The 68,174-nt window shown below is 48.3% G+C and overlaps 2 protein-coding genes across 3 annotated transcripts; one reads left to right on the forward strand and one right to left on the reverse strand.

Moving 5' to 3' along the window:
• The first annotated feature begins 9,384 nt into the window (after positions 1-9,384).
• On the forward strand, positions 9,385-59,566 carry LOC147118582 (uncharacterized). Its single transcript, XM_085983939.1, has 4 exons — positions 9,385-9,443; positions 11,749-12,037; positions 46,538-46,717; positions 54,741-59,566. The coding sequence occupies exons 1-4, from the start codon at positions 9,385-9,387 to the stop codon at positions 56,535-56,537; spliced, it is 2,325 nt and encodes a 774-aa protein (XP_085840065.1). The 3' UTR covers positions 56,538-59,566.
• On the reverse strand, positions 30,214-36,210 carry LOC147118583 (uncharacterized). Of its 2 annotated transcripts, none has more exons than XM_085984487.1 (2): positions 34,391-36,210; positions 30,214-31,433 (listed from the first exon to the last, which is right to left on the reverse strand). In XM_085984487.1, the coding sequence occupies exon 2, from the start codon at positions 31,069-31,071 to the stop codon at positions 30,481-30,483; it is 591 nt and encodes a 196-aa protein (XP_085840613.1). In that variant the 5' UTR covers positions 31,072-31,433; positions 34,391-36,210; the 3' UTR covers positions 30,214-30,480. The 2 variants fall into 2 exon arrangements, with proteins under 2 accessions (XP_085840613.1, XP_085840612.1); XM_085984486.1 differs by having other exon boundaries at positions 33,028-36,210.
• Positions 59,567-68,174: the final 8,608 nt, after the last annotated feature.

The raw sequence follows: 68,174 nt of genomic DNA on the forward strand, positions 1-68,174 counted from the left end.
CAGTGGCTCGTGGCTGCTGCAATGGCAGAGTGGCAGTGTCGGCTGCAGGAATGGTGCCAACCTGACAGATCGCAGGTGCTCCCTGGTCGCCTGATACATTGGCACTCGCACGGGCAAGCACTGCAGCATGCGCAGCAAACAGCTGAAGAACAGACTGCTGGGCTGCTGCTGCGTGGCGCATGCCCTGGCGATGCCTGGCTGATCCAGCGAGTGTGGCAGCAGTTAGTGCCCATGTGGCCCTGGTCTGTGTCCGCATGACAACAGCCAGTGAATGGATGGCACGACTGAGCACTTGGCTCGAAGCCGCCTGTGCTGCCGCGAAGTCCTGCAGACTCCTGGCCTGTGCTGCACTGAATTGTTGCAGACTCCTGGCCTGTGCTGCCCCGAATTCCTGCACACTCCTTGACAGAGACTCAATGGAGTCAGGCATCCTTGCCACTGCAGCCATGAGCTCATTGTGCCTGCGCTCAGCCTGGATGGCCATTTCCTCCAGGAGCCGCACCTCCTCTGCGCTGACCGTCGCAGGACTGGAGGCCGCACTCTCCCTCTGGGGAGAAGTCCGCCGAGATTCCCCACCCCTCCTGCATTGCTGCCGTCCGCTGGGCCCCGGAGCTTCACTCTCCTCCGACCCTTCCCCCCGGCTCCCCTCCAGGGAAGATGTGTCCCCTTCATCGCCATAGGCTGGCGCGGCTGAGGGTGGCACTGATGGGCCGGCTTCCTCTTCCTCCTCCTCGAATTCGGAATCGCTGACAGTGGCAGCTTGAGGGCCCGCCTCCTCACCTGGCGATTCACCATCTGAAAGCAGGAAGGCACAAGAGTAGCTTCAGAGTGAGGACAGGGCAGCAGCGAGGGAGGCATGAGTGCTGCCATGCACTGCATTGGTCGGACAGTGGCAAAGGAAGCTGATCTGAGGCGCAAGTGGAAAGAGAGAGGTCAAAAAGGTGATGCCCTTACCATTGGTGCCCAGAACAGGGTCGGCATCTCCACTGGCGACGGGGCCAATCAGCTGGCCTGCCATAATGCGCTCCACACACTGGTCGAGGTCGGAGAGCTCTTTGACGTCAGGAAGGCCTCCCCCGGTCTCACTTAGTTTCCGCCGGTTGTGCGCCACCTTGGCCTGCAAGAGAAAGGACGGCCTCTAAGTACAGTGTGAAGCCCTGATCTTGTCTGCACTGCCTCCCATGGTCGAATAGCTTGCACAGTGTGAAGCCCTGATCTTGTCTGCAATGCCTCCAATGGTCGAATAGCTTGTACAGTGTGAAGCCCTGATCTTGTCTGCAATGCCTCCCATGGTCGAATAGCTTGTACAGTGTGAAGCCCTGATCTTGTCTGCAATGCCTCCCATGGTCGAATAGCTTGTACAGTGTGAAGCCCTGATCTTGTCTGCAATGCCTCCCATGGTCGAATAGCTTGCACAGTGTGAAGCCCTGATCTTGTCTGCAATGCCTCCCATGGTCGAATAGCTTGCACAGTGTGAAGCCCTGATCTTGTCTGCAATGCCTCCCATGGTCGAATAGGTCCCTTTGCCCATAAACTGAGGTGCACATGCAGGGATGAGGAGGACACTGGAAAGGGTACTCACCCTGACAACCCGAGTGAGGTCGTTGAACTTTTTCCGGCATTGCACAGGAGTCCTGGCAACCACGCTGTTGGAAGACACCCTGTTTGAGACCTCCCTCCAGGCTTTCCGGTAGGTGCTGGGCAGCGGCCTCCTGCCACCTTCTGGGAACAGAACATGGCGCCTGCGCTCCACTCCGCCAACCAGCACCCTCAGGTCACTGTCGCTGAAGCGCTGCGCTCTCTCCCTGGCCTTCTCCATAGCCCTGGGTGTTGTGCAGATGAAGCAGAAGTGGTCAGGCCTAGGTTGAGGGCTGCAGTGTGCAGGGCGTGGCAGGCAAACAAATCTACCCTCCCCCTTTAATAGCTGACCGGCGCCAGAGTGTCTGTCGTCAATCAACAACTCGCCGCACCTGCGCTGCGCCCGGCCTCGGGGGTATCGCTCAGCTCCGCCGGCTTAGCGCCTAAAGATAGTCATGCATCGCCTGTTTTAGCGCAGCAGCAACCTCTTGGGGCGATGCGACTGAATATCGGCGAAGGTGGCGCGAACTTGCGCCGGGCGCAAACTTTAGCGGCCGCCCGACTTTAGCGCCCCGAACGTGGCTATACTGAATTTCTAGGCCAATGTTTCTAATCGCTGTGGACACCCATTCGAAATGGCCAGAGGTCATTAAAATGTCCTCCACCACCACGGAGAAAACTATTGCTGTCCTAAGGACCATCTTCACCAGGAATGGGTTGCCAGAACAGAGTTGCTCCGACAATGGGCCACAGTTTGTGTCTGAGGATTTCCGGAGGTTCCTGAAGAATAATGGGGTGAAACATTACACATCTGCCCCATATCATCCAGCCAGAAATGGATTGGCTGAGAGGTTTGTTCAGACCTTTAAAAACGCCATAAAGGCAACGTATAATGATGACATACCACTACAACACAAGGTGGATAATTTCTTGTTTGCTTACCGGAATGCGACACATGCAGTAACCAACCAAGCTCCAGCCGTACTGTTCTTCAACCGAAGGCTAAGATGTCGCCTGGATTTGCTCAAACCAAACATAAGACGAGATGTTGAGGATAAGCAATTCCAGCACATAAATGAGAAGCCAACCTGGAGCTTCAAGGTTGGGCAACCAGTCTTGGCCCGCGACTACCGAACAGTAAAATGGCAGCCAGGAACGATATGCACACAGCAGGGACCACTAATGTACACAGTGGACGTTGGAGAGAGTATTGTGAGGCGCCATGCTGACCAGATTCTGGAGTCACAGGAACAAGCCAAACCCATGCCACGAGAAGGTAATCAGCCTGAAGTACAGATTGCGTCTACCTCAGAAGCAGTGGTATTGGAAGCTGACGAACCAACCAGTGACCATGAACCAGAATCAGCTTCGCCGCAAGAACAGGATACTCGAGAAAGGCGCTATCCAGTCAGGATCAGGAAGCCTCCTCAAAGACTGAACTTATAAATGATTATTTCAGTTGATGTATATAATATCCAGAAAGTTGTAATTAGTATTATTTAGTTGTTAAATGAATGTTATGTACTGTTTATCTAAAAGGGGAGTAATTGTTGTGTACGTACCTTTAAGGGAAGAACTGGTTTTAGACTGCAGTACCAACAGTGACCACCCCTGTATAAAAGGCCATAGCAGGCTTCTGTATTTCAGTCTGACGTTGCACTCCTGTTCAGTACAGTACCTGTTAAACTGTTCTCCCGAAGTCCGTGTATTATTGAGGCGCGGACTCTACAGGGAGAACCAGTGGATGTGGTGTATTTGGACTTTCAGAAGGCTTTTGATAAGGTCCCACATAAGAGATTAGCGTGCAAAATTAAGGCACATGGGATTGGGGGCAAGGTATTGACTTGGATAGAGAACTGGTTGGCAGACAGAAAGCAAAGAGTTGGAATAAACGGGTCGTTTTCCGAGTGGCAGGTAGTGACTAGTGGGGTACCGCAAGGATCGGTCCTAGGACCCCAGCTGTTCACAATATATTAATGATCTGGACGAGGGAATTGGATGTAATATCTCCAAATTTGCAGATGACACAAAACTGGGTGGGAGGGTAAGCTGTGGGGAGGATGTCGTGAAACTCCAGTACGATTTGGACAGATTGGGTGATTGGGCAGAAACATGGCAAATGCACTATAATGTGGATAAATGTGAGGTTATCCACTTTGGTGGCAAAATCAGGAAGGCAGATTATTATTTGAATGGCAATATATCGGGAGAAGGGGAAGTGCAACGAGACCTGGGTGTTCTTGTGCACCAGTCGCTGAAGGTAAGCATGCAGGTGCAGCAGGCGGTTAAGAAGGCAAATGGTATGTTGGCCTTCATAGCAAGAGGGTTCGAGTACAGGAACAAGGATGTCTTGCTACAGTTGTACAGGGCCTTGGTAAGACCACACCTTGAGTATTGTGTGCAGTTTTGGTCGCCTTACCTGAGGAAGGACGTTCTTGCCATGGAAGGAGTGCAGCGAAGATTCACCAGGCTGATACCTGGGATGGCAGGAATGACGTATGAGGAGAGATTGTATCGATTGGGCTTATACTCATTGGAGTTTAGAAGATTGAGAGGGGATCTCATCGAAACCTATAAAATTCTGTCAGGCCTGGACAGACTAGATGCAGGAAGGATGTTTCTGATGGCCGGGGAGTCCAGAACCAGGGGTCATAGTCTAAGGATAAGGGGTAAGCCATTTAGGACTGAAATGAGGAGGAATTTCTTCACCCAGAGAGTGGTGAACCTGTGGAATTCTCTGCCACAGAGGGTGTTGGAGGCCAGTTCATTAAATATATTGAAGAAAGAGTTGGATATATTTCTTAATGCTAAAGGGATCAAGGGATATGGGGAGAAGACAGGGACAGGGCACAGAATTTGGATGATCAGCCATGATCTCTTTGAATGGCGAAGCAGGCTCGAAGGGCCGAATGGCCTACTCCTGCTCCTATCTTCTATGTTTCTAAAGCCTCCACTGGCACTGTGCATGCTCAGAGCACAGCCCAGTCTTGCGCCTGCACACTGAGCTCCTGTAGTCATTGATGGGGCACATTCTGCCGCGCGGGGGATTCTGGGTAAACTCCCCACTGTGGAAAGCCCCAATTGTAAATATTTGTTTACCATAAACTGGACTCAGCAATTGGAGGTATATTGTCGCAATTTCAAGATGACGTCAAATTGGGCGATAAAAAGCTAATAATTTTGACTGCACAGAAATACAGGAATACATAAACAGGCTTGCAGACTGTGCAGATAAATGGGAAATAAAATTCAATGTAGTGAAATGTGAGGTGGTTCATTTTGGTGGGAGGAATAAGGAGGCCACCTATTCGTAAGAAGGTAAGAATCTAAATGGAGTAAAGTAGCAAAGAAATCTGGAAACACACACACATAAATTGCTAAAAGTAGTAACACAAGTTGATAAGGCCATAAAGCGTGGAAAGAAAACACTGGGGTTCATTTCTAGAGGAATATAATAACAATGCAGGGAGGTAATGTTAGATTTACATAGAACCTTGGTTAGACCACACTTGAAGTATTGTGGGCAGTTCTGGTCTCCATATAACTGGATATTGAAGCACTGAGGAAAGTGCAGAATAGATTTACAAAGGTGTTACCAGAGAGGATGTAACTAGTAAACAAGATTGAGCAAGCTGGGGCTCTTTACTCTGGTAAAGAGAAGACTAAGAGGAGACCTGTTAGAGGTCTTTAACATTATGTCAGGGTTCGAAACCGTGAAGAAGGAGAAACTCTCCATTTATCGGTGAGTCTGATAGTAGCTGCATTGTGGTCGTTTTCAGTATTTGAAGAAAACCCTGTAAAACGTGAAGTGTTTGGAAAAAGTAAAAATAAACTCCATTGAAGGCAAACACAATCAGCAGAATTTTTACCTGACCTTTCACCCTTTGATTAATTTGATATATACCCAGAATATTAAACTCCAGCCCAGTTATAGGGGTTATTAATATCAGCAGAAACATACCTCAACTGCCAGAATGAACACGGTTCAGTCCGAGATTTGATTAAGAGCAACAATAACAGCAGCTTCCAACCCCTGCCGTCACATGTGAACTCGCTGGTGTTTCAGCAGGTTGGATGAACAAGTAATTTATTTCCCACACATGGAGCAGGTGAACAGCCTCTCCCCTGTGTGAGTGTGTTGGTGTGTCTGCAGATTGTTTTTGCTTTTGAAGCTCTTCTCACAGTCCAGACATTTAAAAGATCCATCACCAGTGTGAACCAGCTGGTCTATCAATGTGCAAACATTGGGGCATGACTGAGTGAATCACTTCCCACACTCTGTCTCTTTAAAAAATTACCTCATTCCCACAGGCAAGCAGAGGCACTCTACCTTTACCCAAAAAAAACACACAACATAGAGAAGGGTTAATTCTCCGCCCCACTATAACGGTGAACTCTCCGTCCTCTGCCTCCTACACTGTTCCAATGAAGCTCAACATAAGCTCGAGGAACACCTCATCTTTCTATTAGGAACTCTACAGCCTTCCAGGCTCAACATTGAGTTCAACAATTTCAGATCATAACCTCTGCCCCCATTTTTTCGGATGGCAGTTGTTGCTGATGATTCTGATATTCCCATTTACACTTCCTCTAGACCCATCTTTTGTTTCTTCACTTGTCCCATTACCATCTCCTTTTGCCTTGCACCAACATCCCTTTTGTCATGTAATCTCTCCTGTCTTCTTTCCTATCTCAGACCTTCCGCTTTGTTCTTTCCTCCCCTTTCCCTGCCTCCCTAATTTCATAAAACCTGTTACATCTCTAACTTTTTCCAGTTCTGACGAAAGTTAATCGACCTGAAACGTTAATAGAATCATAGGAATCATAGAAATTTACGGCACAGAAGGAGGCCATTCGGCCCAATGTGTCTGTGTCAGCCGAAAATGAGCTACCCAGCCTAATCCCCCTGTCCAGCTCCTGGTCCGTAGCCTTGTAGGTTACAGCACTGCAAGTGCATATCGGAATACTTTTTAAATGTGATGAGGGTTTCTGCCTTGACCACCCTTTCAGGCAGTGAGTTCCAGACCCCATCACCCTCTGGGTGAAAAAAATTCTCCTCAACTCCCCTCCCCTCTAATCCTTCTACCAATTACTTTAAATCTATGCCCCCTGTTTATTGACATCTCTGCTAAGAGGAATACGTCCTTCCTGTCCACTGTATCTAGGACACTCATAATTTGTACACCTCAGTTAAATCTCCTCTCAGCCTCCTCTGTTCTAAAGGAAACAATCCCAGCTTATCCAATCTTTCCTCAAAGCTAAAATTCTCCAGTCCTGGCAACATCCTCGTAAATCTCCTCTGTACCCTCTCGAGTGCAATCACATCTTTCCCGTAATCTGGTGATCAGAACTGCACGCAGTATTCTAGTTGTGTCCTAACTGGTGTTGTATACAGTTTTAGCATAACCTTGCTGCTCTTTTGGGACATACAATGATAGGAAGGGAACTCCTCCACAAAGCAATGCAAATAATTTAATAATTGATGCTGCACCATATTTTGTGGATAAAGTCACACTTGCTTATTTAATGGGAACAGGTGCATAAAGCAGTTCAATGATCATGTTAACACCAAAAGTGAAAAACACTAAATACAGCCCTTCATGTTCCCTGACACAACATAAATTTTCGTCATCTTCCAGAACTCGATAGACTCTGGAACAGCACCCATGGATTGGAGGGTAACTAATGTTAACCCACTATTCAAAAAGGTGGTAGAGAGAAAACAGGGAATTACAAACCAGTAAGCCTGACATTGGTAGTGGGGAAAATGCTAGAGTCCATTATAAAAGATGTAATAGCAGAGTACTTGGAAAACAGTGACCGGATTGGACAAAGTCAACATGGATTTACAAAGGCTTGACTAATCTACTGGAATTTTTTTGAGGATGTAACTGGTGGAATAGATAAGGGAGAACCAGTGGATGTGGTGTATTTGGACTTTCAGAAGGCATTCGATAAGGTCCCGCATAAGAGATTAGCGTGTAAATTTAAGGCACATGGGATTGGGGGCAAGGTACTGACTTGGATAGAGAACTGGTTGGCCGACAGAAAGCAGAGTTGGAATAAATGGGTCTTTTTCCGAGTGGCAGGCAGTGACTAGCAGGGTACCGCAGGGATCGGTCCTTGGATCCCAGCTTCATAATATATATTCATGATCTAGACGAGGGAACTAGATGTTATATCTCCAAGTTTGCAGACGACACAAAGCTGGGTGGGCGTGTGTGCTGTGAGGAGGAAGCTGAGAAACTCCAGTATGATTTGGACAGGTTGGGTGATTGGGCAGAAGCATGGCAGATGCAATATAACGTGGATAAATGCGAGGTTATCCACTTTGGTGTCAAAAACAGGAAGGCAGATTATTATCTGAATGGCAATAGATTGAGAGAAGGGGAAGTGCAACGAGACCTGGGTGTTCTTGTGCACCAATCGCTGGAGGTAAGCATGCAGGTGCAGCAGGCGGTTAAGAAGGCAAATGGTATGTTGGCCTTCGTAGCGAGAGGGTTTGAGTACAGGAACAAGGATGTCTTGCTGCAGTTGTACAGGGCCTTGGTGAGACCACACCTTGAGTATTGTGTGCAGTTTTCATCGCCTTATCTGAGGAAGGATGTTCTTGCCATGGAGGGAGTGCAGCGAAGATTCACCAGGCTGATACCTGGGATGGCAGGAATGATGTATGAGGAGAGATTGGGTTGATTGGGCTTATACTCGCTGGAGTTTAGAAGAATGAGAGGGGATCTCATTGAAACTTATACAATTCTAAAAGGACTAGACAGACTAGATGGGGGAAGGATGTTCCCGATGGTCGGGGAGTCCAGAACCAGGGGTCACAGTCTAAGGATAAGGGGTAAGCCATTTAGGACAGAGATGAGGAGGAATTTCTTCACCCAGAGAGTGGCGAACCTGTGGAATTCTCTTCCACAGAAGGCCGTAGATGCCAATTCATTAAATATATTCAAGAAGGAGTTAGATATATTTCTTAAGGCTAAAGGGATCAAGCGATATGGGGAGAATGCAGGGACAGGGTACTGAATTTGTATGATCAGCCATGATCTCATTGAATGGCAGAGCAGGCTCGAGGGGCCGAATGGCCTACTCCTGCTCCTATCTTCTATGTTTCTATAAGCAGCCTTGTAAAGTGGTTGCAAACTAAATCCGAGGTTATGAGGATTTCAAACAGCAAGCTGTGAGAGTGACTGGCAATGATGTGACGACATGGGAATTTTGGCTACAGATATAGTGGCCCTGTGGGAGATTAATAACCAAATGTAATGTTGCTAGAAGGAGGAGTGAACACCCACGGGACCACTGGCTACTGGCGACCGAACAAGGCAAATTCTATTTTACTACATGGGATTCTGCGAATGTTACCAGAGTTTTGGAGGCTGAATTCTGCAATTCATCCATTTTTTTCTGTGAAATCCATAAAATCGTTTGCTATAATGTTCTTCTATTTAGACAGATGGTTCACATTGGCTATTAGTTGCTTTAAAAAGATGCCTGACTTATTGGCATCTAAAACAAACAGTAGTTTATCTTTTACAATTCATGGTGGAATATTCTAAAATTTGGTTGTACAAGATCACAGGATAGGTTTGGATGAAGATGGCCCTTCAGCCCATTTAATCTTCTAGAATACCAATCTTACCATCTTTCCATTACAGCATCTGTTTCTTAATTACTCCAGTGTCCTGGCATAAACCACCCTGCTGGCAACCCATTTCAGCTGTTGATCACCCTCTGAGTAAAGAAAGATTTCCTGCCATCTATCCTAAATTTGCTCTTCACACCCATGAACCCTGTGCCCTCATGTCCTGCTGCCCAGACGTATCTGAAAGTATTGTTCCAGATTTACTTTCTTTATCCAGGTAAGTATTTATATTCCTCTATTAATGTTGCTTCGAAGACCTGTCTTCTTGAGGTCGAAGAAGAGGACTTGCTGATCAAGTTGTACATCATAACTCTTCCCTCTAACACCATGGATCAGGGCTTGTTGCATTCTTCTGGATTGCCAGTAAGGCCTGGATGGCTCCCATAATATCATGGTGACCAGGACTATATGCAGCATACCAAGTGCAATGTGACCAGGGCGGCTTCAGCATTAGCTCTAGGTATTTGAACTGAACTGATTGGACAATATGATCCAGCATGCTATTTCCTTTGTTTATTGATGAGCCACACCTTTTAGGAATGATGAGGTTTGTCTCAACGTCCCACTTGACAAGTTCTATCCCACCCATTTCTATTTTTCCCATATAAACAGTATCCTGCCTTTTTCTAAATTGAGTTTAATTTGCCAATAGTCATTCTTTGAAAGCTCCCTTTGTAAGATCCCAGTTGCCTCATCTGAATTCGCATTCTTTCCTAGCTTGGTGTCATCTCCAAATGTAACTGTTTTATATTCTGATTATGATTCCAGGTCACCTTTGTAGACCAAGACCAGGAGGGATTTCCAGCACGGACCCCTGGGGTAACCCACTCAGTATCCTCCCTTTGCAACCTAGCTTCACCTCGACAGTAATCAATCAATATGCATGTTTCACCTTGAAACCTACTGACCTTGGTTTGTAAAGAAGTCCCTCATGTTATAGTTTGTCAAAGGCCTTTTAGATGTCCAGGTACACGACACCATTTAATTTGAGAAACGTCCCATTTAATTGGGGACGTCATCTCTTTCAAAAAAAGTCTAAGAAGTTGGTTAGGGAAGATCTATCTATTAACTCTGATTCTCTCTCCACTGATGCTGCCTGACCTGCTGAGTATTTCCTGTTTTTATTTATAATAGAGAAGGGTGAAACTGTGTCTGTGCCTTTAACGGCAGCTGCCCAGACACAGGGTGCTGTCCCTTTAAGAATGAGTGATGGGAACAATCCAGATTCCTCTTTCAGGTTTTCTGGGAGGATGGCAGGAGCCCAGCGCGCAGGCACGGGACAGGCTCTGTGCGGTCGCCGGGCAGAGCTGCAGGTCGGTGGGAGCGGGACATTAATAAACTGCGGGTAGGCCGCGCCACAGGGTTTATAAAGTTGGAGAACAGCCTTAGGCTCGAATGAGACCCCGCGGCCTGGTCTGCGTTGTGCCGGACGGCAGCGGTGAGGCTTTTTCTCGGAGACAGGCCCGGGTTACGCGCTGCCATCTTGGTGGAGGAAAGACAGGCCGGTTCCACCTGCAGCACGGCGCATGCGTGGCCATCTTGGTACAGGAACAGATAGTGGACTGGGCTTCAGGGTCCCAGTGACCAGGAGAGACAATCATTGACTCATTGATTTTATTCTCACTCTGCACACAACGGGTGTAGAACTGAACCCAACCAGAGTAGAGGGAGGGGGAAAACTGGGAGTGGAGGAAAGAAATGTTGGAGATGGTGCAGTGGGTTTAGACTTCAGCACAGGGAGGAGGGAGTGTGTGTGGGACGGGGATTTACAGCTCTGGGGGAACAAGAGAGGAAAAAATGTTCCATAGAAACTAGAATTGTCTGTTCTGAATTTCTATCCTGTACTTACAGTGATGACTTTTCTAAACTCCTTTTACAGGGTATTAGAAGGTGAGGATTTGCAGACGGGAAACTCAAACCAAACATCACGTCAAGATCTGACAGTCACACCATTCATCAGGACCCAAATATCATTGGCCTTTGAATGTGGAAGGAGAAATATTTGTCTGTTCGAAAAGATTTCAAACATCAGTGTGACTGGAAAAGCACCGAGACACACACAGCCGAGTGAGAGTGTTCCAGTGCACTGACTGTGGAAAGAGCTTTAACCAGTTACACAGCCTGAAAAAACATCGCACCGTTCACAGCGGGGAGAAACTGTACACGTGTTCTGTGTGTGGACGAGGCTTCAACTGATCGCCCAACCTGGAGAGACACAAGGACACCCGCACCATGGAGAAACCCTGAAAATGTGAGGATTGTGGGAAGGGATTTAATTACCCATCCCAGCTGGAAACTCATCAACGTTGCCACACTGGGGAGAGACTGTTCACCTGCTTCGTGTGTGGGAATGTATTCACTCACTCATCTGCCCTCCGATCACACCAGCAAGTTCACAGTGATGAGAGACCTTTTAAATGCGCTGACTGTGGGAACTGCTTTAAAAGTTCTGAGGGGCTAATTCAACATCAGCGAGTTCACACTGACGAGAGACCGTTCAGTTGCTCTCACTGTGGGAAGAGGTTCAGGCATTCATGCAACCTCATTATACACCAGCGAGTTCGCACTGGGGAGAGGCCATTCACCTGCTCCGTGTGTGGGAAGGGATTCATTTGCTCTTCCCAACATCTGAGACACCAGCGAGTTCACACTGGGGAGAAGCCATTCACCTGCTCCGTGTGTGGGAAGGGATTCACTCAGTCATCCCTCCTCACTGTACACAAGCGAGTTCACACTGGGGAGAGGCCATTCACCTGCTCTGTGTGTGGGAAGGGATTCATTAAATCATTTCACCATCTGAGACACCAGCGAGTTCACACTGGGGAGAGACCGTTCACCTGCTCCATGTGTGGGAAGGGATTCACTCAGTCATCCAACCTGCAGACACACCAGCGAGTTCACGACCGACTGCAGGGGTTAGATTCAGCTGCTATTGCTGCTGTTAATCACATCCAGGACTGAACCATGTTCATTCTGACAGTTAGATTTGTTTCTGCTGATGTTAATAACCCTATAACTGGGCTGGAGTTTAATATTTTGATATGTCAAATAAATCAGCTTTGTATCAGACACATAGTGGTGTCGAGTCCTTGATTTCTCCAGGATAAGAGGAGATGAATTGATGTCCTGTTACCGACTGCTCCATTTTTGGGCCTTTGCTCCTTTCTAACTCTAGATTATTTCACTTCTCATACCTTCGGTTACTCTCATGGACAAGTCCCAGCTCCCCATACATTCCAGAGTGCCTCTCCTAGCCTTGGTATCCAGGGAAGGTATCGGTAACATGCCCGGGATCACTAAACACAAACCCAGTCTGTTAATCACTTTCAGCTACTGGACTAAGTGTGTGCCCCACAGCATCTCTCTCACCTTTGATGTGTGAATAGAGCATCATGCCTGCAAACCTGGTTTTCAATTTAATTCCACTCAGAAAATATATTTCACAAGTAAACACATCACATCAAATAATGGACAAAAAGCCAGAGGGGAGATGAGCCATTTTTCTCTCCGTGAGTTGTTGTGATCTGGAATGCACTGTCTGAAAGGGGGTGGACGCAGATTCAATAGTAACTTTCAAAAGGGAATTGGATCTACTTAAAGGAAAAGTTTGTGGGGCTCTGGGGAAAGGGCCGGGGAGTGGGATTAATTGGCAGCTCTTTCAAAGATGATCACGGCCCTATAAGGCAGCTCTATATTCACAGGAGAAAGGCTGATAACTAACTCCCCGAGAACAGAGAAAGATCCCAACTCTCTGAAAACACCTTGAATTCTTTCTAAAAGCCTTTCACACGCTGACACCGTCCTTCTTTTGAAATTCCACTGCCCTGCGTCGGGGGTGCAGGCAGTGCTGGGCACAGAGGGAGCAGCAAACCGGGTTCAGGGAGGGCATGCTGGCTTTGCCCTTGACCTGGGCTTTCCGTTGAGCATGTGCTGGGGCTCAGTGGGATTTCACTGCTCTGGGGTATCTCTGAGTGTGTCACAGGAACATTATGAACAGGAGGAGGCCATTCAGCCCTTCGAGCCTGCTCCACCATTCAATTAGATCAGGGCTGATCCACATCTTAACTCCATTTACCCGCCTTTATTCCACATCCCTTGGAACAATTACCTCACAAAAATCTATCATCTCAGTCTTGAAAGCTCCAATCGACCCCCAGCATCCACAGCCTTTTGGGGGAGAGCGTTCCACATTTCTACTGCCCTGTGTGTGAAAAAGTGCTGCCTGATTTGACCCCTGAATGGCCGAGCTCTAGTTTTAAGATTCTGGCCTCTTGTTCTTGATTCCAGCACCAGAGGAATCCTCCATGGCCTCCCCTCTCCTTATCTATGTGTAACCCCTTCACGGTTCTCTAGATATATGTGAGGTGTGGTCTCTGTTGTAGACAGTATTCTATAGTCCAGTAAGGAGATCACTACTACAATGGCTTAATTCTAATTATCTTACTTTATAGTTTTAACGTCAGACAGTATAAGAAGATTACGGGTCAATGACCTAAATTAGACATTTGCATACATTAGAATGAATCTAGACATAATAAACATACATTCTCCATTTATATGGATTCAAAGGAGAGTCTGTCCCTGTGTCCAAATTCGAGTGCACTCTTTCGTTGGCGCGCTTAAGTTGGAGCTCATGGTATGTATAATGTCTGCAAGACTTACGACTCCGAACCCCTTCGTTGAATTCTCTTCATGATCACTGAATCCCACTTTGCGTTCTGGATGCAGAGCTACTAATACGAAGGGCGGCGGCCGAGTTTGGAAGCCCAGGACGGGATGCGGCAGCCATTTGCCTCCTGAGCCCTCTTTTCAGAGCTCCTGCCCTCTTCTCTTCCAGTCGCTCCTCTCTTCCCGCTCGAAAAACCCGACTCCACCCCTTCCTCCTGGGGTTTCTGCCTGGAGACTGCACAGCCTCACTGTCTGCAACAGTTGATACTGGTGCAGAGTTATGGAAAGTATGCTCTTAGTCACATTGTGTCCTTAAAAGTTCTTGCCGTACCTTCACATGGGCAACTTTAACCCAGGGATTTATAACAATGATAATACAGTGTCTAAGTTAAAGATTGATAACCATACTTAGCGTACATAACATTTCCAGTGGGTATTACACTCCCCCCCCTACCAAATATAGGCATGTCCCCATGACTAATGAACTTTACACATAAGTGGTTGCATGCTTCCCAACCATGTATAAAGGGAGATAACATATCGAACCGTAGGGGCTATCATTACACTTGGCACTCCTAGTGTACTGTATGTCAATCTTTCAGGAACCTTCTTAACTCGCTGTGAGCTCCTTACTTCGGATACCCGGTCTTCAGTTCCTTCAACTACGTTGGAGGCGTTGGTTCCTTTGTTATCATGCCTTTCAGTCTCTTTTATCTCCTTCTCGGAAGCATCTGGTTCTTCCCAGACCATGTCCAAGTCTGAGCTAAATGGTTCAGACAATTCATCCAGATTCTGTCTTATGCGTCTTTCTGGGAGGTCGTACCATAGATCCCATTCTTCATCTTCCGACTCATCAGGTTCCTCATGATCCACACACTGTGTCATGGGTTTTCTGTCTTCTGGAACAAAGTTTTCCTGGTTTCTCGTTTTTTTCCTTCTTCTTCTCTGCAGGGTTCTCCTACAAGGTGTCGGCTCATTATCCACTGGCGGATCCAGACGCACTTGCTGTCCCAATGGCAGGATATGATTCCGGTGCAGTATTTTTATGGGTCCATTCCCACCTGCAGGTTTTATCCGAAACACAGGTAGTTGTGACATTTGACTTTCAACAATGTAAGGTGTAGAAGCCCAGCGGTCTGCTAACTTATGTTTCCCTTGAAGTCCTAGGTTCCGTATGAGAACTCGGTCACCAGGCATGAGTTGGGAAAAACGGATCTTCTGGTCATACCTCTGCTTATTTCCTTTATTCTGTTTGGCAGAAACAGACTCAGCAAGTTCATAAGCAGCTTGCAATTCCTTTCTCATGTCAGATACATACTTGAGGTAAGTTCTCTGTGATGTGCCATCACTGGATACTCCGAAACACAAATCCACCAGCATCCTTGCTTCACATCCAAACATGAGGTAGTACGGTGAAAAACCAGTAGCGTCATTTCGGGTACAATTATAAGAATGAACAAGATGTCCAATGTGCCGACTCCACTTGTTCTTTCGCTTTGAATCCAGCGTTCCAAGCATGTCTAACAAAGTACGGTTAAACCGCTCAGGTTGAGGATCTCCCTAAGGATGGTATGGAGTTGTTCTTGACTTCTCAATCCCGAGCATGGACAACAACTCATGTATAAGTCTACTTTCAAAGTCTCTACCTTGATCACTGTGTATTCGCTTTGGCAGTCCATAGTGGATGAAGTATTTCTCCCACAACACTTTGGCAACGGTGGATGCTTTCTGATCCTTTGTGGGAAAAGCTTGGGCGTAGCAAGTATAATGATCTGTAATGACCAAGACATTTGCGGTATTGCTGGAATCGGGTTCGATGGACAGAAAATCCATACAGACACGGTCTAGAGGTCCATCACTTTGCATGCGAAACAGAGGAGCAACTCTTTTAGGTAAAGTCTTTCTCTGGACACAACGTGCACAGGACTTGCAGAACTCCTCAACCGCAGACTTCATACGCGGCCAATAGAATCTGTCCTTGACCAACCCATAGGTCTTATCTACTCCCAGATGACCTGCGTCATCATGCAAAGACTTCATCACTACTTCCCTGTACTTTTCAGGCAGGACAAACTGTGAATGACATGGTTTAGTGGGTGGGTGAGTGATTCTACACAACACTCCCTCTTTAATTTCCAAGTGGTCCGATTCTCTTAGGAGCAGACGACAGTCAGGATGTTTTGATTTGTCGATCTGTGTAATATCACCCAGACAGAGAGCTGAAAACGCCTCATGAATACAGGGATCCTCCTGTTGTGCTTTGGATATTTCAGATGAACACAACATGGGCAAGTTTTGTACATCCAAACTGGAAAGGTTGCAAAATGCCTGGGGAACAGCATGCATTGACGCTCCCAAGTGGTCAATCTCTCGGGCATGAAATGAATTATTTGGTCCAGATACCACGGACATCTGACACATTACTTTCACATCTGCTGAAGCAACATCTTCCCACTCTGGTTTCTGGTAGTGTGGGTGACGAGACAGAGCATCTGCGTCAATGTTCTGGTTCCTAGGTCTGTACCTGAGACTAAAGTCATAAGCAGATAGTGCAGCAAGCCAGCGGTGGCCGGTGGCATCAAGTTTTGCCGAAGTCAACACATAGGTTAATGGATTATTGCCTGTCCTCACTTCAAACTTCGCTCCATACAGATAATCCTGCAGCTTATCCACCCCCCCCCCCCACTTCAGCGCCAAGAATTCTAGCTTATGAGCTGGGTAGTTACGCTCTGATGGCGTAAGACTGCGACTGATGAACACTACAGGTCTCAGTCCTGCTCCTTGGTCCTGATACAACACACCACCCAACCCTTCTTGACTGGCATCCACGTGTAGCACATATGGCAGCTGTGGGTTTGCAAAAGCCAACATGGGGGCTTGAGTAAGACTTTGCTTTAAGGTGTGGAAGGCCTCTTCGCATTTCTCATCCCATCTAACACCAAAAGGCTCAGAGGGTTTGAAGTAGTCCTTGTTCTCTTTACCTTTAGCCTTTTTCTTCCTCTCGGCTGGTGGGAGGTAACCAGCCAGCAGCTGATTCAGAGGATGGGCCACTTTGGAGTAATCCTGCACAAAGCGCCTGTAATATCCGCAGAACCCAAGGAATGACCGCAAGGCAATCACTGTGTTTGGTTTGGGCCATGTGGTAACAGCTTCGATCTTGGATGGATCTGTGGCTACTCCATCCTGTGATACAATATGCCCCACATAGGACACGGATGTTTGGCAAAACTGACACTTGTCCAATGATAGCTTGAGACCTTCATCCTCCAGGCGACCAAGCACTTTCAGCAACCGAGCTTCGTGTTCTTCAAGGGTTGCCCCAAACACAATGATATTGTCCAAGTACACCAATACTTCGAGCAAGTTCATGTCCCCAACTGTTTGTTCCATTATTCTTTGAAAAGTTGCTGGAGCGCCTGAAACTCCCTGTGGCATCCTTTCAAATTGGTAGAACCCAACTGGACATATAAAGGCTGTCTTTTCTTTGTCCGATTCACTCATCGGTATTTGGTAGTATCCACTTCTGAGATCCAACACACTGAACCACTTGCTTCCATTAAGACAAGCCAGTGCATCCTCAATTCTTGGAACGGTGTATTGGTCGGGAATAGTACGTCTGTTAAGCGTCCTAAAGTCCACACACATTCGAATCTTTCCGTTCTTTTTCCTCACCACCACTATAGGAGATGCATAAGGACTCCTGGACTCGGTAATGATCTCAGCTTCTTTTAACTGCGACAGGTGCTGTCTCATTGCTTCGATGTCAGCTGGTGCCAGCCATCGAGACCTCTCCCGAAAGGGTTTATCCTCGGTAATTCTGATAGAATGGCGAGTACTCTTACTACAACCAACATCAAACTCATGAGTAGAGAAAACTCCTCTCTGCTCCATCATCTTCCGGACTAATCAGTCCTTCCATTCTTTAGGAACGAATGAATCTCCAAAGTTGAAGGAGGAGGGTGTCAGATCTCTGGTTGAGTTAACTTTGGACTCTTCCTTCACATGTGACGACAGTACATTTACAGGAAACAGATGCGCAATCGGCATTCCTTTCCTCAATGTGATTCCTTTGCCTGACATATTCCTCACGGTCACTGTAACTCTCCTTGACATCACAGCTGTCGGGGTCTGCAACTCTGGTCTCACCAGAAGCTCATTTGGAAACCGTGACTCTTCTGCAGGATCATCAGGTGACTCTATCAGAATGGCTTCAGTACCTGGCGTTCCAGGGAATTTTGGTATCCCAGGGATTCTAGCCACTCCTCCAGGACGCAGGGCGATAGGTTTGGCTCAAACGTACCACACAGTTCCTCTTTTGCTATCATCTATGTCGGAAGAAAATTCAGGCAGTTTCTCAAAAGCCTTTTTGAAAACAGGGTGAATGTGTCTGGTGCTCAAGAAGTTTTCACCTCCCTGCTCTTTGCAGCTTGTCAGGAGTTGTCTCACTATGGGTGTATTACTGCCAACCAGTATGGAAACCTCACCTTTCACCATGGGGTCAGGGCAAACCAACACAAGTGCTTCAATGGTCTCAGTGGTCCCTACATCAGCTTCCAAGAACTCCAACCTCAGCAACAAATAGCCACCATATGGGTAATCAGCAGGACTAAGGCCCCAGATCTGCAGAAGACTGATTGGGGTTAACGGCAAATGCACCAGGTATCGGTCATAGAAGGATCTGTACAGTATGGTAACCTGAGAACCCGTGTCGAGGATAGCTTTAGTATAAATGCCTTCAATCTGTATTGATACAGCAGAACTCGGCCCTACTAAACCTTCAGGTATGATGTCTTTCATATCCCCTCGTCTATTATTGCACTTAGCGGAACGTGTCTTAACTACAGGGACAGCAGGCCGTTCCGTTACTGTGCCCCTTTGTAGTTTCCCGACTTCTTGGTAAGTTTTATGAGACGGTCATTTACTTTTTTTAGATTTTCCTCACCTCTACATTCTCGCTTGAAATGTCCATCCTTTCCACAGTTACAACAAAAGACTCCAGGTCTATCTCATTCATGGGGATATCCTTTAGAGGAATCATTCATTTTGCTGTTAGACTTCGCAGGGTGTTCAACCTTTTGCACCCGTGCGTCATCCCTTTCTGTGTTGGGCTTAGACCGAAAATATGCCATCTCGGCTCTCATGACATTTATTTCCTTCTTCAGCTGTTCCATCTCAGGGTTGACATCACCTGTAACAGGAGTCACAAGCTTGGACATCACAGCACTCTTTGCTACATTCCGGGCCTGAAGCATATCCTCCTCCTCTCTGACTTCCCTTAGCAGCTCAGTGAAGGTAGGTGGATCTCGCAACTTATGGGTCATGCGTATGCGAAGAGCAGTCACGTCTTCGAGCAATGCACCTCGCACAACCTGTTCAATGCGGAACCGATTCATTTCAGGCAACTCAATCCCTCTTTTCCGTAACATACAATGCAGCAGTTTGTCTATTCTCAGCGGATAACTGGACAGCTTCTCTCCCTCACACTGGAATGTGCTTCTGAATCTGACCATCAAATCTGAAATGGTTTCAGTAGTTCCAAAGGCAGTTTCTAGAGCCTGCATGTAGTCAAAGGAAGTAGCAGAGGTGTTCTGCGCCTTTAAGGATCTTACAATGTCAGCAACAGGACCCTTAAGGCTTTCTACTATTCTCTGCCTCTTCACATTGTCACTGCACTGCCATTCCTCTAGCAGAGGCAGGGTCTGCTCAGCCCAGGCGTCGTACTCCTCTTCCCCACTGGGAGTTGGTCTCACTCCTGAGAACATACGGAGCTTACGGTATCCCTGAGCCTCGAAGGGCAGATTGGTGCATTTATCCACCAGAGAACTAATGGCACTGACCAACTGAGTGTTCATATCCAGGGCCGAAGGACCTATCAGTCCTTTGACATCAGCAACAGTCTTTCCTTCTTGTCTCAAGAATGACAACAACTTGGTCTGAAACCCTTCTTCTTCCTTAGTAGTAATAGGGACAAACTGAACTGGCCAGGGGCCAGCCTCTTCAGAAAGCCCAACTGCCTCAGGTAAACCATGACCTCTCAGGTTCTCTGATGTCTGGATCAACACAAACTGCTTCTTGGTAGCTGTATCCAAGCAGCGCTCAACTATCCTAACCTTTCCAAAGGCTTTGACACAATTCAGAGCCCTTAGCAAGACATCATCAGGGTCATCGTTAGCAACACCATTCAGCACAATGGCATGGGTAGTAGCTATCTGCTTCCGTTTGCATCAAGCTTCAACCTCAATAACATCCATCTTTTATGCTCAAACAGCCCAGGAGAAACTACAAACCACTCTCTCAGCAATGAGCATTCAATACTGTTAGTTTACTGACATAAATAGACCACAATCCCAGACGAGCCCCCAAAATGTAACCCCTTCACGGTTCTCTGGATATATGTGAGATGTGGTCTCTGTTGTAGAGAGTATTCTAGTCCAGTAAGGAGATCACTACTACAATGGCTTAATTCTAATTATCTTACTTTATAGTTTTAACGTCAGACAGCATAAGAAGATTACAGGTCAATGACCTAAATTAGACATTTGCATACATTAGAATGAATCTAGACATAATAAACATACATTCTCCATTTATATGGATTCAAAGGAGAGTCTGTCCCTGTGTCCAAATTCGAGTGCACCCTTTCGTTGGCGCGCTTAAGTTGGAGCTCATGGTATGTATAATGTCTGCAAGACTTACGACTCAGAACCCCTTCGTTGAATTCTCTTCACGATCACTGAATCCCACTTTGAGTTCTGGATGCAGAGCTACTAATACGAAGGGCGGCGGCCGAGTTTGGAAGCCCGGGACGGGATGCGGCAGCCATTTGCCTCCTGAGCCCTCTTTTCAGAGCTCCTGCCCTCTTCTCTTCCAGTCGCTCCCGTTTTCCCGCTCGAAAAACCCGACTCCACCCCCTCCTCCTGGGGTTTCTGCCTGGAGACTGCGCAGCCTCACTGTCTGCAACAGTTGATACTGGTGCAGAGTTATGGAAAGTATGCTCTTAGTCACATTGTGTCCTTAAAAGTTCTTGCCGTACCTTCACATGGGCAACTTTAACCAAGGGATTTATAACAATGATAATACAGTGTCTAAGTTAAAGATTGATAACCATACTTAGCGTACATAACATTTCCAGTGGGTATTACATCTGTAAACTCCTCCAGCCCTACAACCTCTGAGATCTCTGCACTCCTCCAATTCTGGCCTCTTGCACATACCTGATTTTAATCACTCCACCATTGGCGGCCGTGCCTTCAGCTGTCGAGGCCCCAATCTCTGGAATTCCCTCCCTAAACCTCTCCACCTTGCGTTCCTGCTTTAAGACATTCCTTAAAACCTACCTCTTTGAACAAGCTTTTGGTCATCTGCCCTAATATCTCCTTGTGTGGCTCAGAGTCAAAATTTGATTTGCTAATGCTACAGTGAAGCACCTTGGGATGTTTTACTAAGTTATAGGCGCTATCTAAATGCAAATTGTTGTTGCCATTCTCCAACCCCCCTCGCCCCAACTCCTCTTTCACCCCTACTTTCCAACCCCCCTCGCCCCAACTCCTCTTTCACCCCTACTTTCCAACCCCCCTACCCCAACTCCTCTTTCACCCCTACTCTCCAAACCCCCTCACACCAACTCCTCTTTCACCCCTACTCGCCAACACTCCTCACCCCAACTCATCTTTCACCCCTACTCCCAACCCCTTACCCCAACTCCTCTTTCACCCCTACTCTCCAACCCCCTCACCCCAACTCCTCTTTCACCCCTACTCTCCAACCCTCTCACCCCAACTCCTCTTTCACCCCTACTCCCAACCCCTTACCCCAACTCCTCTTTCACCCCTACTCTCCAACACCCTCACCCCAACTCCTCTTTCACCCCTACTCTCCAACCCCCTCACCCCAACTCCTCTTTCACCCCTACTCTCCAACCCCCTCACCCCAACTCATCTTTCACCCCTACTCCCAACCCCTTACCCCAACTCCTCTTTCACCCCTACTCTCCAACTCCCTCACCCCAACTCCTCTTTCACCCCTACTCTCCAACCCCCTCACCCCACTCCTCTTTCACCCCTACTCTCCAACCCCCCTCACCCCAACTCCTCTTTCACTCCTACTCTCCAACCCCCCTCACCCCAACTCCTCTTTCACCTCTGCTCTCCAACCCACCTCACCCCAACTCCTCTTTCACCCCTACACTCCAACCCCCTCACTCCAACTCCTCTTTCACCTCTGCTCTCCAACCCCCTTGTGGTGTATGTGCCTTTAAGAGCCCCAGGTGTGCGTAATGCCGGTAATTGCCACTTGTCTATATAAGCCTGTGTATTGTGTATATCCTTTAGAAACCCCCCCCAGACTTGCTTAGTAAATACCTATGAACCAACTCCTGTCTTCAGTGTCTTTATCTACACACGGACACTACAGTGGTGACGAAGTGGAAACGGACTTACCTGCAATTCGGCAGCACCTCAAGGACATCGATTCCTCCAGCGTCCAGAAGACTCAAGGAAGTAATAGAAACTGTGGTTTCACCAGCTGGCCAAGCTGGTGACAGGTACTGCGCTAATCCTTCCTGGGCATCAGGCTGGAGCTCCAGCGGCGGGCTCTACAGCTGAGACAGGCAGCGAAATCGGAGGCAAGCAATAACGGACTGGGAGGGTGCACTCAAGAGATGGCCGGCGCAGCAAGCAGGTCAGCGTTTAGACCTCCGTCGGGAACGAGTCTCCAACAGTGAATAAACGGAAACCACAGTAAAACAGCGTTGTTATCAGTAGCAGCGGCGGGAAAGCGCGGGAAGCGCCATATCGTTGCTACAGAGAGAAAAAAAAAGCGCGGGAAGCGCCATATCTTTTCTGAAATGCCTAAATCTGGTAATATTGAGGCTTTTGATCGCGAAATAGAAGATTGGACCACATACGTGGAAAGAGTAGAGGTTTATTGCACTGCAAATGGAATAACAGATGAAAAAAAAGCTTCAGTACTTCTGAACTTAATGGGCGCGAAGACATACGGGCTGTTACGAAATTTAATCACTCCAGCCAAACCAAAGGACAAGACTTTTAAAGAAATTGTTGATACCCTGCAGGAGCATTTAAACCCAACACCGCTGCTGATAGCAGAACGATTCAAGTTCTTCAAGAGAAATCAACACAAGAATGAAAGTAACGCTGATTACCTAACCGAATTAAGAAAGCTATCAAAGTACTGCCAATTCGGAGCAGGACTATCGGATTATCTTCGAGACAGATTTGTTTGCGGTCTCTTAAGTGAAGGAACACAAAAAAGACTGCTTTCTGAAAAAGATTTAACATTGGACAAAGCTTTCAGTATGGCTGTATCATATGAAGCAGCAGCAAAAGGAGCTGCAGAGATACAACAAGAGACACAGGACTTCGGCACCCATAAAATGACACAGGAGTTCGGAAGATGTTATCGCTGCGGCAGATCCACCCATAACCAGAGGGACTGCTGGTTCAAGGGCAAAGCATGCAGGCAATGTGGTAAGATTGGACACATTGCACGGGTATGCCAATCTGGACAAAATAAATCCACTGACAGGAAACAAAAAATCAATGAAGAAAAGTACAGGAAGGTACAAATGATGACGGACAATAGCTCCGAAGACCAGAATAGCGATAGCGACTCCGGAAACAAGAGACTAAGCTGTCTCAAATTACATAATGTACTTGCCAAAGAGGATTACCAAACCATTTGGGTTACCCTCACAATAGCAGGGTCCCCAGTTAAAATGGAGCTAGATACAGGATCAGCTCTAACCGTAATAAATCGATGAGATTACGAGAGGCTATTTTCGCATATACCTCTAAAAGACACATCCATTATCTTAAAAACATATACGGGGCAGAAAGTCTACCCCAAAGGAAAAATAAGGGTGCCTGTGGTATACAACGGCAAAGAAATACAAAAGTTGTATTTATACATTCTACAAGATGGTGTTCCACCGTTGTTGGGACGTGAATGGATAAGGAAGATACGTTTAGACTGGCACTCCATTCAGGCACTGACGGTGACCAGTAAGGAAAAAAGAACAATGATGACATCATACCTGAACGATTAAAAGACATCTTGGCCAACGCCAAAGAAGTGTTTCAAGAGAAACTAGGAACCTTGAAAGGCATCACCGCCTCAATAAAAGTGGAAGATACAGCAGTTCCAAAAATTTTTAAGGCAAGACCGGTGCCATACGCAATACGTCCGGCAGTCGAGGCAGAGCTGAAGAATTTGGAAAAGGCAGGCGTATTATCCAAAATAGATTGGAGCGAATGGGCAACACCCATCGTTCCAGTCATGAAAAAAACATTGAAAAATAACTCTGAGGAACAGAAAAAGATTCGCATCTGTGGGCACTTTAAGGTGACTGTAAACCTGGTCCTTCACACGGTACAGTATCCTCTTCCGAGGATAGAAGATATTATCGCCTCACTATCTGGAGGGAAACGTTTCACAAAAATTGATTTGGCACAGGCATATCTACAGATGGAGGTTGAGGAGACCTCTAAAAAATATCTCACAATAAACACACACAAAGGCCTGTACCAGTACAATCGACTGGTTTTTGGAATAGCATCAGCTCCAGCTATCTGGCAAAGAGCTATGGAGCAAGTCCTGCAAGGGATTCCGGGGACTCAATGCTACCTAGACGACATCCTTATAACAGGAGAAAACGACAACGAGCACCTTGCCAATTTGGAGCAGGTGCTCACTAGGCTGAAAGAACGGGGCCTACGAGCAAATCGCCCCAAGTGCGAATTTTTCCAAAATCAGATATCATATTGTGGCCACATAATTAATAAGGAAGGGTTGCATAAGTCACCTGAAAAAACTGAAGCAGTTATAAAAGCCCCAGCACCTGAAAATGTTTCACAATTAAGGTCATTCCTGGGATTAATAAATTACTATCATAAATTTTTACCGAACTTATCGACTATTCTACACCCTCTTAATGATCTTCTACAGACAGGAGTGATTTGGAAATGGAACGAAGACTGTAAACGTGCCTTCCATAAATGTAAAGACTTAATCACATCCGAGAAAATTTTGGCTCATTACAACCCATCACTACCAATCAGACTGGCGTGCGATGCATCCCCTTACGGCATAGGAGCGGTATTGTCCCATAGATTCCCTGATGGCTCGGAACGGCCGATAGCTTTTGCGTCACGCTCATTGAACTCAGCTGAGCGTAACTATGCCCAGATAAACAGGGAAGCACTCAGCCTGGTATGGGGAGTGAAGAAATTCAACCATTACCAACACGGACAAAAATTTACCTTGCTGACTGACCATCAACCCCTCATCTCCATATTCAACCCTAAAAAAGGTGTCCCCATTATGACGGCACAAAGACTACAGAGGTGGTCCCTTTTTCTAGGGGCACACCAATACAACATTGAATACAAAGTGTCAAAACAGCATGGGAATGCTGACGGTTTATCACGCCTACCATTGCCAACGATAGAAGAGGCACCTACAGTAGACCCAGTAGAGATATTCCACTCTACCATAGTGGAATGTCTACCGGTGACAAATTCTGCCATTGAAAGGGAGACAAGAAATGACCCTACTCTCTCACGGGTCTACGATTTAACAGTGAAGGGATGGCCAGCACATGGCGAACCACTGTTGCCAGCATTCTCGCAAAGAAGAGAACAGCTGTCAGTGTGCCGAGGAACCTTGATGTGTGGATCCAGAGTGGTGATTCCACCCAAACTCCAGGATAAAGTGCTAAAGGAGCTTCACGAGGGGCATCTGGGTGGAGTGAAAATGAAGAACCTAGCTAGGGCGTTTGTATGGTGGCCAGGTATCGATGGAGACATCGAAGACATGACCAAGAGCTGCCTAGGATGCCAGAAGGTCCAAAATGCTCCGCCACAGGCCCCTCTACATCCATGGGAGTGGCCCTCATCTCCCTGGCAAAGGGTGCACATCGACTTTGCTGGTCCATTTATGGACTCAATGTTCTTAATCGCAGTTGATGCACACTCCAAGTGGCCGGAGGTAATGAAGATGTCCTCCACCACCACGGAAAAAACCATCACAATATTAAGGACCATATTTGCCAGGAATGGGCTGCCGGAGCAGATATGTTCTGATAATGGACCGCAATTTGTGTCCGAAGAATTCAGAAAGTTCTTAAAGAACAATGGGGTAAAGCACTACACGTCCGCCCCATACCATCCCGCCACCAATGGATTGGCTGAAAGGTTTGTCCAGACCTTCAAGAAGGCCATCAAGGCCATGGGTAATGAAGACATAAAACTTCAGCACAAGGTGGATAACTTCTTATTTGCATATAGGAATGCAACGCATATGGTTACTAACCAAACTCCCGCCATGATGTTCCACAATAGAAACCTAAGATGCCAGCTGGATTTGGTCAAGCCCAACATCCGAAGGGATGTGGAGAACCGGCAGTTTCAGGGCATGAATGAAAGGCCAACTAGGGCCTTCCAGATAGGCCAACTGGTTTTGGCCCGGGACTACCGTACCGAGAAATGGCAGCCTGGAACTATCTGCACACGATTAGGACCACTGATGTATACCGTGGACATCGGAGACAGCATAATAAGGCGCCATGCTGACCAAATCATCAAGTCACCCGAAAAGGGACAACCTACACCACCACTCTATACATCTAACGATGAAGTAGAGATACCCATATCTACCTCCGATCCGGTGATACTGGAGCCCAATGAACCCGACACTGGCCTTCAAGCCGAATCAGCCTTGCCAGGAGAACCTACTACACCATCAGAAACTACTACACCCCCGAGGCGTTATCCGGACCGAGTCAGGAAGCCTCCTGAGAGACTAACTTATAATTAATTAATACAGCAATGTATATTATTTTGCATATAACATGTAATTAATAATTACTTAAAATATGATGTACTAGTTAGCTAGAAGGGGAGGAATTGTGGTATATGTGCCTTTAAGAGCCCGAGGTGTGCGTAATGCCGGTAATTGCCACTTGGGCTATATAAGCCTGTGTATTGTGTATATCCTTAAGAAACCCCCCCCCCAGACTTGCTTAGTAAATGCCTATGAACCAACTCCTGTCTTCAGTGTCTTTATCTACACACGGACACTACACCCCTCACCCAACTCCTCTTTCAGCCCTACTCTCCAAACCCCTCACCCCAACTCCTCTTTCACACCTACTCTCCAAACCCCTCACCCCAACTCCTCTTTCACCCCTACTCTCCAACCACCCTCACCCCAACTCCTCTTTCACCCCTACTCTCCAACCCCCTCACCCCAACTCCCCTTTCACCCCTACTCTCCAACCCCCTCACCCCAACTCCTCTTTCACCCCTACTCTCCAACCCCCTCACCCCAACTCCTCTTTCACCCCTACTCTCGAACCCCCTCACCCCAACTCCTCTTTCACCCCTACTCTCCAACCCCCCTCACCCCAACTCCTCTTTCACCCCTACTCTCCAACCCCCTCACCCCAACTCCTCTTTCAACCCTACTCTCCAACCCCCTCACCCCAACTCCTCTTTCACCCCTACTCTCCAACCCCCTCACCCCAACTCCTCTTTCAACCCTACTCTCCAACCCCCTCACCCCAACTCCTCTTTCACCCCTACTCTCCAAACCCCCCTCACCCCAACTCCTCTTTCACCCCTACTCTCCAACCCCCTCACCCCAACTCCTCTTTCACCCCTACTCTCCAACCCCCTCACCTCAACTCCTCTTTCACCCCTACTCTCCAACCCCTCACCCCAACTCCTCTTTCACCCCTACTCTCCAACTCCCCTCACCCCAACTGCTCTTTCACCCCTACTCTCCAACCCCCTCACCCCAACTCCTCTTTCACCCCTACTCTCCAACCACCCTCACCCCAACTCCTCTTTCACCCCTACTCTCCAACCCCCTCACCCCAACTCCTCTTTCACCCCTACTCTCCAACTCCCCTCACCCCAACTCCTCTTTCACCCCTACTCTCCAACCCCCTCACCCCAACTCCTCTTTCACCCCTACTCTCCAACCCCTCACCCCAACTCCTCTTTCACCCCTACTCTCCAACCCCCTCACCCCAACTCCTCTTTCACCCCTACTCTCCAACTCCCCTCACTCCAACTCCTCCTTCACCCCTACTCTCCAACCCCCCTCACCCCAACTCCTCTTTCACCACTACTCTCCAACCCCCTCACCCCAACTCCTCTTTCACCCCAACTCTCCAACCCCCCTCACCCCAACTCCTCTTTCACCACTACTCTCCAACCCCCTCACCCCAACTCCTCTTTCACCCCTACTCTCCAACCCCCCTCACCCCAACTCCTTTCACCCCTACTCTCCAACCCCCCTCACCCCAACTCCTCTTTCGCCACTACTCTCCAACCCCCCTCACCCCAACTCCTCTTTCACCACTACTCTCCAACCCCCCTCACCCCAACTCCTCTTTCACCCCTACTCTCCAACCCCCTCACCCCAACTCCTTTCACCCCTACTCTCCAAACCCCTTCACCCCAACTCCTCTTTCACCCCTACTCTCCAACCCCCTCACCCCAACTCCTTTCACCCGTACTCTCCAACCCCCCTCACCCCAACTCCTCTTTCACCCCTACTCTCCAACCCTCTCACCCCAACTCCTCTTTCACCCCTACTCTCCAGCCCTCTCACCCCAACTCCTCTTTCACCCCTACTCTCCAACCCCCTCACCCCAACTCCTCTTTCACCCCTACTCTCCAACCACCCTCACCCCAACTCCTCTTTCACCCCTACTCTCCAACCCCCTCACCCCAACTCCTCTTTCACCCCAACTCCTCTTTCACCCCTACTCTCCAACCCCCTCACCCCAACTCCTCTTTCACCCCTACTCTCCAACCCCTCACCCCAACTCCTCTTTCACCCCTACTCTGCAACCCCCTCACCCCAACTCCTCTTTCACCCCTACTCTCCAACTCCCCTCACTCCAACTCCTCCTTCACCCCTACTCTCCAACCCCCCTCACCCCAACTCCTCTTTCACCACTACTCTCCAACCCCCTCACCCCAACTCCTCTTTCACCCCAACTCTCCAACCCCCCTCACCCCAACTCCTCTTTCACCACTACTCTCCAACCCCCTCACCCCAACTCCTCTTTCACCCCTACTCTCCAACCCCCCTCACCCCAACTCCTTTCACCCCTACTCTCCAACCCCCCTCACCCCAACTCCTCTTTCACCACTACTCTCCAACCCCCCTCACCCCAACTCCTCTTTCACCACTACTCTCCAACCCCCCTCACCCCAACTCCTTTCACCCCTACTCTCCAACCCCCCTCACCCCAACTCCTTTCACCCCTACTCTCCAAACCCCTTCACCCCAACTCCTCTTTCACCCCTACTCTCCAACCCCCTCACCCCAACTCCTTTCACCCGTACTCTCCAACCCCCCTCACCCCAACTCCTCTTTCACCCCTACTCTCCAACCCTCTCACCCCAACTCCTCTTTCACCCCTACTCTCCAGCCCTCTCACCCCAACTCCTCTTTCACCCCTACTCTCCAACCCTCATCACCCCAACTCCTTTCACCCCTACTCTCGAACCCCTTTCACCCCAACTCCTTTCACCCCTACTCTCCAACACCCCTCACCCCAACTTCTCTTTCACCCCTACTCTCCAACCCCCTCACCACAACTCCTCTTTCACCCCTACTCCCGACTCTAGAAGATAGGAGCAGGAGTTGGCCTTTCAGCCCTTCGAGCCTTTTCTGCCATTTAATGAGATCATGGCTGATTATCCAAATTCCGTACCCTGTCCCTGCTTTCTCCCCATATCCCTTGCGCCCTTTAGCCTTAAGAAATATATCCAACTCCTTCTTGAATGTATTTAATGAATTGGCCTCTACTGCCTTCTGTGGTAGAGAATTCCACAGGTTCACCACTCTCTGGGTGAAGAAATTCCTCCTCATCTCTGTCCTAAATGGCTCACCCCTTATCCTTAGACTGTGACCGCTGGTTCTGGACTCCCCGGCCATCGGGAACATCCTTCCTGCATCTAGTCTGTCTAGTCCTGTTGGAATTTTATAAGTTTCAATGAGATCCCCTCTCATTATTCTAAACTCCAGCGAGTATTATCCCAATCGTCCCAATCTCTCCTCATACGTCATTCCTGCCATCCCAGGTATCAGCCTGGTGAATCTTCGCTGCTGATTGGACTTGTTTCCATTCCCGTTTCGAGGGAATTGCTGTACCAGACGGGAGGGGCAACATTTGGGGACTCTCGATTCTCCACCAGTTCCCATTCCCCTTCTTTCTGGTGGATACTGGAGGTGCCACTGTGTCTAACGTGCAAGTCAGTAAGAAATGTACCAAAGATGAATTTAGCATTAAAGTACAAGTTCATAATTTTATTGCAAACAAATTTCTGATGAGAGTCCCTGAATTAAGGGGCAAAATCAGAAAGCGGTTCTTAAAGGGACACTGCAGTCCCAACAAGTCAATCAGCCATATATCCAGAATATTAATAACCCCTATAACTGGGCTGGAGTTTAAAATCAGCAGAAACATACCCCAACTGTCAGAATGAACACGGTTCAGTCCTAGATACGATTAACAGCTGCAATAACAGCATAATCCAACCGCTGCCTCACTTGTGAACTTGCTGGTGTCTCAGCACGACGGATGACCGAGTGAATCCCTTCCCACATACAGAGCAGGTGAACGACCTCTCCCCAGTGTGAACTCGCTGGTGTCTCAGCAGGGTGGATGAATCAATGAATCCCTTCCCACATGTGGAGCAGGTGAACAGCCTCTCCCCTGTGTGAACTCGCTGGTGCGTCAGCAGCTGGGATGACTGAGGGAATCCCTTCCCACACACTGAGCAGGTGAACGGCCTCGCCCCCGTGTGAGTTTGTTGGTGTTTCTGCAGATATCTTGAGCTTTTAAAGCTCTTCTCACACTCAGAACATTTGAACGGTCTCTTTTCAGTGTGAACAAGTTGGTGTATCATGAGGTTGGTTAATCGACTGAATCCCTTCCCACACGTGAAGCAAGTGAACGTCTCCTCCCCAGTGTGAACTTGCTGGTGTCTCAGCAGGGTGGATGAATCAATGAGTCCCTTCCCACACGTGGAGCAGGTGAACGGCCTCTCCCCAGTGTGACTGCGCCCATGAATTTCCAGCTGGTACGGGTAATTGAATCCCTTCCCACAATCTCCACATTTCCACGGTTTCTCCATGGTGCGGGTGTCCTTGTGTCTCTCCGGGTTGGACGATCAGTTGAAGCCTCGTCCACACACACAACACGTGTACGGTTTCTCCCTGCTGTGAATGGTGCGATGTTTTTTCAGGCTGTGTAACTGGTTAAAGCTCTTTCTACAGTCAGTGCACTGGAACACTCTCACTCGGGTGTGTGTGTGTCTCGGTGCTTTTCCAGTCACACTGATGTTTGAAATCTTTTCCTGCAGACAGAACAAACATTTCTCCTTCCACAGTCAAAGGCCGATGATATTCAGGTCCTGATGAATCAAGTGACTTTGTCAGATTTTGATGTGATGTTTGGTTTGAGTTTCCCATCTGTAAATCCTCCCCTTCTAACACCCTGTAGAAGGAGTTTACAAAAGTCATCACTGTAAGTACAAGATAGAAATTCAGAACAGACAATTCTAGTTTCCTTGCAACAGTCTTTCCTCTCTTGTTCCCCAAATCATGTGATCCAATCAAACTGGAAGAAGCTAAAATAAGCAACAAAGTCCCAACAAAAGCAAAGGGATCCTTCCCAACTAAACCAGAATGTTGTTCCCAGTGTCTGAGAGACGCTCTGTACCCTGAGGTACCCACCGGTCGAGGAAGGTATCAAGTGAACCGGTGGACACCGCCTGCTCCCTCTCCAGGGCCACCCGGGCACGGACAAGACCGCGGGAGAGAGGCAGGCAGCCAGAGTGACCCCCCATGGGCCCCGCCCATCCTGGACCTACAAATTTCTGTTTTTGCCAGGCCCAAGAGCAGGTCCAGGAGAAGATCCTCCGACTTACCCATCCCCCTCCGCACCAGGCGGCCAAAGATTAGGAGCGTGGGGCTAAAGTGTAACCAAGAGTTGAGGAGCAGCCCCTTCAGGTAACTATACAGGGGCTGCAACCTCTCACACTGAGTATATAAACCTGCAAAGGAGTTAACCCTGTCAGCGGACAGCTGCCTTTTTTAATTCACCAAGCTACAACTTTTGTATTGCTGAATGAAATTTAAAGATATTGGACATTACTAACCCCACGGTGCGGAAGGAAAATTCTGATTTCACAAATGAGCCCTTTGGGCACTTTAGTGGAGCCACAATGGATTCACTGTTTTTGTGTCTTTTAAACAGGTGACCAGGGTTTTCCAGCCCGCATGAATATTGATTCCTTAACAAGAGATCCAGCAGCTTTAAGAATGTAAGAATCTATCTGCAGGCATTGCCAGACATTTAATAAATCCCAGCATGGTGACGATTTGGACGAAAGGCTTTGCCTGTCAAAGACTCAGACTTAACCCATTCAGGGTCAGGTGTTATTTCCCAAGACAGAGTGCTCGAGAAGGGGAGATATGGAAGTTACCTCCAAGCTAATTCCAAGCACTTGTGTCTCTAATATGAAACCAGCATATAAACCAGCAAGCCTGGGCATCACTTGTTTCTGAAATGGGAATTGATGAGACAAATTGATAAAAATAAAATTGATATAAGTTGCTGTTTCAAGCACTCAAGAAGGAAAAATTTACCTGAAGTTTAAGGGGATAGTCAAATTTTCATTAAAAGAAACTGGTGGAAAGCAGTCTAAGGCGGTCCTGCCAATTGCTGTGTATCAGGGAAGAAAGTTTTTGGGAAATAAAATTGAACATTGACGAAACCTGTCAGCCCAACATTACTGCAATGATAAAATGGACTCAGGCACAATACATCGGATTATTTTGGGAAATAAAAAGATCCTCTAAAATAAAGAATTAAAAAACCCAAAATGTGTTAATAACTGGGACCAAGTGGGAAGGTTTGATCTGTTTCCTATCTTTAATAGTGTATTGGACAGTGATATACCTATCAATTCCTCCAATAAAAGGCGAAGAGTTACGAAGGTGACTAAAGGTTTTTATTGACTAAATAACAGAGCCCACTCTCGTGGGTGATCCGATCCAAGCAGGAGGAATACCAGCCAGTCGCTCACCTTTATACCTGGCCTGGTGGGTGGAGCCAAGGCGGAGTCGGCAGTGGTCATCCCAGGTATAGCAGTGTGGCAAGAGGCGACCTCGTACCGTGATACAATAGTGGTCAGTGATACAGTTATAACGAACAGTGGTGAACAGTGCTAACTACTAACAGTGATACGATAGTGAACGTGGTTTACCACAGACAGTAAAGTTCCTCCAGGGCTCATGAATGAGATAGAATGGTAATTAATGGGATGTGTAAAATGGAATGAGGGGAAGTGATTGAAATATTTCCTGTTTCTGTCTGACATCCTCATTCACCACCAAATGGAAATCATTTCCTCAGTTGAATTGGAATAAATCACCTGTGTACGATTCACCGAAAGGTCTCAATCTGGGATTAATGAACAGTCTCAGGAAAGGCAGGAAAGTGCAGTTGAAAATAGTCAATTGATAGTTTTCTCTTGGAGAGGTTTGTGTCCTTGCCTGTGAACTTTGTAAGAAAACTTCATTTGATAGACTGGCCACTACCCGAGACATCGGGACCATACAGTGGGAGATGAGCAAAGATCTCCAGGCACCTCACCATCTTTTGATGAGATCACCTGAAAGCCCATGAATGGTTCGTATCGGATGGCGCGTGTGTGGGCAGATGAGATTTGTTACATAGGAAGCAATTAGCATGCGGAAATGCGTGCTGAATTTGCACTGAAGAATGGGTCTCAGACATATTCAGTTACTTGGCAACAGCACGACATGAAATGGTTAATGTGGCTCAGGAGAGTGAGATAACTTTTAAAGCACTGACACATACTCCATCGAGAAACTATCTAATTCATGAAACAATCAGGATAGAGTTAAAGACTCTGGTACCTGTCAAAGGGATTGAAACTGAAGTTGAAGTGGAGAGCGACATAGAATTTGGATTGGGACAATTGAGGGCTAGAGAGAGATCATACTTAGTAAGAATTATCCACAAGATGTATACCCAAGGCATATTACACTAGTTTAAAAGCATGATTATTCAAGAATCGACGTGCATTGACTAACAGTTCCATAATACACACTTAAACCTACAACTAATAATGCTTATTTCATTTCATCCATGTTAGCTAGTGGGAATCTGAAATGGAGATTTCTCAGGATTCTTACACCCGAGAGACAGAGAGAGAGAGAGACAAGAGACACAGGGTGCAGCCTGCTCACAGCTGCGCTTCTACCGAGTATAAGTGGTAATATAAGTCTCAATTATTCTCTGTAAACTGCTGCTCGAATACTGTAATGTATTAAGTCTTGCTTGTGCTGAATAAAGTTAAATCACTGTCCCCAATACGGGTCAACCTCGAATCATTCGGAACCGGGGTCCCTCTGGGATCTTACACCATGCACGTGCTTCCCTGGTCCTTCTAGGAGGTGGAGGTCACGGGTTAGGCAGGTTCTGTCAAAGAAGCCTTATCAAGTTGCAGATGTTTGAAGTCCCTCTCCATCGCCTCTCCCACCTCTCTCTCTCCTCCCATAGAGGCCAGAGTCTTGTGTAGGCCCAGACCAGCAGGTGGTTTCCCTTCCCTGAAGGACATTAGTGAACCAGTTGGGTTTTACGACAATCTGGCAGCTTTCATGGTCACTTGTTTCTGCTGCCGGCCCCACAAATGACCAGATTCATTCTCAATTTCACAGCCTATCTTTGTCTTTTTGTGGGTTCTCTCTCATGCTCCCTTTTTCCTGTTTTAAAGGCGTGTAAGAATTGTGTCCCAGCCGCTCTCTGCCATGGTTCAGAGCTCCTAGGCACAGAACAGAAGGCTCCTTTAGAACTGTGTTCAGGTTCTTTTTAAATTTGTTTATGGGATGTGGGCATCGCTGGCAAATCCAGCATTTATTGCCCATCCTTAGTTGCCCTTGAGAAGTGGGTGGTGAGCCACCTTCTTGAACCACTGCACTCCATGTGGTGAAGGTGCTCCCACAGTGCCGTTAAGGAGTTCCAGGATTTTGACCCAGCAACGATGAAGGATCAGCGATATATTTCCATGACCGGATGATGTGTGACTTGGAGGGGAGCTTGGAGTGGTGGTGTTCCCATGCACCTGCTGCCCTTGTCCTAGGTGGTGGAGGTCGCGGGTTTGGGAGGTACTGTCGCAGGATCAGGAAGAACAACGGTGAAGGCTGGAAACGTGCTGTTGAATCGGAGATTGGTGTAAAACCGCAATCTGTTCCTGACTGAAAGTGAAACAGGTTTAAGTTTCCAGTCTAAAAATGACTGGTAATTATTCTACGAAGTTTTAACATGTTTGTGTGACAGTCCTGAGACTACCATTTTAAGTCAGACATTAACTCATTTAACATAAACCCATTTAAAATAAATTGGTTAAAGTCTGCATTAAAATAGCAGACAGAGGAGTTCACAGGAGCCTGTTAACTGCTGGTACAATTATACAACAGACATTTGATTTCCAGATAAAGAAGGACCGATGGGTTTCCAGCTCAGACGGGTAATTGAATCCCTTCCCACAGTCCCGACATTTCCACGGTTTCTCCATGGTGTGGGTGTCCTTGTGTCTCTCTAGGTTGGATGATCAGTTGAAGCCTCGTCCACACACACAACACGTGTACGGTCTCTCCCCGCTGTGAATGGTGCGATGTTTTTTCAGGCTGTGTAACTGGTTAAAGCTCTTTCCACAGCCAGTGCACTGGAACACTCTCACTCGGGTGTGTGTGTCTCGCTGCTTTACGAGTCACACTGATGTTTGTCTGTTCTGTCTGTAGGAAAAGATTTCAAACATTTCTCCTTCCACACTCAGAGGTCAGTGATATTCGGGTCCTGATGAATGGAGGGACTTTGTCAGATCTTGATGTTTGGTTTGAGTTTGCGGTGTGTAAATGTTGCCCTTCTCACAGCCTGTAAAAGGAGTTTACAAAAGCCATCGCTGTGAGGCCAGGATAGAAATTGACAAGATTCTCTCCTCCTGGTTCCTGGCCAAGGGGGCCGCGCACACACCCTGCTGCCCCCTGAGCCTCTCAAGATGGCGGCCATTACCCCGGGCCTGTCACCGGGAGAAAGCCCCGCAGCTGCCGCCCCGCTCGGGGCAAACGCCCGGCCTGGAGCCTCTTGTTCGGGGCCTGAGGCCCACCCCGGGTGTTTGTGAAGCGGATAATGTTGAGTGTTTTAATAATGGGGCCTGGAGCTGCACTCGGGGTGTGAGCAGCCCGCGTCCCCCCGGGGTTCATTAACCCACTCCCTGAGCTCGGGGTGTGAGCGTCCCGCGTCCCCCCGGGGTTCATGAACCCGCTCCCTGAGCTCGGGGTGTGAGCGGCCCGCGTCCCCCCGGGGTTCATGAACCCGCTCCCTGAGCTCGGGGTGTGAGCGGCCCGCGTCCCCCCGGGGTTCATGAACCCGCTCCCTGAGCTCGGGGTGTGAGCGTCCCGCGTCCCCCCGGGGTTCATGAACCCGCTCCCTGACCTCTCACCTGATGTGTCAGCGGCTGCTGCCAAGGTCCGCGGATGCTCTGCTCACCTTCTTTTGTTCCGGTTTAAAGTTCAAGCCCCGCCCCTCACACACTCCGATTGGTTGGAGGAGCCGCCGCCCGCTCGGTCCTCCGGTCCCGTCCCGCTCTTTCTATTGGTCCGGAGCTCCCGTCAATCACCCGGGCAGTGTGAGCTGAGCATGCGCGGGCCTTGGCAGCAGCCGCTGACACGTCAGGTGAGAGAGCTCAGGGAGCGGGTTCATGAACCCCAGGGGGGACGCGGGCCGCTCACACCCCGAGCTCAGGGAGCGGGTTCATGAACCCCGGGGGGACGCGGACCACTCACACCCCGAGCTCAGGGAGCGGGTTAACTAACTGGCTCCTCGTGTCGTTACTGAAGATGATTGGTTGTTGCACTGGATGCTTGTCTACCCTTGAAAGATTCATTGACAGCAGTCTTGCAATATGGGTCATTGAATTGCGTGATGGAGAGCTATTGAAAATATAGTCAATGCCTGCAGATATAAACTATCTTTGTATGATGTTGACTTACTGGCCTTTTGCTCGTGGTCTGTGGAGTTGGAATGATGACCAAACCTAAATCCACTGTTCTGATCCAGTGAGATTTCTGCTTGACCATCTGTCCACCTTGTGCGTAAACAACACTGAAGTTTGGTTAACTGGCATTGGGCTAGATTTGCAATTCTTGTGCAAGAGGTGAAACTTGTATAGAATGTTTTGTGCTGCTACCTTTTGTAATTCTTCTACACCAGTATGACAATGTAATGGTTGACTGTAGACTTGTGAACAACATAAATAAATACATAAAGCAAAAACATAAAATAAAATGAACCTCGGGGGGACGCGGGCTGCTCACACCCCGAGTGCGGCCCCAGGACCCATTTTAAAACACTCAACATTATCCGCCCGCCGCTTCCCGGTTTCTCCCGATTCGCTCAGCAAAGGGGCCTCGCACCAAACTCCGGGACAGACAGGAAATCAGGGCGCGTCTGTAAATGGAGGAGAAATGGGGACTGGTCAGGGAGTGTCTGTAAATGGAGGAGAAATGGTGACTGCTCAGGGAGCGTCTGTAAATGGAGGAGAAATGGTGACTGGTCAGGGAGCGTCTGTAAATGGAGGAGAAATGGTGGCTGGTCAGGGAGCGTCTGTAAATGAAGCAGAAATGGTGACTGGTCAGGGAGCGTCTGTAATTAAAGGAGAAATTATTCATTATTTTGGGGCTTGGTTTGTGTGAATAAATATATCACTAATTTCAATTAGACTCTTTTCCGTGACCCAGCTCCTGTAAATACTGGTTGGAAAGGGGCCAGACTCTCAGGAGGCTCCACAACACTGGCTGCTCCTGCGTAAGTGATCTCCCATTAGATTAATGTGTGTCTGCTGCGTGTGTGTTTAACAAAGTGCCCAAAGCTGTTCATAAGGTGGGGAACCAGTGAATGTAGAACTGAACCCAGCCAGAGTCAGCACCTTCATGGGAGGAGAGGGAGTGGAACAAGTGAGTGTAGAACTGAACCCAGCCAGAGTCAGCACCTTCAGGGGAGAAGAGGGAGGGGAACCAGTGAGTGTAGAACTGAACTCAGCCAGAGTCAGCACCTTCAGGGGAGGAGAGAGAGGGGAAGCAGTGAGTGTAGAACTGAACCCAGCCAGAGTCAGCACCTTCAGGGGAGGAGGGGGAGGGGAACCAGTGAGTGTAGAACTGTACCCAGCCAGAGTCAGCACCTTCAGGGGAGGAGAGGGAGTGGAACCAGTGAGTGCAGAACTGAACCCAGCCAGAGTCAACACCTTCAGGGGAGGAGAGAGAGGGGAACCAGTGAGTGTAGAACTGCACCCAGCCAGAGTCAGCACCTTCAGGGGAGGAGAGGGAGAGGAACCAGTGAGTGTAGAACTGAACCCAGCCTAGGCACTTTGCAGCCTTCCGGACTCAATATCGAGTTCAACAATTTCAGATCCTAACCTCGGCCCCTGTTACTTTTTTCCATATAATTTTTTCCACCCCTTTGTTTTGGGTCCTCCTTTCCCCCCCCCCCCTCCTTTCCTTTTGTTTCTCTCTCTCACCTGGCAGCTGTCTCTTACCTGCCAGTACACTTCACCCCTAATCTCAGCTGCCTTTTGTCTCCACTGGCCTGTTACCATCTCGTCTGGCTTCGAATACCTTTTATTGTCTCTTTTGTTCAATCGCAGCCTTGCCTTCGATCTATTTTCTGTTCTTTCCAGTTTTGAAGAAGGGTTTCTGTTGTATCCGTGTGTTAATGAAGACCCGGAAAGCAGGAGTTGATTTAACAAGTGTTTACTGAACAAAGTCTGGAGGTGAACTAAACTATACAAGACGCTATACAGGCTTATATACCTGAGTGGTCACTACCGGTACTACAGTACACAGGGGCTTCAAAAAAACATAGTTCCTCTTAAAGGTACATACACCACAATTCCTCCCCTTTTAGATAAATAGTACATAACATTTTAAGTAATCATTAATTAACATTTTTACAAGAACAATAATCTACACATTTGCTGAAGTTAATCAATTACAAATTCAGTCTCTCTGGAGGCTTCCTGACTCGGTCCGGATAACGCCTCGGTGGTGTAGTAGGTTTCGGTGGTGTAGTAGGTTCTTTTGGCAAGGTCGATTCGGCTTGAATGCCAGTGTCGGGTTCATCTGGCTCCAGTATCACCGGATCGGAGGTAGATACTATGGGTATCTCTGCTTCATCATTAGGCGTATAGAGTTGTGGTGTAGGTTGTCCCTTTTCGGATGACTCTATGATCTGGTCAGCATGGCGCCTTATTATGCTTTCTCCAATGTCCACGGTATACATCAGCGGTCCTAGTCGTGTGCAAATAGTTCCAGGCTGCCATTTCTCGGTACGGTAGTCCCGGGCCAAAACTTGTTGACCTATCTGGAAGGTTCTAGTTGGCCTTTCATTCATGCCTTGAAATTGCCGGTTCTCCACGTCCCTTCTGATGTTTGGCTTGATCAAATCCAGCCGGCATCTTAGTCTTCTATTGAAAAACATCATGGCGGGGGTTTGGTTTGTAACCACATGTGTTGCATTCCTGTACGCAAACAAGAAGTTATCTACCTTGTGTTGTAGATTTATGTCTTCATTACCCATGGCCTTTATGGCCTTCTTGAAGGTCTGGACAAACCTTTCAGCTAATCCATTGGTGGCGGGATGGTATGGGGCGGACGTGTAGTGCTTAACCCCATTGTTTTTTAAGAACTTCCTGAATTCTTCGGATACAAATTGCGGTCCATTATCAGAACAGATCTGTTCAGGCAGCCCATTCCTGGCGAATATGGTCCTTAATACTGTGATGGTTTTTTCCGCGGTGGTGGAGGACATCTTTATTAGCTCCGGCCACTTAAGAACATTGAGTCCATAAATGGACCAGCAAAGTCGATATGTACCCTTTGCCAGGGAGATGAGGGCCACTCCCATGGATGTAGAGGGGTTTGTGGTGGGGCGTTTTGGACCTTCTGGCATCCTAGACAGCTCTTGGTCATTTCTTCGATGTCTCCATCGATACCTGGCCACCACACAAATGCTCTGGCTAAGTTCTTCATTTTCACTCCACCCAGATGCCCCTCGTGAAGCTCCTTTAGCGCTTTATCCTGGAGTTTGGGTGGAATCACCACTCTGGATCCACACATCAAGGTTCCTCGGCACACTGACAGCTGTTCTCTTCTTTGCGAGAATGCTGGTAACAGTGGTTCGCCATGTGCTGGCCATCCCTTCACCATTAAATCGTAGACTCGTGAGAGAGTCGGGTCATTTCTCGTTTCTTTTTCAATGGTAGAATTTGTCACTGGTAGACATTCAACTATAGTCGAGTGGAACATCTCCACTGGGTCCACTGTAGGTGCCTCTTCTACCGTTGGCAATGGTAGGCGCGATAAACCGTCAGCAATCCCATGCTGTTTTGTTCCTTTGTATTCTATGTCATATTGGTGTGCCCCTAGGAAAAGGGACCACCTCTGTAGCCTTTGCGCTGTCATAATGGGAATGCCCTTTTTAGGGTTGAATATGGAGACGAGGGGTTGATGGTCAGTCAACAAGGTAATTTTTTGTCCGTGTAGGGAATGGTTGAATTTCTTCACCCCCCACACCAGGCTGTGTGCCTCCCTGTCGATCTGGGCATAGTTACGCTCAGCTGAGTTCAATGAACGTGACGCAAAAGCTATCGGCCGCTCTGAGCCATCAGGGAATTTATGCGATAATACCGCTCCCACGCCGTAAGGGAATGCATCGCACGCCAGTCTGATTGGCAGTGATGCGTTGTAATGAGCCAACACTTCGTTGGACGTGATCAAGCCTTTGCATTTATGGAAGACACGTTTACAGTCTTCGCTCCATTTCCAAATTACTCCCGTTTGTAGCAGTGCGTTAAGAGGGTGCAGAACCATTGACAAGTTCGGTAAAAATTTATGAAAGTAATTTATTAATCCCAGGAACGACCTTAATTGTGAGACATTTTCAGGCGCTGGGGCTTTTACGACCGCTTCAATTTTTTCAGGTGATTTATGCGACCCTTCTTCGTTAATGACATGGCCACAATATGATATTTGTTTCTGGAAAAATTCGCACTTGGGGCGATTTGCTCGTAGGCCCCATTCTCTCAGCCTCGTGAGCACCTGCTCCAAATTGGCAAGGTGCTGGTTGTCATTTTCTCCTGTTACAAGAATGTCGTCTTGGTAGCATTGAGTCCCTGGAATCCCTTGCAGTACTTGCTCCATAGCTCTTTGCCAGATAGCTGGAGCTGATGCTACTCCGAAAACTAGCCGATTGTACTGGTACAGGCCTTTGTGTGTGTTTCTCGTGAGATACTTTTTAGAGGTCTCCTCAGCCTCCATCTGTAGATATGCCTGTGCCAAGTCAATTTTGGTGAAACGTTTCCCTCCGGATAGTGAGGCGAAAATATCTTCTATCCTCGGAAGAGGATACTGTACCGTATGAAGAACCGGGTTTACAGTCACCTTGAAGTCCCCACAGATGCAAATTTTTCTCTGTTCTTCAGATTTATCATTATTCAACGTTTTCTTCATGACCGGAATGATGGGTGTTGCCCACTCGCTCCAATCTACCTTGGATAACACGCCTGCTTTTTCCAAATTCTCCAGCTCTGCCTCGACTGCTGGACGAATTGCGTATGGCACCGGCCTTGCCTTAAAAAACTTGGGAATTGCCGTATCTTCTACTTTTATTGAGGCGGTGGTGCCTTTCAGGGTTCCCTGTTCCTGTTGAAACACTTCTTTGGCGTTAGCCAAGATTTCTTTTAATCGTCCCGGGATGATGTCATCATCATTTTTTTTCTTACTGGTCACCGTCTGTGCCTGAATGGAGTGCCAGTCCAAACGTATCTTTCTGATCCATTTACGTCCCAACAATGGTGGACCACCATCTTGCAGAACGTATAAATATAACTTCGGTATTTCCTTGCCATTGTATACAACAGGCACCCTTATTTTCCCTCTGGGGTATACTTTCTGCCCTGTATATGTCTTCAAGATAATGGATGTGTCTTTCAAAGGTATATGCGGAAATAGCCGCTCGTAATCCCGTCGACTTATGATGACGGTCAGAGCTGATCCTGTATCTAGCTCCATTTTAACTGGGGACCCCGCTATTGTGAGGGTAACCCAAATGGTCTGGTAATCTTCTTTGGCAATTACATTATGTAATTTGAGACAGCTTAGTCTCTTGTTTCCGGAGTCGCTATCGCTCTTCTGGTCTTCGGAGCTGCTGTCCATCATCATTTGTACCTTCCTGTACTTTTCCTTATTGACCTTTTTACTGTCAGCGGATTTTTTTCCAGATCGGCATACACGTGCAATGTGTCCCATCTTTCCGCATTGCCTGCATGCTTTGTCCTTGAACCAGCAGTCCCTCTGGTCATGGGTGGATCTGCCGCAGCGATAACATCTCTCGAAACCCCGTGTCATTTCATGGGTGCCGAAGTCCTGTGGCTTTTGCTGTATCTCTGCAGCTCCTCTTGCTGCTTCGTATGATACAGCCACACTGAAAGCCTTGTCCAGTGTCAAATCTTTCTCAGAAAGTAGTCTTTTCTGTGTTCCTTCGCTTAGGAGACCACAGACGAATTTGTCTCGTAGAGAATTTGCCAGTCCTGCCCCGAATTGGCAGTGCTTAGACAGCTTTCGTAATTCGGTGAGGTAATCAGCATTACTTTCATTCTTGTGCTGATTCCTCCTGAAGAATTTGAATCGTTCCGCTATCAGCAGCGGTGTTGGGTTTAAGTGCTCCTGTAGGGTATCAACAATCTCCTTAAAATTCTTGTCCATCGGTTTGGCTGGAGTGATCAAGTTTCTTAACAGCCCGTATGTCCTTGCGCCCATCAGATTTAGAAGTACCGATGCCTTTTTATCATCCGCTACTTCATTCGCCTTGCAATATACCTCCACTCTTTCCACATATGTGGTCCAACCCTCTATATCACTATCGAAAGCAGTAATATTGCCAGTCTGAGGCATCCTGAAAATCAAAAGTGGCGCCTTCCGCGCTTTCTCTTCTTCCCTGTCGAGTCAAGATGGCGCCTCCCGTGCTTTCCCGCCGCTGCCGCTGCTGCCAACGCTGTTCTCCGCGGTTTTTAATTACATATATATTTTTAAACAGTTTCTGCGTCACTCCGTCGGACTCTCTGGGACTTTCCCCTCCCTTTGCTTGGTCCGAACGCCGACCTGCTTTGCAGCACCGGCCGTGTCCTGAGTGCTCCACCCTCTCTCTCTCTTTGCTTCTGCCTTACGACTCGCTGACCGGCCCCGCTGCAGAGCTACCCGATCGAGCCGCAGCCCGCCGCCCAGGAAGGATTAGTGCAGTACCTGCCACCAGCCCGTTTAGCTGGTGAAACCACAGTTTTTTTTCTTCTTTTTTTTTCTTCGACCTTCGTCTGAGGAATCGATCTCCTTGAGGTGCTGCCGAATTGCAGGTAAGTTCATTTCTAACTCGTCGCCACTGTTGTATCCGTGTGTTAATGAAGACCCGGAAAGCAGGAGTTGATTTAACAAGTGTTTACTAAACAAAGTCTGGAGGTGAACTAAACTATACAAGACGCTATACAGGCTTATATACCCGAGTGGTTACTACCGGTACTACAGTACACAGGGGCTTCAAAAAAACATCGTTCCTCTTAAAGGTACATACACCACAGTTTCAACCCGAAACGTCAACTCAAATTTCTGTCCACGGATGTTGCCTGACCTGCTGAGTTTTTCCTGCATTTTCTGTTGTTATTTCAGTCTGTCTTTAACTATTTATTGTACTACCAATAACATACAAACGTCAATGCACTATTCCCTTATAACTCCAAACGATACCAACATACACCGTTCCCTTTAACTATTTATTTTCTCACACCACTCACCCCGGCGATCAAGTGGAGGAGTCTGTTTCCATCTGTATGGGTGATCAAACCCTCCGCAGTTTTCCTCACAAGTTGCCCTGTTCCCTTTCTAAACACCCTTTTATAATACAAAAGATCAAAGCCCGTGACAATAGATTGACACAAACCCTTCCCCTTTTGATTGTACCATCTTAATCTTGTTTTTCTGCCATTCTGTTCAATTTCAAACCATACAATAAAAAAAGGAAATGTCTTCATCCTGGAAAAACTCAGCAGGTCAGGCAACATCCGTGGAGAGAAATTTGAGTTGACGTTTCGGGTCAAAACCCTTTTTCAAAACTGGAAAGGAAATAAAATAGATCGAAGGCAGGGCTGCGATCGAACAAAAGAAGTAAAAGAGACATTAAAAGGTATTCAAAACCGGTCGCCTGTCATTTTAATTCACCGCTCCATTCCCACTCGGACCTCACCATCCTTGGCCTCTTGCATTGTTCTGCGGAAGCTCAACGTAAACTCGAGGAACATCACCTCATCTTCCGATTAGGCACTTTGCAGCCTTCCGGACTCAATATCGAGTTCAACAATCTCAGATCATAACCTCGGCCCCTATTACTTTTTTACTTTTTTTTCCACCCCTTTGTTTTGGGCCCTCCTTTCCCCCCCCCCCCTTTCCTTTTGTTTCTCTCTCCCACCTGGCAGCTGTCTCTTATCCTGCCAGTACACTTCACACCTAATCTCAGCTGCCTTTTGTCTCCACTGGCCTGTTACCATCTCGTCTGGTTTTGAATACCTTTTAATGTCTCTTTTACTTCTTTTGTTCAATCGCAGCCCTGCCTTCGATCTATTTTATTTCCTTTCCAGTTTTGAAAAAGGGTTTTGACCCGAAACGTCAACTCAAATTTCTCTCCACGGATGTTGCCTGACCAGCTGAGTTTTTCCAGCATTTTTTGTTGTTATTTCGGATTTCCAGCATCTGCAGTATTTTGCTATCATACTAATGTCTTCATCCTGTTGGATGTTCGACCATTATCACACACAGAAATGTCTTGATTCAACAGTTCCTTGCTTATCATCAGTTTGAAAGGTTCGTCTTCTTAGGCAGTCCCTCGGAACCGAGGATGACTTGCTTCCACACTAAAGGTTAGTGAATGGGTTTCAATCCAGCAACAATCCTGGAATTAACATTTCCAAAAGATGTTGCAGACTTGGTGGAGCCAATTGTAAGTCTGGTTAACAGCTGGAGCGAGGAGTTTCGCTGGACAGGACCGTCAGTTGAATTTACACAAACACAGGCCATTGTGTGGTTCGATTGTTCCAGCCACTTCCTTGATTAGCATATTCATGAAGTAAAAGGAGTCGTGTCTGGTTCTTATGCTGTTTAATCCAGAGCGTGTATTACACGTTCCCTTAAAAGTCTCGCTGGTTCCTCAGTTGATGCTGGGATACGAAGTTTGGTCAGTTTCTTATGATTGGTCAATTTCACAAAACTGCCTTTACAGACCAGCCGTTTGACCCTTTAATGTTGGTATCATTTGAGTTGAATGCGTTCTTGCTGCAGGAACTGGCTGCACTCTGAGATTCTTGTACGAGGACACCTAAATCTTTCTAAACACCAACATTTAATACAATAGCAAAATACTGCGGATGCTGGGAATCTGAAATAACAACAGAAAATGCTGGAAAAACTCAGCAGGCCAGGCAGCATCTGTGGAGAGAGAAACAGAGTTAATGTTTCAGGTCCAATATTTAATAGTTTCTCACCTTAACAATATTCTGTTTTCCTATTCTTCCTACCAAAGTGAATAACCTCACATTTCCCCACATTACACTCCATCTGCCACCTTACTGCCCACTCACTCAGTCTATCTATATCCCTTTCCAGAGTCTTTGTGTTCTCACAGCTTACTGTCCCACCTAGCTTTGTATCATCAGCAAACTTGGATACATTACACTCGGTCCCTTCATCTAGGTCATTAATATAGATTGTAAATAGCTGAGGCCCCAACACTGATCCTTGCGGCACCTCACTAGTTACAGCCTGCCAACTGGAAAATGACCCATTTCTCCCTACTCTCAGTTTTCTGTCCGTTAACCATTCCTCTCTCCATGATAATACATTACCCCCAACCCCATACGTAACAACCTTTTATGTGATACCTTACCGAATGCCTTTCGGAAATCCAACTACATCCACCGGTTCCCCTTTATCTACCCTGCTAGTTACATCCTCAAAAAACTCTAATAAATTTGTCAAACACAATTTCCTTTTTATAAAACCATGTTGACTCTGCCTAAATCATATTATCATTTTCTAAGTGCCCTGTTCCACTTCCTTAATAATGGATTGCAGCATTTTCCCGAGGACTGATGTCAGGCTAACTGGCCCTGTAGATCCCTGTTTTCTCTCTCCCTCCTTTCTGGAATAGCGGGGTTACATTTGCTGCCTTCCAACCCACGAGGACCTTTCCAGAATCCAGTGAATCTTGGAAGATCACGACCAATGCATCCACTATCTCCGCAGCCACCTCTTTTAGAACCCTCGGATGTAGGCCGTCAGGTCCAGGGGATTTGTCGGCTTTTAGTCCTGTTAGTTTCTCAAGTACTTTTTCTCGACTGATATGAATTACTTTAAGTTCCTCGCTCTCATTAGCCCCTTGGTTCCCACTATTTCTGGAATCTCAACCTTCTCCAGTGTAGCTCATGCGGCTCCAGCTCACGCAGCCTAAGCCTGGGCTGTCCGCAGTGCGGCCGCAACATGCCCGTAGACTTGCACGAGTTGTCGGGACCTCTCGTCCTGACCGAGGTGGACGAGAAGCCTGTGCAGCCCCTCCGTGTCAAGTATGACAACGTGGACAGAGATGTGCTGGGTAAAGTGCTGAGCCCGGCCCAGGTACTGACTGCAGCTGAGAGCTGAACACACAGGAACCGCTCCAGTGCCTGGAGCCAGCAACAAGAGGCAACAAAAGCAAGGAAGGCACAGAGTACAAAAGCAAGGGAGTTATGATGAACCTTCATAAGCACTGGTTCGGCCTCAACTGGAGTATTGTGTCCAATTCTGGGCACCGCACTTCAGGAAGGATGTGAAGGCCTTAGAGGGGGTGCAGAAAAGATTTACGAGAATGGTTCCAGGGATGAGGGACTTCAGTTACGTGGATAGACTGGAGAAGCTGGGGTTGTTCTCCTTAGAGCAGAGAAGGTTGGGAGGAGATTTGATGGAGGTGTTCAAAATCATGAGGTGTCTGGACAGAGTAGATAGAGAGAAACTGTTCCCATTGGCGGAAGGGTCGAGAACCAGAGGACACAGATTTAAGGTGATTGGCAGAAGAACCAAAAGCGACATGAGGAAAAACTTTTTTATGCAGCGAGTGGTTAGGATCTGGAATACACTGCCTGAAAGGGTGGTGGAGGCAGATTCAATCTTGGCTTTCAAAAGGGAATTGGATAAGTACCTGAAGGAAAGACATTTGCAGGGTTACGGGGAAAGGGAGGAGAGTGGGAGTGGCTGAAATGGTCTTGCAGAGAGCCGGCACGGGCTTGACGGGCCGAATGGCCTCCTTCTGTGCTGTAACCATTCTATGATTCTATAAAATATTAGAAAGTTTGTGCCACAGAATCACGGGGTTTATCTGCTTCTATTGATGAATTTTAAAAGTCTCTATTAAAACCTGAGCCAGTGTGTTGTGAGGCAAAGAGCCTTGTGTCCAATAAGGGGAATAAAGGCCCACAGCCTCCCCTGGCCCCGGGCCCTGAACAAGGGACTGGAGAAACTCGCCCTGCGGATCAGACAATCAGCCGGCGCTAGTCCCGCCCCTCGGGTGCCACGATTGGTTGGAGGACCCGCCGCCGGCTCGCTCCTCCAGCCCCGCCCCGCTCCCTCTGTATTGGTCGGCAGCTCCCGTCAATCAGGCCGTGAGCCCGGGTCACGTGTCCCCGAGGAGATCACGAGCTCCGTCCAACTGACGCCGCTCGGTCCAGGGTCTCGCGGACTCTCAGGTTTTTCTATTTCACTTTATTCTCTCCCGATCCACCCCTCACCCTCACCCCGCGCGATTCTCCACCCAATCCGAGCGGAGAAAACTCACTTTGCGTCACCGATCGCAACTCTGTAACCAACACCAAGGCCTTTCCCCGGAATGCCCCGCGTAAGACAGGATCCGAGTGCGCAGGCGCAGCTCCGAGTGGGGGAGGGGTTTGGTGTCCTCTGGGCATGCACGGTTATTACCCTTGGTGACCGGGAGGGGGCGCTGTGCCGGACTCGGCCCAAACCACCGCTCCCGTGTACGCCCCTCGAGCCTGCTCCACCATTAAATGAGATCATGGCTGATCTTCTGCCTCAACTCCATTCACCGGCCCTATCGCCATATCCCTTGATGCCCTTACTAGTCAGGAATCTAGCGACTTCTGTTTTGAATATACCCAATGACTGAGCCTCCACAGCCCTCTGGGATAGAGAATTCCAAAGATTCACCACCCTCTGTGTGAAAAAATTTCTTCTCATCTCAGTCCTGAATGGCCGACCCTTTATCCTGAGGCTGTGGCCCCTGGTTCTAGACTCCCCAGCCAAGGGAAACATTCTCCCAGCATCCACCCTATCAAGCCCTGTAATAATTTTGTATGCTTCAATGAGATCCCCTCTCATTCTTCTGAATTAAAGAGAATACAGGCCTAGTTTATGTAGTGTCCGCGTAGCAATAATACACGGACTGCAGGAGAACAATAATAACAGGTATTTACTGAACAGAGGGTAAGTTTAAACTGCAAGTACAGAAGCCTGCTATGGCTTTATATACAGGTGTGGTCACTGCCGGTACTACAGTATAAAGTCAGTTCTCTCTTAAAGGTACATACACAACAATTCCTCCCCTTTTAGATAAACAGTACATAACATTCATTTAACAATTAAATAATAACTAATTACAATTACAATTTTCTCTGGACTATATACATCAACTGAAATAATCATTTATAAGTTCAGTCTTTGAGGAGGCTTCCTGATCCTGACTGGATAGCGCCTTTCTCGAGTATCCTGTTCTTGCGGCGGAGTCGACTCTGGCTCATTGGCATTGGTTGGTTCGTCAGCTTCCAATACCACTGATTCTGAGGTAGACGCAATCTGTACTTCGGGTTCATTACCAGGTGCACATGCTAGTGTTTTGGGTTTGGCTTGTTCCTGTGACTCTAGAATCTGGTCAGCATGGCGTCTCACGATGCTCTCTCCAATGTCCACTGTGTACATTAGTGATCCCTGCTGTGTGCATACCGTTCCTGGCTGCCATTTTTCTGTTCGGTAGTCACGGGCCAAGACTGGTTGCCCTATCTTGAAGCTCCTGGTTGGCTTCTCATTGATGTGCTGGAATTGCTTATCCTCAACATCTCGTCTTATGTTTGGTTTGAGCAAATCCAGGCGACATCTTAGCCTTCGGTTGAAGAACATTATGGCTGGAGCTTGGTTGGTGACTGCATGTGTCGCATTCCGGTAAGCAAACAAGAAATTATCCACCTTGTGTTGTAGTGGTATGTCGTCATTATACATCACCTTTATTGCCTTTTTAAAGGTCTGAACAAACCTCTCGGCCAATCCATTTGTGGCTGGATGATATGGGGCAGATGTGTAATGTTTCACCCCATTATTCCTCAGAAACCTCCGGAAATCCTCGGACACAAACTGTGGTCCATTGTCGGAGCAAATCTGTTCTGGCAAGCCATTCCTGGCGAAGATGGTCCACAGGACTCCAATAGTTTACTCCGTGGTGGTGGAGGACATTTTGATGACCTCTGGCCATTTCGAATGGGCATCCACGGCGATTAGAAACATTGAGTCCATAAATGGACCAGCAATATCAATGTGTACCCGTTGCCATGGAGATGAGGGCCACTCCCATGGGTGTAGCGGGGGCCTGTGGTGGAGCATTCTGGACCTTCTGGCATCCTGTGCATCTCTTGGTCATTTCTTCGATTTCTTTATCGATTCCCGGCCACCACACAAACGCCCTGGCTAGGCTCTTGATTTTCACCCCTCCCAGATGACCCTCATGAAGCTCATTGAGCACTCTTTCTCTCAACTTGGGTGGAATTACCACTCGGGATCCACACATCAAGGTCCCCCGGCACACTGACAGCTGTTCTCTCCTTGGTGAGAATGCTGGCAACAGTGAGTCGCCATGTGCTGGCCATCCCTTCACCGTCAAATCATAGACCCGAGAGAGTGTCAGGTCATTTCAGGTCTCCTTCTCTATACTTGAGTTTGTAACAGGTAGACATTCGACTATGGTCAAATGGAATATCTCAACAGGGTCCACTGCAGGTGCTTCCTCCACCATAGGCAACAGTAGGTGTGACAGCCCATCAGCATTTCCATGCTGTTTCGTACCCTTGTACTCTATGTCATACTGATGTGCCCCTAGAAAAAGTGACCATCTTTGCAGCTGTTGCGCCGTCATCACCAGAACGTTCTTCTTTGGGTTAAAAATGGAGACCAGAGGCTGATGATCAGTCAGTAGGGTGAATTTCTGCCCGTGCAGATAGTGATTGAACTTCTTCACCCCCCACACCAGGCTGAGGGCCTCCCTGTCAATCTGGGCGTAATTACGCTCGGCTGAGGTTAACGAGCATGACGCAAAGGCTATTGGCCTCTCTGAACCGTCAAGGAATTTGTGTGACAGCACCGCTCCAATGCCGTAGGAAGACGCATCACATGCCAGCCGAATCGGTAGTGTTGGATTGTAGTGGGCCAATATTTCTTTTGAAGTGATTAGGCATTTGCATTTCTGAAAAGCACGCTTACACCCATCACTCCAGTTCCATGTTACTCCAGTTTGCAGCAGGACGTTCAGTGGGTGCAGAATTGTAGATAAATTCGGCAAGAACTTATGGTAGTAGTTCACCAACCCGAGGAACGACCTCAGTTGCGACACATTTTCCGGTGCTGGAGCCTTGACTACTGCCTCAATCTTGTCTGGGGACTTATGCAACCCTTCCTCATCAATCATGTGGCCACAATACGAGATTTGTCTCCTGAAGAACTCGCATTTGGGGCGGTTGGCTCGTAGCCCATATGCTTGTAATCTAGTGAGCACCTGCTCCAGGTTGGCAAGGTGTTCACTGTCATTTTCGCCCGTAACCAGGATGTCGTCCAAATAACACTGGGTCCCCGGGATCCCTTGCAGGACTTGTTCCATCGCCCTCTGCCAAATATCCGGGGCTGATGCTACCCCGAATACCAGTCGGTTGTACTGGTAAAGACCTTTGTGAGTGTTTATCGTGAGGTATTTCCTGGATCCTTCTTCCACCTCCATTTGTAGATACGCTTGGGCCAGATCAATCTTCGTAAAGCATTTCCCTCCAGATAGTGAGGCGAAAATATCTTCTATCCGTGGAAGAGGATATTGTACTGTGTGCAGGACTGGGTTCACAGTTACCTTGAAGTCCCCACAGATGCGAACCTTCTGCGGCTCCCCAGGCGTGCTGCTCAATGATTTCTTCATTACAGGAACGATGGGTGTGGCCCACTCGCTCCAGTCCACCTTGGACAGCACACCCGAACGCTCCAGACTCTCCAGCTCTGCTTCAACGGCTGGGCGGATCACGTACGGTACCAGTCTGGCCTTAAAAAAATTTGGGTTTGCGTTACCTTCGATTTTTATGGTTGCCGTTACTCCTTTTAGAGTCCCAAGTCCTTGTTGGAACACCTCTTTCGCGTCAGTTAGAATTTTTGACAGTCGTCCAGGTGTGATGTCGTCATCCTTTTTGTCAGTCAAAGTTAGCGCCTGAATGGAATGCCAATCCAATTGTATTTTTCGGATCCATTCACGTCCCAATAATGGTGGTCCTCCATCTTGTAGTATATATAGATACAGTTTCTGTGTTTCCTTGCTGTTGTATTTAACTGGCACCCTTATTTTTCCTCTGGGGTAGACTTTTTGCCCAGTGTATGTCTTCAATACAATGGACGTGTCCTTCAAGGGTATGTGTGAGAATAGCCGCTCATAGTCTCGTCGATTCATGACAGTTAGGGCTGATCCTGTGTCCAATTCCATCTTTACTTGGGACCCTGCTATCATGAGGGTGACCCAAATGGTTCGGTGATCGTCCTTTGCGATCACATTGTGTAACTTTAGACAACTTAGTCTCCTGCTCCCAGAGTCATTATCACTCTCCTGACCTTCTGAACTACTGTCTGTCATTTTTTTTACTTTCTTGTACTTTTCCTTAGTAGTTCTTGTAGTGTAGGTTTTCTTTCCCGACCTGCAGACTCTTGCTATGTGTCCCATTTTCCCACATTGCCTGCATACTTTGTCCTTAAACCAGCAGTCCTTCTGATCATGGGTTGTTCTGTCGCAGCGATAGCACTTTTCTGCTCCATACGCCATTTCGTTAGTGCTGTATTTTTGTGGTTTCTGTTGTATTTCCGCAGCTCCCCGTGCTGCTGCTTCGTAGGATACTGCCACGCTGAAAGCCTGTTCTGGCGTCAGGTCATTTTCTGAAAGTAGTCGTTTCTGGGTTCCTTCACTCTGGAGCCCGCAGACAAACTTATCCCTTAAGGTGTCTGCCAGTCCTGCTCCGAACTGGCAGTGCTTCGATAACCTGTGTAGTTCCGTAAGATAGTCAGCATTGCTCTCATCTTTGTGCTCGTTTCTTTTATGGAACTTGAATCTTTCTGCTATCAGCAGCGGTGTAGGGTTTAGGTGTTCCTGTAAGATATTAACAATATCTTCAAAACTTTTCTCCATTGGTTTAGCTGGGGTAATTAAATTCTGCAATAGGCCGTACGTTCTCGTGCCCATCAAATTTAATAATACCGACGCCTTCTTTCCATCGGCCACCTCATTTGCCTTGCAGTACACTTCAATTCTTTCCACATACGTGGTCCAGTCTTCTACCTCGTTGTCAAAAGCAGTGATACTGCCACTCTTCGGCATCTTGGGTGGTTTAAAATGGCGCCTCCCGCGCTTTTCCTTCTTCCCCAATGGAATAAAATGGTGGCGCTTCCCCTTGCTGCCAACGCTGCTCCTAGCGTTCTACAGGGTAATGGCGGCGACCCGCGGCTTTGGCGCGTCTCACTTTTCCTTCCCCTCGTTTTATTTTCTCTACGCTGCCCGGTTCTTGAGCATCGACCGCGCCCTGTGCGCTCCACCCTCTCTCTCTCTCTTTTCCTCCCGACGACGCTGCACGGCTCCTTTTGCAGAGCCGCTCGATCGAGCCCGAGCCCGCTGCAGTCCGGAAGGGTCAGCGCACTACCTGCTACCAGCACGATTTGCTGGAACACCTTGACTGGGGAGCCAAGCCCAGCTCTCCACAGCCTCCCCTGCAATTCTCCGAACTCCGATGGATCACTGGGCGGTTGCCCGCGGTCGACGCCCGTTGCTCTGACTTTGACCTCCAAGAAGCTTCTTTTCAGGGAAAGATCCCCGTGAGGTGATGCAGTACTGCAGGTGAGTTCGAACCTGCTCGTCGCCAGTGTAGTGTCCGCGTAGCAATAATACACGGACTGCAGGAGAACAATAATAACAGGTATTTACTGAACAGAGGGTAAGCTTAAACTGCAAGTACAGAAGCCTGCTATGGCTTTATATACAGGTGTGGTCACTGCCGGTACTACAGTATAAAGTCAATTCTCCCTTAAAGGTACATACACAACAGTTTACTCAATCTCTTCTCATACGACAGTCCCGCCATCCCAGGAATCAATCTCGTGAACGTTCGTTGCACTCCCTCTATGGCAAGTATATCCTTCCTTCGGTAAGGAGACCAAAATTGTACACAGTACTCCAGGTGTGGTCTCACCAAGGCCCTATATAATTGGAGTAAGACTTCTTTAGTCCTGTACTCAAATCCTCTTGTAATGCCAATCAACCATCAGCTAGAAGAGGTCGCTGGTGAGACCAGTCAAGAAAGAAAGACTTGCATTTATATTGCACCTTTCACCATGACCGGATGTCCCAAAGTGTTTTACAGCCAATGAAGTACTGTTTGAAGTGTAGTCACTGTTGTAATGTAAGAAACGCAGCAGTCAATTAGCGCACAGCAAGCTCCCACAAACATCAATGTAATAATGACCAGATAATCTATCTTTTTATGTTGATTGAGGGATAAACATTGGCTAGGAGACTGGGGATAACTGCCCTGCTCTTTCCCACATTACAACAGTGACTACTTCATTGTAGGACTTCATTAGCTGTAAAGCACTTCAAGACATCTGGTGGTCATGAAAGCACTGTATAAATACAAATCTTTCTTTCTTTCTTGAAATAGTGCCATGGGATCTTTTACATCCACCTGAGAAACTGTGGCCCCGTCTGCTCTAACGTCTCATCCGAAAGATGGCACCTCCAACTGTACAGCACTCCCTCAGCACTGCACTGGAGTGTCAGCCTAGATTTGGTGTTCAAGTCTCTGGGCTGGGACTTGAACCCACAACCTTATGCCTCAGAGGCGAGAGTGCTACCAACTGAGCCACTGGCTGACACTAAAGAACAAGCAGTTCTGAAGACAGGTCATTGACCTGAAACGTTAACTCTGTTTCTGTCTCCACAGATGCTGCCTGACCTGCTGAGTATTTTCAGCAGTTTCTGTTTTTATTAAAGAAACGAGGGAGTGATTGCTGACAGAAAGAATGTTGGGTCGTCCTGCGCATGCGCACCTCCCTGGCGGCTGAGGCGAAACACCGACTCGCCCCCACCTGAGCCGCGCACGCGTACCAGATGTTGCGGCTCCGCATGCGCGCCCAGTGTTCCAACCGCGGGGTTTTGTGCGCTGAGCATGCGCGTTGCGGACCGATCGCGATGGGCGATTGTGGAGCAGGAGGGAGAGCGCAGGGGCCATGAGCACATGCGCGGGACTCAGAGTCAACAGAGCGCTTTCTGGAGCATGGGGGCTTGTGGGTATTACAGCTGCCATTACTGCTGATCCTTTCAACCAACCTGTGCAGCAGCTGGGGCCTGAAAATCAACTTCACTGCCCTTGGGTTCGGAAAGGGGAAAATTAAACAACAGTTTGCCTCTGATCCTTTTCTGATCTCAATTTACAGGGTTATAGAAGTGGAGCAGTTACAGACGGGAAGCTCAGACCAAACATCACATCAAGCTCTGACAGAGTCACTCGATTCATCAGAACCTGAATATCATCGGCCTTTGCACATGGAAGGAGAAAGCAGTGATCGCAGCAATGACAAACCGCACACGTGTTCAGTGTGTGGACGCGGATTCAGCCGATTGCCTGACCTGGTGAGACACGTGCACCATCACACCGGGGAGAAACCGGGTAAAGGTGGGGACGGCGGGAAGGGATTCAGTTCCCCGTCTGCATTGGAAGTTCAACAGCGCAGTCGCACCAGGGACAGTCCATTCACCTGCTCCGTGTGTGGAAAGGGATTTGTTTCTTCATCCCACCTGCAAACACACCAGCGAGTTCACACTGAGGAGAGACCATTTCAGTGTTCTGACTGTGGGAAGAGCTTTAAAAGCCCCGGGGACCTGAAGAAACATCAGCTTGTTCACACTGATGAGAGACCATTTCAGTGTTCTGACTGTGGGAAGAGCTTTAAAAGCCCCGGGGATCTGAAGGAACACCAGCTTGTTCACACTGGTGAGAGACCATTTCAATGTTCTGACTGTGGGAAGAGCTTTAAAAGCCTCAGGAATCTGAAGCGACACCAGCTTGTTCATACTGGTGAGAGACCATTTCAATGTTCAGACTGTGGGAAGAGCTTTAAAAGCCTCAGGGGACTGAAGGGACACCAGCTTGTTCACACTGATGAGAGGCCATTTCAGTGTCCTAACTGTGGGAAGAGCTTTAAAAGCTCCGGGGATCTGAAGGCACACCAGCGAGTTCACACTGATGAGAGGCCGTTTAACTGTCCTGACTGTGGTAAGAGCTTTAAAAGCTCTGGGCAGCTGAAGGGACACCAGCGAGTTCACACTGGAGAGAACCCCTTTAAATGTTCTGACTGTGGGAAGAGCTTTAAAAGCCCGGGGGAACTGAAGGGACACCAGCTTGTTCACACTGACGAGAGACCATTTCAATGTTCTGACTGTGGGAAGAGCTTTAAAAGCCCCCAGGATCTGAAGGGACACCAGCGAGTTCACACTGATGAGAGACCATTTCAATGTTCTGACTGTGGGAAGAGCTTTAAAAGCCCCCAGTATCTGAAGGAACACCAGCTTGTTCACACTGACGAGAGACCATTTCAATGTTCTGACTGTGGGAAGAGCTTTAAAAGCCCCCAGGATCTGAAGGGACACCAGCGAGTTCACACTGATGAGAGACCATTTCAGTGTCCTCACTGTGGGAAGTGCTTTAAAAGCCCCAGGGAACTGAAGGTACACCAGCGAGCTCACACTGATGAGAGGCCGTTTAACTGTCCTGACTGTGGTAAGAACTTTAAAAGCTCCGGGGATCTGAAGGGACATCAGCTTGTTCACACTGACGAGAGACCCTTTAAATGTTCTGACTGTGGGAAGAGCTTTAAATGCTCCGGGGAGTTGAAGAGACACCAATACCTACACACTGGGGAGAGGCCGTTCACCTGCTCTGAGTGTGAGAAGGGATTCACTGAGTCATCCCACCTGCTGGTACATCAGCGAGTTCACACTGGGGAGAGGCCTTTCACCTGCTCTGTGTGTGGGAAGGGATTCACTCAGTCATCCCACCTCCTGTCACACCAGCGAGTTCACACTGACGAGAGACCCTGTTAATGTTCTGACTGTGGGAAGAGCTTTAAAAGCTCTAACATCTCATAGATCATAGAATCTAACAGCACAGAAGGTGGTGATTCGGCCCATCGTGTCTGTGCCGGCTCTTTGAAAGAGCTGTCCAATTTCGTCCCAAACCCCAGCTTTATCCCTGGAACTCTGCAAACTAGTCCTCTTCAAGTACATGTCCAATTACCGTTTGAAAGTTCCTGTGGAACCTGATTCCAGCATCCTTTCAGATGGTGTGTTCCAGATCTGAACAACCCTCTGTGTGAAAACAATTCTCTTCATTTCCCTCTAGTTTTTTTAGCAACTATTTTAAATCTGTGACCTTTGGTTACCGACCCACTTGCCAGAGTGAACAGTTTCTCCCTACTTGCTCGATCAAAACCCCTCATCATTTTGAACACCTCTATTAGGTCTCCTCTTAACCTTCTCTGCTCTAAGGGGAACAATCCCAGCTTCTCCAATCTCTCCACATAACTGAAGTCCCTCATCCCTGGTACCATCCTGGTCAACCTCCTCTGCACCCTCTCCAAGGCCTTGACATCCTTCCTAAAGTGTGGTGCCCAGAATTATACACAAGGCTCCAGCTGAGGCCAAAACCCTGCAGCTGTACAAAACCCTGGTTAGACCACACCTGGAGTACTGTGAGCAGTTCTGGGCATCACACCTTAGGAAGGATATATTGGCCTTGGAGGGAGTGCAGCGTAGGTTTACCAGAATGATACCCGGACTCCAAGGGTTAAGTTACGAGGAGAGATTACACAAATTAGGGTTGTATTCCCTGGAATTTAGAAGGTTAAGGTGTGATCTGTTCGAAGTTTTCAGGGTATTAAGGGGAACAGATAGGGTAGATAGAGAGAAACTCTTTCCGCTGGTTGGGGATTCTCGGACTGGGGGCACAGTCTCAAAATTAGAGCCACACCTTTCAGGAGTGAAATTAGGAAACACTTCTACACACAAAGGGTGGTAGAAGTTTGGAACTCTCTTCCGCAAATGGCAATTGATGCGAGATCAATTGTTAATTTTAAATCTGAGATTGATAGGTTTTTGTTACCCAAAGGTATTAAGGGCAGCACGGTGGCATAGTGGTTAGCACTGTTGCCTCACAGCACCAGGGACCCGGGTTCGAATCCGGCCTCGGGTGACTGTCTGTGTGGAGTTTGCACATTCTCCCCGTGTTTGCGTGGGTTTCCTCCGGGTGCTCCGGTTTCCTCCCACAGTCCAAAGATGTGCGGGTTAGGTTGATTGGCTATGATAAATTGACCCTTAGTGTTCGGGGGATTAAATACGTGGGGTTACGGGGATAGGGTGGGATATGTGTTGGTGTAGGGGTTACGGGGATCGGGTGGGATATGTGTCGGTGCAGGCTCGATGGGCCAAAATGGCCTCTATCTGCATTGTGGGGTTTCTGTGATTCTGTGATATGGGCCAAAGGCGGGTGTATGGAGTTAGGTCGCAGATCAGCCATGATCTCATTGAATGGCGGAACAGGCTTGAGGGGCTGAATGGCCTCCTCCTGTCATATGTTTCTAACTAGTGATTTGTAACGGTTTAGTGTAACTTCCTTGTTTTTGTATTCAATGGCCCTATTTACAAAGCCAAGTATCCCATACGCTTTCTGAACCGCCTCACCAACTTGCCGTAGCACTTTCAAAGATTTGTGAATATGGACCCCCAGGTCCCTCTGCTCTTGCACCCCCTCAAAATAGTCCGATTTAGATTATACGGCCTCTCCCTGTTGTTTCTCCCAAAGTGCATCACTTCACACTTATCCTCATTTAATTTCATCTGCCTTGTGTCTGCTCATTTCACAATCTGTCTCTGTCCTTCTGAAGTCTGCTACTACTATGCTCACTATTTACTACGTTGCCAAGTTTTGTATCATCCGTAAACTTCAAACTTGTACACCTATACCCAAGTCCAGGTCAGTTATATATCACAAGAAAAGCAGTGGTCCTAATCCCTACCCCTGGGGGAACCCACTGCATACTTCCCTCCAGTCAGAAAAACATCCCTCAGCACTGCTCACTGCCTCCTCTCCCTTAGCCAATTATATACCCAAATTACCATCAGCCCTTTAATTCCCTGTGCTTTTATTCCCCGAGTAAGTCTCTTGTGTGGTACTTTATCAAATGCCTTTAGAAAGTCCATGTATACAACATCTGCTACACTACCTTCATCAAACTTCTGTTACTTCATCAAAGAACTCAATCAGGTTAGTCAGACACGATTTACCTTTAACAAATCCATACTGGCTGCCCCTTATTAACCCATGCTTCTCTAAGTGAGAATTAATTTTGTCCTTGACAATGGTCTCTAGTCGTTCACCCATTACTGACATTAGACTGATTGGCCTGTAGTTACCAGGTTTATCCCTCTCCCCTTTTTTAAACAGGGGTGTAACATTTGCAATCCTCCAGTCTTCTGGCACCACTCCCATATATCTGAGGGAGAGTGAAAGATTGTGGTCGGAGCTTCTGCTGTCTCCACCCTAGCTTCCCTCAGCAATCTAGGATGCATCCCATCTGGACCGGGTGACTTGTTAACTTTGAGTGATGACAACCTACTTAGCACCTCCTTTCTATCTATTTTTGGCTGCCGCGTTTCCCCCATTACAACAGTGACTCCACTTCAAAAGTACTTCATTGGCTGTAAAGAGCTTTGAGATGTCTGGTGGTCGTGAAAGGCGCTATATAAATGCAAGTCTTTCTTCCATATATCCTTTTTCAATTTCCCCCACTCTCTGTATTCTCCTGGTTTTTGACTGTATTCTGTACCTGACATTTGTCATAAACCTCCTTTTTCTGTTTTATTCTAACCTCTACACCCTTTGTCATCGGGAGCTCGAGCTTTGGACGCCCCATCTTTCCTCTTTATGGGAATACGCTTGGTTTGTACCCGGTGTTAGATTTTGTTTTATAACGTGAAGTGTGTTGGGACATTTAACTACATTAAAGATGTTATATAAATACAAGTTGTTGTTATTGTCTGAAACTAACAAATTCTCCAGAGGAAAATAACAGTATTTTTACTCCCAAATATTAAATATTTTGTTCCATGAAGTTTATCTGCTTTTATTGATGAATTTAAAAAGTCTATTAAAACCTGAGCCAGTGTGTTGTGAGGCAAAGAGCCTTGTGTCCAATAAGGGGAATAAAGGCCCACAGCCTCCCCTGGCCCCGGGCCCTGAACAAGGGACTGGATAAACCCGCTGCCCTGCGGATCAGACAATCAGCCGGCGCTAGTCCCGCCCCTCGGGCTCCCCGATTGGTTGGAGGACCCGCCACCGGCTCGCTCCTCCAGCCCCGCCCCGCTCGCTCCCTATTGGTCCGGAGCTCCCGTCACTCACCCGGGCAGTGTGAGCTGAGCATGCGCGGACCTTGGCAGCAGCCGCTGACACATCAGGTGAGAGAGCTCAGGGAGCAGGTTAATGAACCCCGGGGCCCCTGATAGCCAGCCAGGAATATTGTGCTGCTGCTGTGCCAGAGGAGAGGAGAGGTCTGTCTCTCTGTCAAGGAGGAGAGACCACATCTGTTGCTGCTGCAGCTACTATTGGGGTGCCAGAGGAGAGGAGAGGAGAGACGAGACGAGACCAGGAGACCAGACCAGCAAAGGGAAGCCATTCCATCTCTGCTTCCCCAACTGATCTCCATTACAGGAGAGGGAGAGAGGGAGAAAAACAAACATCGTACATCTGTTCAGAAGCATGGAGAGCCATTGGAAAACTTCTGCAGGTGGGTGTTTCATGGTGCACTCTCATAAAGACATAGAAACATAGAAGATAGGAGCAGGAGTAGGCCATTCGGCCCTTCGAGCCTGCTCCGCCATTCAATGAGATCATGGCTGATCATCCAAATTCAGTACCCTGTCCCTGCCTTCTCCCCATATCCCTTGATCCCTTTCGCCTTAAGAAATATATCCAACTCTTTCTTCAATATATTTAATGAACTGGCCTCCACCACCCTCTGTGGCAGAGAATTCCACAGGTTCACCATTCTCTGGGTGAAGAAATTCCTCCTCATTTCAGTCCTAAATGGCCTACCCCTTATCCTTAGACTATGACCCCTGGTTCTGGACTCCCCGGCCATCAGAAACACCCTTCCTGCATCTAGTCTGTCCAGGCCTGACAGAATTTTATAGGTTTCGATGAGATCCCCTCTCAATCTTCTAAACTCCAGTGAGTATAAGCCCAATCAACACAATCTCTCCTCATACGTCATTCCTGCCATCCCAGCTATCAGCCTGGTGAATCTTCACTGCATTCCCTCCATGGCAAGAACGTCCTTCCTCAGGTAAGGCGACCAAAACTGCACACAATACTCAAGGTGCAGTCTCACCAAGGCCCTGTACAACTGTAGCAAGACATCCTTGTTCCTGTACTCGAACCCTCTTGCTACGAAGGCCAACATACCATTTGCCGCCTTAACCGCCTGCTGCACCTGCATGCTTACCTTCAGCGACTGGTGCACAAGAACACCCAGGTCTCTTTGCACTTCCCCTTCTCCCAATCTATTACCATTCAAATAATAATCTGCCTTCCTGTTTTTGCCACGAAAGTGGATAACTTCACATTTATCCACATTATAGTGCATTTGCCATGTTTCTGCCCAATCACACAACCTGTCCAAATCGTACTGGAGTTTCACGACATCCTCCTCACAGCATACCCTCCCACCCAGCTTTGTGTCATCTGCAAATTTGGAGATATTACATCCAATTCCCTCGTCCAGATCATTAATATATATTGTGAACAGCTGGGGTCCTGGGACCGATCCTTGCGGTACCCCACTAGTCACTGCCTGCCACTCGGAAAACGATCCGTTTATTCCAACTCTCTGCTTTCTGTCGCCAACCAGTTCTCTATCCAAGTCAATACCTTGCCCCCAATCCCATGTGCCTTAATTTTGCATGCTAATCTCTTATGCGAGACCTCATTGAAAGTCTTTTGAAAGTCCAAATACACCACATCCACTGGTTCTCCCTTATCTATTTTACCAGTTACATCCTCAAAAAATTCCAGTAAATTAGTCAAGCATGATTTACCTTTTGTAAGTCCATGTTGACTTTGTCCGATCCAGTCACTGCTTTCCAAGTGCTCTGCTATTACATCTTTTATAATGGACTCTAGCATTTTCCCCACTACCGATGTCAGGCTTAACAGTCTATAATTCCCCACTTTTTCTTTACCACCTTTTTTGAATAGTGGGGTAACATTAGCCAACCTCCAATCCATGGGTACTGTTACAGAGTCTATCAAGTTGTGGAAGAGGACCAGCAATGCATCTACTATTTCTAGGGCCACTTCCTTAAGTATCCTGGGATGTAGATTATCAGGACCTGGGGATTTATCGGCCTTCAGTCCCATCAATTTTCCTAACACCATTTGCCTACAAATACTGATTTATTTCAGTTCCACCCTTTCATCAGGCCCTATGTTCCCAGTCATCGCTTGGAGGTTATTTGTGTCCTCCTTTGTGAAGACAGAAGCAAAATATGTATTTAGTTGGTCTGCCATTTCTTTGTTCCCCATTATAAATTCCCCTGATTCTGACTGCAAGGGACCTACGTTTGATTTCACCAATCTTTTTCTTTTCACATATCTATAAATGCTTTTACAGTCAGTTTTTATGTTCCTGCAAGCTTACTCTCATTCTATTTTCCCTTTCTTAATTAATCCCTTTGTCCTCCTTTGTTGACTCCTAAACTGCTCCCAATCCTCAGGATTATTGCTTTTTCTGGCCAATTTATATGTCCTCTCCTTGGATCTTATGCTATCCCTAATTTCTCTTGTTAGCCACGGTTGAGTCACTTTTTTATTTTTATGCCAAACTGGGATGAACAAATTCTGTAGCTCATCCATTCGATCTTTGAATGTTTGCTATTGCCTATCCACCGTCAACCCTTTGAGTGTCATTCCCCAATCAATCCTACCCAACTCACTCCTCAGACCATCGTAGTTTCCTTTATTTAAGTTGAGGACCCTAGTCTCTAAGTCAACTACTTCATTCTCCATCTTAATGAAGAATTCGATCATATTATGATCGCTCCGACCCAATGGGCCTCGTACAACAAGATTGCTAATTAATCCTTTCTCGTTACATAATACCCAGTCTAAGATGGCCTGATCTCTGGCTGGTTCCTCAACATATTGGTCCAGCAAACCATCCCGTAAACATTCCAGGAATTCCTCCTCCATAGTATTGTTACTAATTTGGTTAGCCCAATCTATATGTAGATTAAAGTCATCCATGATGACTGCAGTGCCCTTATTGCACGCTTCTTTAATTTCCCTTTTAATGCCATCCCCAACCTCCGCCTTACTGTTTGGAGGTCTATATACCACTCCCACTAATGTTTTTTTCCCCTTAGTATTTCTCAATTCTACCCATACAGATTCCACATCATCAGAGCTAATATCCTTCATTACAATTGTATTAATCCCTTCTTTAACCAGTAATGCTACCCCACCTCCCTTTCCTTTTTGCCTATCTTTTCTGAATATCGAATACCCCTGGATGTTGAGTTCCCAGTCTTGGCCATCCTGGAGCCATGTTTCCGTAATCCCAACCAAATCGTATTCATTTACCTCTATTTGCACAGCCAATTCATCCACCTTATTACAAATGCTCCTCGCATTAAGGCACAAAGCCTTCAGGCTTGTTTTTTTAACGCTCTTAGACCTATTAGAATTATTATTTACTGTGGCCACGTTTGATTTGAACCGTTGATTTCTCTGACTGCCTCTTTTGTTTTTCTCCTTCCTATCTTTTGCTTTTATCCTTGTTTCCCTTTCCTCTGTCTCCCTGCTCAGGTTCCCAATCCCCTGCCATTTTAGTTTGAACCCTCCCCCACAGCACTAGCAAACACTCCCCCCAGGACATCGGTTCCAGCCCTGCCCAGGTGCAAACCGTCCGGTTTGAACTGGTCCCACCTCCCCCAGAACCGGTTCCAATGTCCCAGGATCTTGAATCCCTCCCCCTGGCACCATTCCTCTAGCCACGTATTCATCTGAAGTATCCTTCTATTTCTACTCTGACTAGCACGTGGCACTGGTAGCAATCCTGAGATTACTACCTTTGAGGTCCTGTTTTTTAATTTATCTCCTAACTCCCTATATTCCGCTTTTAGGACCTCATCCCGCTTTTTACCTATATCGTTGGTGCCTATATGCACCACGACAACTGGCTGCTCACCCCTCCCCTTCCAAGATGTTCTGCAGCCGCTCGGAGACATCCTTGACCCTTGTACCAGGGAGGCAACACACCATCCTGGAGTCTCGTTTGCGGCTGCAGAAACACCTATCTATCCCCCTTGCAATTGAATCCCCTATTACTATAGCTCTACCCCTCTTTTTCCTCCCATTCTGTACAGCAGAGCCACCCCTGGTGCCAGGAAGTTGGCTGCTACTGCCTTCCTCTGATAAGCCATCCCCCCAACAGTACCCAAAGTGGTGTATCTGTTGGAGAGGGGGATGGCCAGAGGGGACCCCTGCACTACCTGCTTGCGCCTAGTACTCTGCCTGTTGGTCACCCGTTCCCTTTCTTCCTGTCCAACCTCTACCTGCCGTGTGTCCAACTCCGTAAACGTGCTACTCACGATGTCCTGAGCATCGTGAACGCTCCAGTATGCATCCAATTGCAGCTCCAGTGCCGCAATGCGGTCTGTCAGTAGCTGCAGCTGGATGCACTTCCTGCACATGTAGTTGTCAGGACACATATCGCAGGAGGAGCATATCACGGGGCCGGGCTGTCCTGCCATGACTTACTCTTTAATTAATTGAAGTTAAATTAAATCAATCAATCCCACTAATGCACTACAGTTAACTGGTTTACCAACAGTCTCCGCTACACCAGAGCGACCTTAGAAACTATAAACCAGAGTTAAAGTTTAAAAAAAAGGGAGAAATACTCACCAACCAATCACTTACCTGCTTCCTGGTGATGTCACACTTTGATTACTTTTTACCTCTCTCCCCCGCTGTTGAATTGATCGGGCCTCGTTCACTGCCACTGGTTTTAAGCTCTGCCACCGCTCCTCACTGCTCCCACACAGGTCCGATGCTCTAGTCTGGCCTCATCTCGCTGCTGCCAGCAGTTTTAAACTGCCGCCGCTGCTCAGTGTTTCCCATGGAGGTCCGCTCTGCTCGAGCCTCGCCTCACTGCTCACTGCCGGTTTTATCCTCCGCCGCTGCTCAGTGTTTCCCACGCAGGTCCGCTCTGTATTTAAGTGGGGGGAGGAAAGAAGAAGGAGAAGATAACATCTAGGGGTGTGTGTGAGTGTGTGTAGCTCTTGTATAAACTAGCCCATGCACAGCACTAGCTAACACCCCTCCCTATTGCTTGACCTGGGACAGCTGGAGCTGCCCAGGCGAAGTCATCATTTAATTATCACATTGTTCAGACCTGATGGTGGACTGAGCCTGGGCATCTCCAGCTTTACTTTCCCAGGTGAAGACATCTTCTCCCCCCACAAGAAGACCATCAATAGAGACTTATTTGTCGGAGAGTGCACCCCTGCGAGCCCCCACCCACCATCTTGAGTGGAGACCCAGCCCCTGCGGCCTCCCTCCTTCCCACCCCCCTTTCTCTCTCTCTTTGCCTCTCTCTAAGAGGCACCTCATATCCATTAATTGCCCATTGAGTAGAGGGGAGCAGGCCCCTCTCCCAATTTAATGAACAAGGGGAGAGGTGTGCCTTCACTTTTAAAGCTCCCTCTGCTCAGGGAAAATTAAACATTGAGGCCATTAAGATCACCAGGCCTGTGACTTGGGGTGGGTGTAGCCCTTTATAATAAGCACCCCACAATGGCGACCACATCATCGCCGGTGACGGGGCCAGCAAAGTCATACGCAAGTGTGGCAGCCACAGCCACGGCTGCTACCGCTGCTTCTGCTGTCCCGTCACCATTCCGCCTCATCACTAAAAAGCACAGGGTGAAGAGCTACACTAACCCCAATATAACTATCGAGGCATGAGTGAAGGCCATGGCTAGGGTTGTCGGCCCTTGAGCCATCGTCGCCGCCTCGAAAATGTACGGCAAGGCTGTGTTCTTCCTGGGGTCGTAGCGGGTGGTGTCCCTGGCCGTAACCAAGGTGCTCACCATGGGCGGGACCTTCCTGCCGGTGGATCCTCTCAAGGCCACCGTGCAGAGGATCCTCTTATCAAACGTCCTGCCCTTTGTTTTGGCTGAGCTCCTCCTCCCCCACCTACGTCAACTGGGGGAGGTGAGGTCGGGGATCACAACAATCCCGCTCGGATGCAGGGAGGCCAGACTCCAGCACGTCTTCTCCTTCCGGCGCCAGCTTTTTGTTCAGCTGGCGTGGGAGGAGGACACCGAGGGCAATTTTATTGTATGCCACGAGGGGTCAGCCCACCGCGTCTTTTGGACGTTGGACAGTGTGCGGTGCCACGCCTGTAAGGAGGTGGGGCATGTACGAAAGAACTGCCCTGCCTCCAAGGCCACCAGAACATCTGAGGCGGCCAAGGCTGGTGCCACCACCACTCCCCCCCGATTCTGTCCGCGTGTCCTCAACACCTGATGCGCGGTCGACGTCGGAGGCCAACGCCATCACGGCCTCCGGCGGGGGGGAGGGAGAGCGTCCGTGCGAAGGGAAGGTGCAGAAGAAGATGAGCACCTTAGGGCGGGTCCCCTCGGTGAGCACACAGTTACGGACAATCTGGCGGAACTTACGCCTGCATACCTTGCGCTGGTGGCGGCGGAGTTTCAGAGTTTGGGGGGCCTTGTGCCCGGGCCCGTGATCGCAACCGCTGAGGCAGAAGAATTAAGACTTGCGACCGGGCTCAGGCTCGTGGGACCCGAGCAACCCGATCGACGGGAGGGAGCGGAGGAGGAGGCCTTGGTAGGTATGGAGGTCTCCCAGCCTTCGTGTCCTTCCATAACAAAAAGGAGGCGCGAGTCCCTGGGAGAGGAGGAGGACCACGAGAGACAATGTCCCTCCTCAAGGGGGGAACCATCGCCCGCCGTGGGTGCTGCGCACCCCCCCTACCATTACCGTCATCTGTATTCGGCAGGAGTTGCCTGTCCCTCGGGAGGGTACGACAGATGAGTCTGTCCCGCCTGCGCCTCCCGGGGACGGGGAAGAGACCCTGCGTGTGAGGGGGGACCGCGGATCTACCCGCGGAGGAAATAACACAAGAACTGTTACATCTCGCCATGTCGGGTGCCCTGGAGACTGGGGTGGGCGAGGCCAGTGAGGCTGGGCTCGCCCAGGACAGTCCGGACCATTCCCAGGTGCTGCTCGCCGTGGCTGAGGAATGTATTCAAGCTCCCCAGTCCGCTGGGTCGGTGGCTGATGGCGGTGAGGGGGAAGGCACCCTGACTCCGTCTCTGACGCTGGCGCCGGGGGTGTTGGGGGAAATGGGGATAGTGGTCTCCCTGGTTTCCCCGTGCACCCCGGTGTCTGGGGCGGAGGGGGGCCCTGAACTGCCGCCACCTCCTGACCTGGCACCTCCGGAGAAGCCCAGGGAGAAATCCTCTGCCGCTGATCCTGGGGGTGGGATGGGAACAGAGGTGGGGCCGGCTGATGACGACCTCCCGAAGGAGGACGGGAACCCGGCGGAGAACACCGAGGATGAGTCAGACTCCGTCTCCAGTGAGGCGGCGGATACCCTCATGCCCCTGTCCGCGTCCCCCCTCATCCCCATTGTGGAACTCCGGGACTTACTGGCTGCGTGCCAGGGTCGCCCTGGCAAAATCCGGCTGGCCCTAGACAGATGGTCAGATCTGGCGCTGCTCGTCGGCTCCGTCCGTGCCGCTGTCAAACCATGGGCGTGGACGAGAGCGCGGGGCCGCGCGAGCAGCGTCGGATCAACAAGTTCCTCGCTGGGCTGCTGAGGGAGTGGCGGTCAACAAGCAGCCACTCTCCCTCCTCCCGTTACATTAAGTAAAGGTTGCACTATGCTCTTGTCATGAAGATAACCATAGCCAGCCTCAACATCAATGGCAGCAGAGATGCGCGCCGTAGATTTAATAACTTCTCGGTCCTCTGTGACGGGAGGTATGCAGTGTGCTTCCTGCAAGAAACCCACACCATTCCGGAGGACGAGACCACGTGGCTCCTGGAGTGGCAAGGAGGGGTCAGCATGAGTCACTTCTCCAACTATTCCAGCGGGGTGGCTATCTTGCTGGCCCTGCATTTTCAGCCAGAGATCTTGGGGGTCAAGGAGCACGTGCTGGGCTGCTTGCTCCAGGTCACTGTTCACCTGGGGGGCATGCCGCTCCATCTAGTGAACATGTACGCTCCTGCAGACGGTGCGCAGCAAGTGTGCTTCTTTGAAGAAGTGTCCGCTCTTCTGGGCTCCATTGACGTCGGCCAGTGTGTCACCCTCGGAGGGGATTTTAATTGTAACCTCGAGGCGAGGGACCGTTCAGGTCCCCCGTACAGCCTGGCGGCGATGGAGAAGTTGAGGGACCTGGTCGGGTCTGTTATGTTCATAAATAAATAGATGTTTTCATTATGAACAGCTAGCTTGAGCTAGTCATTTATTCAGCCATGTGGACCAGTATACAGCAGTTCAAAGTCATATCTTTGCAGCTTCATCATGAGTCGTTGAATCCTTGGAGACATCTCATTCAGGTTTTTTTTTATGATGGCAACCAGTGGGCAGTGGTCTG

The sequence above is a fragment of the Somniosus microcephalus genome, chromosome 4 (assembly GCF_052327205.1).
Source record: "Somniosus microcephalus isolate GS21.2 chromosome 4, FLI_Smic_1.0, whole genome shotgun sequence".
Taxonomy (NCBI): domain Eukaryota; kingdom Metazoa; phylum Chordata; class Chondrichthyes; order Squaliformes; family Somniosidae; genus Somniosus; species Somniosus microcephalus.

Coding starts and splice junctions, on each gene's coding strand:
- LOC147118582 (XM_085983939.1), top strand. CDS start 9,385: ATGTCCTGCTGCCCAGACGTATCTGAAAGTATTGTTCCAGATTTACTT. Junction 12,038..46,537: donor ACCATCTGAGACACCAGCGA/GTTCACACTGGG, acceptor AACCTTCTCCAG/TGTAGCTCATGCGGCTCCAG. Junction 46,718..54,740: donor ACAGAGATGTGCTGGGTAAA/GTGCTGAGCCCG, acceptor TTACAGCTGCCA/TTACTGCTGATCCTTTCAAC.
- LOC147118583 (XM_085984487.1), bottom strand. CDS start 31,071: ATGGAGAAACCGTGGAAATGTGGAGATTGTGGGAAGGGATTCAATTAC.